This window comes from Mobula hypostoma, chromosome 2 (assembly GCF_963921235.1).
Source record: "Mobula hypostoma chromosome 2, sMobHyp1.1, whole genome shotgun sequence".
Taxonomy (NCBI): Eukaryota; Metazoa; Chordata; class Chondrichthyes; order Myliobatiformes; family Myliobatidae; genus Mobula; species Mobula hypostoma.
This window is the reverse complement of record NC_086098.1, coordinates 126610647-126682735: the sequence shown is the minus strand read 5'-3', so window position 1 is coordinate 126682735 and position 72089 is coordinate 126610647. Positions and strand designations below refer to the sequence as shown.

The window sequence follows — 72089 nt, the reverse complement described above, 5'->3', positions numbered from 1 at the left end:
TTCCGCATACCTTTTACAGCTGGAGAGACAGCCAAATTGTTTGCGGCGCTGGAGGGTCATTCAGGCGGCTGAGGTGGATCAGTTTAGGATGGGCCAGATAGCCAAGGGTGTAAGGGCGCTCAGCCCCAGGACATGATTGCCTGGGGTCTCCGGTAGTCCCGTAAAATGTGTCCCATCCCTCATTTGTTCAGCTGATCAGAGAGGTGCGGGAGGAGGAGAACGCATTGGGGCCGCAAGAGGACTCCGTCAGCAGGGTACAGACCTCAGTGGTAGCCCCTTGTGGTGAAGTGACCGGGGCCAGCCCAACCCGGGAAATGGTAAAGGAGATGGTGGCAGAGCTGAGAACCGAGATGTCCCGGGTGTTAACAGTGGGTGTGGACCCTCCGTATAATAGGACTGGTAGAGAGGGCCCCCTTCCCCCCAAGGGGATGGACTACACAGAGGGCTGCGGGTGGCCGGGGTTCCACGAGAAGAGGGGAGGCCGGTAGCGTGTGCTATAACTGTGGGGAAGAGGGACACTTCCAGCGGGAATGTGAGTGGCAGGAAGCCCCTCGGAGAGCGAGCTCAGGGGTATCGAAGCAGGGAGAGGTGTCGGGAAACTTAGAGAGGATCCAGTTTAGAGAGAGGTCGCGGCGACTGGCCCCTGCAGACGTGGAAGATGCGCAGCAGCACTTGCGTAAGTTGAAGGAAGCTGGGATCATCACTGAGTCCCGAAGCTCTTATGCGTCCCCAATAGTAGTGGCCCAGAAGAAGAACGGGAAGGTACGCATGTGTGTGGACTATAGGACTCTGAACAGGTGCACCATCCCTAACCAGTATTGGGTCCCGAGGGTTGAAGACGTGCTGGCCTGTCTGAGTGATGTGAAGTGGTTTAGTGTGCTGGATTTGAGGAGTGGATATTACCAGATCCCGATGAGTGAGGCTGGCAAAGAGAAGACGGCATTTATATGTCCCCTGGGATTCTTCTAGTTTGAAAGGATGCCCCAGGGCATATCAGGAGCCCCTGCAACTTTCCAGCGGGTCATAGAGAAGATGGTGGGGGATATGAACTTGCTTGAGGTGTTGGTGTATTTGGATGACCTCATAGTATTTGGATCCACCTTGGAAGAACATGAAGCGAGGCTACTGAAGGTGCTCAGCTGCCTGAAAGCTGAAGGGTTAAAACTTTCCCTGGACAAGTGCCAGTTCTGCAAAACGTCTGTTAGCTATGTTGGACATATAATCTCATGGATTAGAGTAGCTACAGACCCGGCTAAAATAGAAGCAGTGACCACTTGGCCAAGGCCCCAGACTGTGAATGCTCTGCGCTCAATCCTTCGGTTCTGTGGTTATTATCAGAGATTGGTGAAGGGCTACGCCAAAGTGAGTCACCCCTTGAATCAGCTTCTGTGTGGTTACCCTCCCTTGGGGAAGAAAGGGAGGGGGAAAAAGGACAGGAGGGTGGAGAATATCTAAAACCGTTGGAGCCCTTTGGACAGAGGTGGGATGTAAAATGTGAGGAGGCTTTTCAGTTGCTGAAGGAGTTGCTGACCCAGGCACCGGTGCTGGCTTTTGCAGACCTCCGATTGCCATATGTGCCGCACACAGATGCCAGCCGACAGGTTTAGGGGGCAACCCGTATCAGGATCAGGGCACCGGATTTAGGCCTGTGGCATTTGTCAGTCAGAGTTTGTCGCTATCCGAGAGGAACTATCCCACGCACAAGTTGAAATTTCTGGTGTTGAAATGGGCCATGGTGGATAAGCCGAGTGACTACCTCTACGGGGCCAAGTTTGAGGTGAGGAAGGACAACAACCCCCTAACTTATATCCTGACCTTGGTGAAACTGGATGCCACAGGCCATTGGTGGTTGGCAGCGTTGTGTGCCTATGATTTCAGCCTGAAGTACCGGCCGGGGAGCTGGAACATTGATGCGGGTGCTTTGTTCCGATGGGTGCATGAGGGACTGGACATGGAAGAGGAGTGGGAGAGCGTTCCTGCCCCTGGGGTGAAGGTCCTGTGTCAGTGTGCCATCACCATGAAGGCAGAGGAAAAGGAGGGGCAGGATCGAGCAGTGGACCCATTGGGAGCTTCTGATGACGCCATCCCCCAAGTTTACTGTAACCTGACTGCTCTGAAGACAAACCAGCTGCCAGAATTGAGTCCTGGGTAAGTGGCAACTGCTCAGCGAGATGACCGGGGCATTGGCACTATTTGGTATGCGGATGAAAATGTGGACATGGCTCAGGCAGAGAAGACAAAACATGCTTCGATGTCTTCATTACTGAAAGAATGGCCTCAGTTGGAGTTGAAGAACCAGATCTTATACTGGGTCACGTCACCCCCGGACCGACCTCAGCGTTGCCAGCTGGTTCTGCCCGAGAAGTATCGGAGGATTGCGTTGAAGTCACTCCATGATGACTCTAGGAATTTGGGGGTGGAAAAAACCTATGGATTTCTCAGAGACAGGTTTTACTGGCCCTGAATGAAGTTGAAGGTTGAAGAATACTGCAAGTCATGCATTCGCTGCATACGGTGGAAGACACTGCCTACGCGAGAGGCTCCTTTGTCACGCTTGCAGAGTGCAGGGCCTCTGGACCTGGTGTGTATGGATTTCCTGTCAATAGAACCCGATTCCAGCAACACGGCGAATGTCATAGTTATCACGGACCACTACACCAGATATGCTCAGGCTTTTCCTACCAAGGACCAGAGGGTGACTACGGTGGCAAAAGTGTTATGGGAGAAATATTTTGTTTATTATGGCCTTCCCAGGCAGATACGTAGTGACCAGGGACGGGGCTTCGAGAGCAGATTCATCTATGAGTTACTGGGCATGCTTGGAGTTGAGAAATTGAGGACTACACCCTATCACCCGCAGGGTGATCCCCAGCTGAGAGGTTTAATCAGACCTTGTTAGACATACTGGGGATCCTGGAGATCAGCAAGAAGAGCAGGTGGAGTCAACATATTGGGCATCTGGTTCATTGTTACAACTATACACGAAATTAAGCTACTGGGTATTTGCCATATTATCTGATGCTCGGGCGCAAGGCGAGGTTATCCATGGACCTTTGTTTTGGAACTGACGAGGGTGACTTACCACTGAAGCCTTATCTGAAGTATGTCTGATCTGAGGAGAGAGCTGAAAAGGGCTTGAATTGGCTGGGGTCACGGCCGCCAAGCAGAATGATGGAAATAAGAGGAGGTATAATCAGAAGGTGAGGTTTTCCCAACTCCTGCCGGGAGACCGAGTCCTCATAAGGAATTTGGGGCTACCTGCAAAGCACAAGTTGGCTGACCGCTGGGCGGCCACACCCTGTGTGGTGGAGAGTCAGATACCAAAAATACCAGTTTTCTGGGTGAAACCAGAAGAGGGGAATGGGCCTGTCAAGATTCTCCATCGGAACCACCTGTTGCCCAGGGACAAGAGGTGCAGGTAGACCCAGAGCCCAACTTGGAGCCTACACCTAGTAAGAAGACTCTGCGAAATCACATGGCGACTGCAGGGCCCACAGCAGGAGAGGCTGGGCTGGGCCCCGCCCATGACTGGGATACTCATTCTGAGCATGAGGACCTGGATGTGTGGTATATGCTGCCTTTCGCTAACTCCCCATTGATTGAGGAAGAGACCTCTGGCCCTTCTCCCACTGAGTCAGGTGAAGTTGGGGGTGCTATCTGTGGGCAGCCTGGGTTACAGCAGGACCCTGAAGGAGAGGAAGCAGGGCCTGGACATGGGACAGGGGGTCTGAGTTGCGGGGGACATGACCGATAGATCAGGGGAGGACTCACCAAGTAGACCCAAAGTATCCCCAGTAGCACCTGAGCCTGAAGAGTAAGATGAGGAGGTGTGGAGATCTCAGAGAATTAGGAGACTACCAGATAGGTTGGCCTACGTAGCACCTAGGGAACAGGGTGTGATCTCTACTGTTTTGGGGAGCTATGTCACTGCCCTTTGCACCTGGATTGGGCTTTGTGTTTGGCAGGAAAGGTTGGCGAATTATCTCAACGTCATGAGGACATGACTAAATTCGGTGGCGGGAGAGTGTAACCACACTGTAAGGTTTCACTGCTAAGGCTAATGTAATGGTTTCTATGTAATATTCCACTGTTAAGGTAATGGTTTCTCTGTAGCACCAATGTTTGGGTTATGACTAGAGATAACGGGACTTTGGAATTCAGTGGCCATCCAATGGGAGAAATGTTGTTCTTTCTTGTATGTCTGGGAGCTGGGTTTTTCGTGGTCTTTTGTCGAGAAGAGATGAAGAGGACAGACGTGTGTGGAGAGAGCTGGTAGACCACCGGATGGTGTGGACTGGGATCTAAGGGTCAGAAGGTCGGCGATGTTCAGAGGAGACCGATGGTGGAAGAATGATTACTAAGCGAGTTCCAACGTGGCTTTGACTTGACTTGGGCCCTTTTTTTGGTTTTGTTTATTTTCATTACTAACCCTATATTCAGATTAAGATTCATGAAGTTCTATCATTTAATTGCATATGGTGTACTGTCTGATATTTTGCGTTGTGGGTTTGTAACTGGGAGTAGATTACACAGCATCCACACAAACGTGATTACCCAGTTTGGCGGGGCCGAAGATTGATTCCCCTAGACGAACGCAAGCTGGGCAAGCCTGAGGGTTACATTTATGATTATGGTTAATTTCCTTTCAATTTGTTTAATGTTTTCAAATTACAAATATAACAGGTGCAGTGAGGAAGTTTTAAAAGAACCCGAGATGACTACCTACCTGTTGAAGCACAGCGAAACGTTCCAGTTTAACAAAAAGCAGAGCAACATGTTTTCTTCACAAAAGGAAAGATGATCAAGTAAAAAAAAGGCAGAAAATGACGGAATTCATTATCAGTGTGTACCAGGTGATAATCATCATTAAAAAAGCAGAAATAGCTGGCTACACACAGAGGCCCAGTCAGTGGCAGGAGCGGAGCACTGCAAACTAAATAAAGTACAGGAGGGACGAGCGGGGCAGCCATTGTCTGGAGTAGGCCAGTAGCGAGAGTAGAAGAGTCAGGCTTTGGCTCAAAGGAGGCTTCGGCTCGGAAGAGCCGTTGGCTCCGGGTAAGCTTCTGTTAAGGTTTCCTTTTAATTTTTCTCTTACTGAACCTGGTATGGTAAGTGGCTGTTGTGTGTTCTTCATGCTGGATGTTGGAGTCCTTTGAGACCCAGATTCTACCAGGGAACTACATCTGCGTGAAATGCATCCGGCTGCAGCTCCTTGAAGGCTGTGTTAAGGATCTGGATCAGCAGCTGGATGACCTTCGGCTTCTACGGGAGAATGAAGAGATAATTGATCAGAGTTACAGAGAGGTAGTCACTGCGAAGTTGCAGGAGGAGATTAGCTGGGTGACAGTCAGGAGGAATGGAAATGTAAATAGCAGTTAGAGGAGAGCACACCCGTGGTCATTCCCCTCAAAAATAAGTATATTGCTTTGGGGATGACCTCCCGAGGGAATGCCATGGCGACCGGGTTACAGGCACTGAGCATGAGTTTGTGGTGCAGAAGGGAAAGAGGGAGAAGAAGGGAGCGGTACTGATAGGGGACTCAATAGTGAGGGGAACAGAAAGGGGAATCTGTGGACGTGAAAGGGACACCCGGATGGTATGTTGCCTCCCGGGTGCCAGGGTCAGGGACGTCTCAGATCATATCCACAAATTTTGGAGAGGGAGAGAGAGCAGCCAGATGTCTTGGTACATATTGGCACCAATGACATAGGAAGGAAAAGCAAAGAGGTCCTGAAAAGAGATTTTAGAGAGTTGGGCAGAAAGCGGAGAAGCAGTCAGACTGTCAGGAAGGGCAGGCAGGTGATGGGACATAGTTGCAGCTGACAGGGTGAGAATCAGTACATTAGGGATGCAAAATCAAAAAGGGTAGCAAATGTGGTACTCAAGGTGTTGTATCTCAATGTGTGGAGTATTGAAATAAGCTGGATGATCTTGTTGCACTATTACAGATTGCCAGGTATGATGTTGTGGCCATCACTGAATCATGGCTGAAGGATGGTTGTAGCTGGGAGCTGAATGTCCAAGGTTACACGTTGTATCAGAGGAATAGGAAGGTCGGCAGAGGGGGAGGAGTGGCTTTTCTGGTAAAGAATGGCATCAAATCAGTAGAAAGATGTGACATAGGATCGGAAGATGTTGAATCCTTGTGGGAAGAGTTAGGAAACTGCAAGGCTAAAAGGACCCTGATGGCAGTTATATACAAGCCTGCCAACAGTGGCTGGGAGGTGGACCGCAAATTACAACAGGCAATAGGAAAGTGTGTCAAAAGGGCAATATTATGATAGTCATGGGAGATTTTAACATGCAGATCAATTGGGAAAATCAGGTTGGTAATGGATCTCAAGAGAGTGAGTTTGTTGAATGCCTAAGAGATGGCTTTTCAGAGCAGTTTGTCATTGAGCCTACCAGGGGATAGAATATAGAACATAGAAATCTACAGCATATTACAAGCCCTTCGGCCCACAATGTTGTGCCGACCATGTAACCTACTCTAGAGACTGCCCAGAATTTCCCTAGCGCAGAGCCCTCTATTTCTCTAAGCTCCATTTACCTATCTAAGAGGTTCTTAAAAGACCCTATTGTATCCGCTAACCTAATGTATCTGCTGCCCTATTTGGTATGTTACCAAACACTTGAGCAAATTGTATGGGTGTATTTGGGAGAGAATTCTCACTGTTTGCATCACTGTCTGGTATATAAGCAGAATGTAAAAAGATGCAGAGGTCTGTAAACTCAGCCAGCTCCATCAAGGGCACTAGCCTCTGCAGTATCGAGGACATCGTCAAAAGACAGTGTTTCAAAAAGTCAGTATTCTTAATCAAGAACCCAGGATATGCCCTCTTCTCATTACTACCATCCCCTCTGCCACCATGTGTCTGAATGGTAAATAAACCCATGAATTCTCTCTCACTACTTTTGCTCTCTTTTAGGACTATTTATTTAATTCTTATATATTTCTAATTGTAATTTATAGTATATTTATGTATTGCACCGTACTGCTGCCAAAAAACAATCAATTTTGTGATGTACAATATGTTAGTGATAATAAGCCTGATTCTGAATCTGACGGTTTATTCTAGGTTATAATCTGAAGTGTTATTTAAGTACTCAGTTCTGGTTTCTATTGTAAAATGAATGATAAAAGCGGTGGAGAAGATGCAAATAAACTCCTGTAAGAATGGTGTGAGACATGAAAGATTGTACCTGTTCAACAGAGACAGAAGAGACTGCAGAAGCCAGAATCTGCTGGAGGACCTCAGCAGATCGAGCTGTACCTGTGGGGAAAAGGAATTGTCAACGATCCAGTTTCTGATGCAAGGTTCAGCTCTGAAACATCCACATTTTCTCTTCCCCCACAGATGCTGCTCAATCCGTTGTGCTCCCTGAGCAGGTTGTTTAGAGCAGAGGGAAAATTCAACTGCCTGAGGCAAAGCAAGCTAATGGAAAGACTTCAGGTCTTTGAAGCACTTGATGGACCCATTGCACAATCTACTTCCCAGAGCTGCCTGAACTAAAGGCCATAAACTTAAGGATGTTTCCAATAAATCCAATAGGCTGTTCAGAAGGAACATCTTCACTTGGAGTATGGTAAGAAGATAGAACTTGCTCATTTGGGGTATAGTTGAAGTAATAGCACAAATGCGCTTAACATGGAAAACCTTACAAAAATAGTAGATATAGCCCAGTCCATCACGGATAAGGCCCTCCCTTCCACTGAGTAGATCTACATGAAACTCTGTTGTGGATTCCATCATTCGGGACCCCCAGCACCCAAGATATCCTCTCTGCTCACTGCTGCCATCAGAAGGAAGGTACAGAAGGATCATCATTACTGGATTGGGCATTATGTAATGAACCGAGGTGCTTAGGGAGCTTAAGGTAAAGGAACCTTTAGGAACCAGCGATCACAATATGATTGAGTTCAACTTGAAATTTGACAGGGAGAAAGTACAGACTGTTGTAGTAGTATTTCAGTGGAGTAAGGGAAATTACAGTGGTATGAGAGAGGAATTGGTCAAAGTAAATTGGAAGGAGCTGCTGGCAGGGTTGTCAGCAGAGCAGCAATGGCGTGCGTTTCTGGGGAAAATGAGAAGGTGCAGGGCATGTGTATTCCAAAAATGAAGAAATATTCAAATGGCAAAATAGTAAACTATGGCTGACAAGGGAAGTCAAAGCTAATGTGAAAACAAAAGAGCAACAAAGCAAAGATTAATGGGAAAATAGAGGATTGGGAGGTTTTTAAAAACCTACAGAGAGCAACTAACAGAATCGTTAGAAGGGAAAAGATGAAATATGAAAGCAAGCTAGCAAATAATGGCAAAGTAGATAGTTAAAGCTTTTTCAAGTATGTAAAAAATAAAAGATAGATGAGAGTAGACATAAGACTGCTAGAAATGAGGCAGGAGAAATAATAACGGGGGTCAAGGAGATGGCAGATGAACTAAGTAAGTATTTTGCATCAGTCTTCACTGTGGAAGACACTAGCAGTGCGCCGGATGTTGTGAAGGAAGAGAAGTGAGTACAGTTACTATTACAAGGGAGAAAGTGCTCAAAACGCTGAAAGACTTAGAGGTACATAAGTCACCCAGACCAGATGAACTGCACCTTAGGGTTCTGAAAGAGGTAACATTAGAGATTGTGGCTGTATTAGCAACGATCTTTCAAAAATCATTGGACTCTGGCATGGTGCCAGAGGACTGGAAAATTGCAAATGTCACGCCACTCTTTAAGAAAGAAGGGAGTCAGCAGAAAGGAAATTATAGACGTTAGCCTGACCTCGGTGGTTGGGAAGATGTTAGAGTAAATTGTTAAGGTTGAGGTGATGGAGTACTTGGTGACACAGGACAAGATACTACAAAGTCAGCATGGTTTCCTTCAAGGAAAATTTTGCCTGACGAACCTGTTAGAATTTTTTGAGGAGGTTACAAGTAGGATAGATAAAAAGGGGATGCAGTGGATGTTGCATATTTGGACTTTCAGAAGGACTTTGACAAGGTGCCACATATGAGGCTGCTTACCAAGATAAGAGCCCATGGTATTACAGGGAAGTTACTATCATGGTTACAGCATTGGGTGATTGGAAGGAGGCAGCAAGTGGGAATAAAAGGATCCTTGTCCAGTTGGCTGCCAGTGACTAGTGATGTTCGGCAGGGATGGGTGTTGGGACCACTTCTTTTTATGCAGTATATAAATGACTTAGATGATAAAATAATGGCTTTGTTCCCAAGTTTGCAGATGATACGAAGATTGGTGGAGGGGCAGGTAGTGTTGAGGAAACAGGTTGGATGCAGAAGGACTTAGAGAATGGGCAAGAGAGTGGCAAACGAAATATAATGTTGGAAAATGCATGTTCATGCACTTTGGTAGTAGAAATAAATGTGCGGACTATTTTCTAAATGAGGAGGAAATCCAAAAATCTGAGATGCAGAGGGACTTGGGAGTCCTTGTGCTGAACACCCTAAAGGTTAACCTGCAGGTTGAGTCAGTGGTGAGGAAGGCAAATGCAATGTTATCATTCATTTCAAGAGGTCCAGAATACAAGAGCAGGGATGTGATGCTGAGGCTTTATAAGGCACTGGAGAGGTCTCACCTTGAGTATTGTGAACAGTTTTGGGCTCCTCATCTTCGAAGAGATGTGTTGGCATTGGAGTGGGTCCAGGGGAGGTACACAAGGATGATTCCAGGAATGAAAGGGTTACACTGGACAAAAAATTTTTTCAAGAGTGTTGCTTCCTCAGAATGATTTTTGTTTATGATAGACTGCTTGAAGATGAACACAAATATAATTTCAGACTACTTGTATCATGTAAGAATTTGGAGAAACTACAAATTAACTTTTATTGAATATAATGTGTTTAATTGCATAATGGTGCTGATGCTTTGCAATAGTTCAACTAAGTTAAAATTTTTTGTTAATGATTTTCATTTGTACTCAGTGTCTGAGGCTTCTTGCTTAAGTGTCCAACAATAATTCGCCAGCATTGATGGATTCCAGTTGCCCTGGTATCTTTTCTCCATGACCGTAGTGTCCTGGTGAAACCTTTCACCATGCTCGTCAGTAACAGCACCAAGATTTACAGGGAAGATGTCTAAATGGGAATGCAGAAAATGAATCTTTAGTGACATGTTGCATTTCATGGTTTTATATGCTTGAAGTATGCTTTAAACCAGATGCATGTAGTTTGGTGCTCTGTAGATGCCGAGAAAAATTTCAACAACTTCCTTGAATGCCTTCCTTGTGATTTTCTCTAGTCCCACTAGAAATTCTTCAAATTGCCTGTCATTGATGACTTGTTTGATTTGTGGACCAACAAAATTGCCTTCCTTAATCTTGGCATCAGTTATTCTGGGAAGCACCTGTCTCAAATATCAAAATCCTTCATAGAAATTTTTGTGCCTGGTGATAGCAAATTCCATCCTTACAGTCCTGAACCCAATAATTATTAGCAAAACCTGTCCTGCCATGCAGCAGTCGCGCTGCCTAAGCATGCCCAGGCATAGCAGAACAAGATAGGAAACTTTCCAGCTTACATTGTAGGCAACATTTTAATTGACTTGAAATATGAATTGAAATAATAAACATAAGTTTATTCAAAAATGGTGCATAACAGGGAAATTTCATGGTGATTTTCATGATCAGTAGCCCAAAATTCATCAGATACACCTAAAGGTATTCAGGAAGCAAAATCTTTGGTGTCCAGTGTTATCATACGAGGAAAGTTTGTTGGCTCTGGTTCTGTACTCACTGGAATTTATAATGGGGGGCATCTCATTGAAATCTTTTTACTGTTGAAAGGCCTAGACTGAGTAGATGTGGAAAGAATGTTTCCCATGGGGGTGGGGGAGAGTCTAGGACAAGAGGGCACAGCCACAGGATAGACGGGTGACCATTCAAAATAGAGATGTGAAGAAATGTCTTTAGCCAGAGGGTGGTGAATTTGTGGAATTTGATGCACAGGCAGCTGTGGATACCAGGTTGTTGGGTGTATTTAAGGCAGAGTGATAGGTTCTTGATTGGGTATGGCATCAAAGGTTTCGGGCAGAAGAGCGGGAAATGGGGTTGAGGAGGAGAAAAAAAAGGATCAGCCATGATTGAATGGCGGAGCAGACTCAATGTGCCAAATGGCCTAAATCTGCTCCGATGTCTTATGGTCTTATAGAAATATTGATATGTTTATTACACAAAAGGAACATGGTCACTCTGCTTGGCAGGTGGGTGAGACTTGTGACTGTGAGACTAATCTCATCTTCACAGAATATCACAATTCATGTGAGTATTCTCTTATTCATCCTTCTATTGCTCCCTTTATAATCTGAACTCTCCTCTTGGTTTCCTCATCCACAATATTATCTGACAAATTGTCTGTTTTCATATCTCCATTGACTCCACCAGCAGTGAGGACCAAGAAGGTACAGACAAGGGAAGCACAGGAGTGCCTACAGGACTGCTTTGAATTGGTGGATTCGTCTGTATTCAGGGAAGCATCTTTGAACCTGGATGAGGATGCAGCAGTCGTTACTGAATTCATTAAAACTTGTGTGGATGAGTGTGTGCTCACAAAGACTTACTGTACATTCCCAAACCAAAAGCTGTGGATGAACCAGGAGGTACATTGTCTGCTGAAGGCTAGATCTGTGGCATTCAAGTCTGGCAACCCAGGCCTGTACCAGAAAACAGGGTATGATTTTCCAAGGGCTATTTCAAGGGCAAAGAGACAATTTCGAATGAGGTTGTAGGCAATATCAGATGCACGGCAACTCTGGCAGGGTCTGCAAAGCACTACTTCCTCCAAAACATGAATGGCAGCGATGCTTCACTACCAGATGAACTTAATGCCTTCTATACACGTTTTGAAAGGGAGAACACCACTACAGCTGTGAAGATCCCTGCTGCACCTGATGTCCCTGTGATCTCCGTCTCAGAGGCTGATGTTAGTAAGAGAGCGAACATTCGCAAGGTGGAAGGTTCCAATGGAGTACCTGGTACGGCTCTGAAAACCTGTGTCAACCAACTAGTGAGAGTGTTCAAGGACATTTTCAACCTTTCTCTGCTACGGGTGGAAGCTCCCAATTGCTTCAAAGAAGCAACAATTATACCAGTGTCTAAGAAGATTAAAGTGAGCTGCCTTAATGACTATCACCTGGTAGCACTCACATTGACAGTGATGAAATGCTTTGAGAGGTTGGTCATGACTAGACTGAACTTCTGCCTCAGCATGGACCTGGACCCATTGCAATTTACACATCGCCACAATAGGTCAATGGCAGATGCAATCTCAATGGCTCTCCACATGGCTTTAGATCACCTGGACAACACAAACACCTGCATCAGGATGCTGTTCATCAATTATAGCTCAGCATTTAATACCATCATTCCCACAATCCTGATTGAGAAGTTGCAGAACCTGGGACTCTGTACCTCCCTCTGCAATGGGATCCTCGACCTCCTAACCAGAAGACCCCAAACTATGCGGATTGGTGATAAAATATCCTCCTCGCTGGCGACCAACACTGGCGCACCTCATGGGTGTGTGCTTAGCCCACTGCTCTACTCTCTATATACACATGACTGTATGGCTAGGCATAGCACAAATACCATCTATAAATTTGCTGACAATACAACCATTGTTGGTAGAATCTCAGATGGTGACGAGAGAACCTACAGGAGTGAGATATGCCAACTAGTGGAGTGCTGGCACTCAATGTCAGTAAAACAAAAGAGCTGATTGTGGACTTCAGGAAGGGTAAGACAAAGGAACACATACCAATCCTCATAGAGGGATCAGAAGTGGAGAGAGTGAACAGTTTCAAGTTCCTGGGTGTCAAGATCTCTGAGGATATAACCTGGTCCCAACATATCGATGCAGTCATAAAGAACGCAACACAGCGGTTATACTTCATTAGGAGTTTGAAGAGATTTGGTATGCCCATACACTTCTATAAAATTTCTATAGATGTACCATGGAGAGCATTCTGACAGGCTACATCACTGTCTGGTATGGAGGGGGTACTGCACAGGACCGAAAGAAGCTGCAAAAGGTTGTAAATCTAGTCAGCTCCATCCTGGGCACTAACCTACAAAGTACCCAGGACACCTTCAGGGAGCGGTGTCTCAGAAAGGCAGCGTCTATTATTAAGGAACTCCAGCACCCAGGGTATGTCCTTTTCTCACTGTTACCATCAGGTAGGAGATACAGAAGCCTGAAGGCACACACTCACTGATTCAGGAATAGCTTTTTGAAAATCTATTCAATGTATGTATACTGTAATTGATTTACTTGCTTATTTATTATTATTATTATTTTATTTATTATTATTATTATTCTCTCTGCTAGATTATGTATTGCATTGAACTGCTGCTGCTAAGTTAACAAATTTCACGTCACAGGCCGGTGATAATAAACCTGATTCTGATTCTGATCTGATTCTGATTCCTTTCCTATTGGCCTTCCATTCGTCCAGCTGAACTTTGGTCTTGCATCTACTTTTACAAGCAGCTTCTTGTCTCCCACATGAAATTCATGCAATAATCTTAACGCACGCAGAGTAGAATCTGGTTCTTTTTACTTACATAAGCTGAATACTTGCAACTTTCTTGAAGCCTTTCAAACTCCTGTCCAGCTTAAAACCAAGTCACATTTCGCAAGTAACTGCCTCATTAGCTTTCTCAGATAAGTTGCCTGCAAAAACTATTGGGCCAAACCATTGATTCTGCCACTTTCACTGTTTCTTTGAGCAGCATGGTCTTTCCTTGGTCCAATGTGCTTTCCAGCCAGAGGCACAGAGGTTTGCACCAACATCTATTTGCCCTCTGCTGGGGAACAGTTTATGGTGTGCAGCATGGAGACAGTTGTGGCATCATCCCGTACCTTTCCCAAATCGTTTTCTGTTCTCTCTATTACAGGGCATGTGGTATGCAAATGTTGGAAAGATTTCCAGTTGAGTTGTAGTTGCCTTAGCCAATCACACTTCCACAATGCTGGCTGAATATGGCTTGATGGCTGTTAAATTTCACTCAACCATATACCCCCCCCACAGTACAATCACACCTCCACAATACAAGCTGAATATGGCTTGATGGTTGTTAAATTTCACTGTTACGAATGTCACTCTGACAGGATATACTTTTTCTACAGTTTAAGCTTTTAGTTGGATATCTAGAAACATAGAAACATAGAAAATCTACAGCACATTACAGGCCCTTCGGCCCACAATGTTGTCTCAACCATGTAACGTACTCTAGAAGCTGCGAAGAATTTCCCTAGTGCAGCCCTCTATTTTTCTAATATCCACATACCTAAGAGTCTCTTAAAAGACCCTATTGTAGTCGCCTCTACCACCATCACTGCAGTGCATTTCACACATCCACCACTTCCTGTGTGAAAAACTTACCTCTGACTTCCCTCTTGTACCTACTTCTAAGCAACTTAAAACTGTGTCCTCTCGTGTCAGCCATTTCAGCCCTGGGAAAAAGCCTCTGGCTATCCACATTATTAGTGCCTCTCATCATCTTATACACCTCTATCAGGTCACTTCTCATACTCCGTCGCTCCAAGGAGAAAAGGCCAAGTTCACTCAAATTCTGCATGGTGAATTTTAGTATCTTTGAAATGCCATTCAAACTCACTTTGTGAAATGCCGGAAACAGCTGAGCTGGGGTCCTACCCATTTTAATTAATTTACCTTTCACTTCTGGCATAAACCACACTGTTTGTCTGTTGCTAGTTTTCACATTTTAAATATCAAAACTACACACTCCTGTGTCGCTCTCATCATTGCCAGTTTGGTCATCAACAGCATGCAGAGTAGTGCTCTTTTTGAAACGGAAATTTGCCTTTTTATTTCTTTTCCTCTTCCCTGTACTGTCCATTTATGTTTGTCCGCCTGACATCCACTTTGTATGAGATGTACTTTGCTGCGTTTTTTGCGAGTTTTGCTTTTAAACCTCCATTGGTCTGTTATATGTGAGACTGTGCCACAATGTTAACACAATTTGTATGGCCTGACTAACTTCTGTTTCGATGCTGCAATTTTGTCCACGCTCATTTCCATAACTAACTGCGACTTAATGCCTCTTTATCTGCTGCTTCTATTAAGACAGTGATTTCAACTGCTCCTTTAAATGTAAGCTGTGTTTTTGTTAGAAGGTGTTTTTAAATGATTTCTTGTAAAATTCCAGAAATTAAATGATCGCTTAGTGCATCATTAAGCCCATCATTGAACTGACAATGTTCAATATCTTCAATTCAGTCAGATATGCTAAAATGGGTTCCTCTTTCTTTTGATTATACATATTAAACTTAAAGTGTTCTGCAATTGATAGTGGTTTTGGTTCCAAATGTTCCTGCATTACTTTTACAATATCAGCAAAGCTAATTTCTGCTGGTTTGGTTGGAGCAGTCAAATGTCATAGCAAACTGAATGTCTTTAATCCCATTGTGCTCAGCAAAACTGGTACTCATTCATCATTGGCTATTTCATTTGCTTCAGTATACATGAGCCAGTAATCTCTTAAGGATTCAAAGACTATAAGACATAAGACATAGGAGCAGAATTAGGCCATTCAGCCCATCAAATCTGCTCTGCCATTCCATCATGGCTGATTCCAAATCCCACTCAATCCAATACACCTGCTTCTCGCCATATTCTTTGATGCCCTGACAAATCAGGAAACTATCAACTTCCGCTTTAAATATACCCATAGACCTGGCCTCCTCTGCGGTCTGTGGCAAAGCATTCCACAGATTCACTACTCTCCGGTGAACAAAATTCCTCCTATACTCTGTTCTAAAAGGTCACCCGTCAATTTTGAGACTGTGTCCTCTAGGGCTGAATACCAACACCCCCATCCCCCCCCCATAGGAAAAATCTTCTCCACATCCACCTTATCTTGGCTGTTCAACATTTGGTAGGTTTCAATGAGATCCCCCCACGTTCTGCTAAGTTCTAGTGAGAACAGGCCCAAATCAGCTGAACGGTCCACTTCATTCCCAGAATTATCCTCCTGAACCTCCTCTGGACTCTCTCCAATGACTACACATTCTTTCTGAGATATGGGGCCCAAAACTGTAGACAGTACTCCAGCAGCAGCCTGACTAGTGTCTCAGAAAGCTTCAGCATTATCTTCTTCTTTTTATATTCTATGCCCCTTGAAATAAATGCCAACATTGCATTTGCCTTCTTTACCACAGACTCAACCTGCAAATTATCTTCTGGGAATATTGCACAAGGACTCCTAAGTCCCTCTGCACCTCTGATGTTTGAACTTTCTCCCCATTTCGATAATACTACTGTTCTTTTTAGCAAAATGCATTATCATACATTTCCCAACACTGTTTTTGATTTGCCACTTTTTTGCTCATTATTCCAACTGGTCTAGGTCCTGCTGTAATCACATTGCTTTCTTAGTATTATCTGCACCTCCACCTACTTTTGTATCATCTTCAAACTTTACCACAAAGCTATCTATCTAAGTCATTGACAAATAATGTGAAAAGTGGCAGTCCCAATATTGATCTCTGTGGAACAGCACTACTCACTGGCAGCCAAACAGAAAAGGTTCCATTTATTCCCGCTCCTTGCCTCCTGCACTTCAGCCATTCCTCTATCTATGCCAATATCTTTCTTGTAACACCATAGGATTTTATCTTAGTAAGCAGCCTTATGTGTGGCACCTTATCAAAGGCCTTCTGAAGATCCAAGTAAGTGATATCCACTGCCTCTCCTTTGTCTACCCTCCTTGTTATTTCCTCAAAGAACTCTAACAGATTTGTCAGGCATGATTTCCCATTACAAAAACTATGCTAACTTTGACTTATTTTATCATTAGTCTCCAAGTACCCTGAAATCTCATCCTTAATAATGGACACCAACACGGTCCCAACCACTGAGGTTAGAAATATGGAAACGCAGACAGCCTACAGTACAATACAGGCTCTTCGGACCACAAAGCTGTGCAGAACATTTCCTTTCCTTAGAAATTACCTAGGGTTTACCCGTAGCCTTCTATTTTTCTAAGCACTATGTATCTATCTAAAAGTCTCTTCAAAGACCCTATTGTATCCACCTCCAACACCGTCGCCAGCAGCCCATTCCATGCACTCACCACTCTCTGCTTACAAAACTTACCCCTGACAGCTTCTCTGTACCGACTTCTAAGCACCTTAAAACTGTGCCCTCTCGTGCTAGCCATCTCAGCCCTGGGAAAAAGCCTCTGACTATCCACATGATCAATTCCTTTTATCATCTTGTACACCTCTATCAGGTCACCTCTCACCCTCTGTCCTCCAAGGAGAAAACTCCAAGTTCACTCAACCTATTCTCATAAGGCATGCTCCCCAATCCAGGCAACATCCTTGTAAGTCTCCTCTGCACCCTTTCTATGGTTTCCACATCCTTCCTGTAGTGAGGCGACCAGAACTAAGCACAGTACTCCAAGTGGGATCTGACCAGGATCCTATATAGCTGCAACTTTACGTCTCGGCTCCTACACTCAATTCCACGATTAATGAAGGCCAATGTATCGTATGCTTTCTTAACCACAGAATCAACCTGCGCAGCAGCTTTGTGTGTCCTATGGACTTGTATCCCAATATTGCTCTGATCCTGCTCACTGCCAAGAGTCTTACCACTAATACTTTATTTGGCCATCATATTTGACTTATCAAAATGAACCACCTCAAACTTATCTGGGTTGAACTCCATATATCACTTCTCAGTCCATTTTTGCATCCTATCGATGTCCTGCTGTAACCTCTGACAGCCCTGCACACTACCCACAACACCCCCAACCTTTGTGTCATCAGCAAATTTGCTAACTCATCCCTCCACTTCCTCATCCAGGTCATCTAGAGGCTCAGCAATCTCCTCCCTTGCCTCCCACTGTAGCCTGGGGTACATCTCGTTTGGTGCCAGTGACTTATCCAACTTGATGCTTTCCAAGAGCTCCAGCACATCCTCTTCCTTAATACCTACATGCTTAAGCTTTTCAGTCTGTTGTAAGTCATTCCTACAATTGCCAAGATCCTTTTCTGTAGTGAATACTGAAGCAAAGTATTCATTAAGTACCTCTGCCATCTTCTCCAGTTCCATGTACACTTTTCCACTGTCACACTTGATTGGTCCTATTCTCTCACATCCTATCCTCTTGCTCTTCACATACCTGTAGAATTTTTTGGGGTTTTCGTTATTCCTGTCCACCAAAGGCCTTCTCATGCCCCATCTGGCTCTTTTAACTTCATTCTTAAGCTCCTTCCTGCAAGCCTTATAATCTTCTAGATCTCTACCGCTACCTAGTTTTTTTGAACCTTTCGTAAGTTCTTCTTTTCTTCTTGACTAGATTTACAACAGCCTTTGTACACCAAGGTTCCTGTACTTTACCATCCTTTCCCTGTCTCATTGGAACATACCAATGCAGAACTCCACTCTAATATCCTCTGAACATTTGCGACATTTATTCTGTACATTTCCCTGAGAACATCTGTTTCCAATTTATGCTTCTAAGTTCCTGTCTGATAGCCTTATATTTATAGGCTAACTGGCCTATAATTTCCTCCCTTCTTAAAAAGTGGAGTGACACGCACAATTTTTCAGTCTTCTGGCATTATGCCAGTTCATGAAAGATCATGACCAATGCATCTGTTATCTATTCAGCAACCTCTTTCAGGACTCTGGGCTGTAGTCCATCTGATCAGGTGACTTATTGAACTTATCGACTTTAAGACCTTTGTGTTTGCTTAGCACTTTTTCCCTTCGTTATAACAGTGGCACAGGCTCCTGCTCTCTGAGAATCACAGAGCTCTGGCACACTGCTAGTGTCTTCCACGGTGAAGACTGAAGCAAAGTTCCCATTAAGTGTATCTGCTATTTCTTTGTCCCCCATTACTACCTCATCAGCATAATCTTCCGGTAATCCAATATTAACTCTCACCTCCCTTTTACTCTCTATATAAGTGAAAAAAAACTTTTAGTATCCTGCTTTATATTATTGACTAGTTTGCCCTCCATTTTTCATCTTTTCTATTCTTATAGCTTTTCTAGTTGCCTTTTGTTGGATTTTAAAAGCTTCCTAATCACCCAACTTCTCATTTACTTTTGCTACCTGACATGCCTTTTCCTTGACTTTTATGCAGTCCTTTACTTCCCTTGTCAGCCACGGTTGCCTACCCCTGCCATTTGAGTATTTCTTCTTCTGTGAACCTGTGAACTATTCCCAGAAACTTCAGCCATCTCTGCTCTGCCATACACCCTGCCAGTATCTTCCTGCAATCCAACTGGGCAAGCTTCTCTCTCATGCCTCTGTAATTTCCTTTATTCTGTTACGATACAGATTCATCTGACTTGTGCTTCTCCCTCTTAAATTGCAGTATGAATTCAATTATATTGTGATCTCCATCTCCAAGGGCCCCTCTACATTAAGCTCCCTGATAAGATCTGCAGAAAGATTCAACATTCTTTGACCCTATGTCGCCTCTTTCTAAAGATGTAATTTCATCTCTTACAAACAGAGCCACACCACTACATATGCCGTTCCACTTGTCCTTTGGATACAAAGTATATCCTTTGATGTTAAGCTCTTAACTATGGCCTTCTTTCAGCTACCACTCAGTAATGCCCACAATGTCTTACCAAACAATCTCTAATCGTGTCATGATTTTGTCCATCTTATTCCAAAAGCTACATACATTTAAATACAACACCTTCAGTCCTGCATTCATTGCCCTTTGAATTTTCCCTCTGTAGTCCAACTTAACCCTTTGCTCTGTCTGCACTTGTTGGCTTGTCCTTCCTTACATTCATGTTACACCCGTCGTCTACTTGTAGACCTGTTGGCTCATGCTCAGCTCGATCATACTGGTTCCCATCCCCCTTCTGTATCAGTGTAAACCACTCCCAACAGCTCCAGTAAAACTGCCCAAAAGAATATCAGGGCCCATCTGATTCAAGTGCAACCTGTCCCATTTGTACAGGTCTCACCTGCCCCAGAAATCTGAATCCTTGCCCCCCTGCTGCAATTCCTCAGCCACGCATTGATCTGCCATCTTATTCTATTTCTATCCTTACTGTCATGCAGCACACGCAGCAATCCCACGATTACTACCATTGAGGTCCTGCTTCTCAGCTTCCTTCCTAATTCCATGTATTCTGTTTTCACCATCCCCATGCTAACCATTCCCCAGTGACACTGGGACAGAACCAGGCAGGTCTGTTTTCACCAACAATCTCTCTGCCTCCATCCCACCCATGAACAGTGCCAGACCTGCACGGCAATCCAACTTCAGTCCAGCTCTCTGGACTCTGCTCACTGACGGGGTTGAAGAAGGTGCAGCAGTACAGTGAGAGGATGATGGCATCCGTGGCACTGATTCAGACGATGAGCTGCTGCCACCACTGGTGATGTTGTGCAGCTGGTCGGAACAAGAGGGGGACCACATGGTCCAGGGAAGGAGATGAAGGTCTGCAGGGTCCTGGCAGGGGGAAGGAGAGTGTGCAGAGTCCCGCAGGAGAAGGATTGACATTGAGGCATTAGTACTGATCTATTACTAAGGCAAAGGTGCTCGGGAAGCTTAAAGGACTGAAGGTTGATAAGTCACCTGGACCAGATGGGCTACTCCCCAGGGTACTGAAAGAGCTTGTGGAGGTTTGAGTCATGATCCTTCATAATCATTAGATTCTGGGATGGTTTTGGAGGATTGGAACATTGCAAAATTCACTCCACTTGTAAAAATGGAGAGAAGTAAAAAACAGGAAATTATAGACCAGTTAGCCTCTCTTCAGTGATTGGTAAGATGCTGCAGTACATTATTAAGGACGATGTTTCGGAATACTTGGAGTATTGTGAGCAATTTGGTCTCCTTATCAAAGAATGGATCTGCTGACATTGGAGAACTCTTCACAATTCATGTTCTCAGCATTATTATTTTGCACGTTATCTTTTGCACTTTGGTTGTTTGTAGGCATTTATTTATAGTTTTTCATAAATACTGCTGCATTTCTTCATTTTCTTTTAAATTACTTCAAGTAAATGAATCTTAAGGTAGGATATGGTGACATATAGTTCCTTGAAAAAGTATTTTACTGTGCCATTTTCTAAATTTAAAATATACTGAAGTAGAATTTTTGTGCTAATCTACAAAACATTGTGCATCATGTCAAATTAAAGGAAAAATTCCAAAACCTGCCAACAATTTGTTAAAAGTTAAAAACCAAAATAGTGAGACTGAAAAAATGTTCATCCCTTTTGTATTACTGTACTATCTTCCCTCAGATGCAGTATATTACCTTACCAACTCACCCAATCTACTGATGTAGAAGATCAATACATTCATCAGAATAAGTACCCCTTCTCTCTGTAAGGTCCAACAGTATGCTAGATTTTCTACAGACCAAACCAAAATGAAGAGAACAGAGCATTCAAGTTAAGTCATGGAAATGATAATACAGAAGCACAAATCTGGAGAAGGGCCTCGGCCTGATACATTAGCTATACTCTTTTCCATAGATGCTGCCTGGCCTGTTGAATTCCTCCAGCATTTTGTGTGCGTTGAAGGGTACAAGAACCAAAGAAGATTGGCACTTGTAAGAAAGGTTACTGTGATGCCAACAGTCACTCAGAGTGAGCTGCAGAAGTCAGTGGCTGCAACTGGAGATGAACTGGAGCGACCATGGCTTCAAATAGAATCATAGAAAATACAGCACAGAAACAGGCCATTTGGCCTATCTAATCCATGGAAAACCATTTAAATTGCCTAGTCCCTTCAACCTTCCATATCCCTACTATCCATGTACCTATCTAAACTTCTCTTCAGTACTGAAATCAAGCTTGCATACACTACTTGCGCTGACAGCTCATTCCACACTCTCATAACCCTGTGAAAGATGAATAGATGAAGAAAATTGATGTTCTTGAGTGGCCCAGTCAAAGTCTTATTCTTAATCCCATTGAACATCCCTGGGAAGACCTCAATATTGTTGGCCACTGCCACTCCCCAACTAACCTGGCACAGCTTGACCAATTTTTCAAGGAGGAATGAGCAAAGCTTGCTCTATCAGAGCTAAGCCAGTAGAGACTTATCCAAAATGTCGACTGGCTGTAACGTCTGCGAGAGGAGGATCAACTAAGTACTAAGCAATTGTTTGTATGTGCCATGCCATATGACGTGAGTGATCATGGTCTTTTCGTGACCCTGATTGATCTTTGCAAATCATTGTACTGAAATGGTTTGCCATTTGCTTCTTCTGGGCAGTGTATTTATGATACAGGTGACGACAGTCATTCTCAACACTGCTGAATCTTGGTTATTTTTCTGATCCTTAAGGTTCTTCCGTTTGGTCAAGAATGGTGAGGATCTTTAATTTTCATCTATTGTTTATTTCAACGTTTAAACAAACAAACATTTAAAACGATGTGAAGAGCTGGGAAGCAAAGCAGCGATTCAACAAAAAGCAAAGATGGAGAAGATAAAAAGATGATGAAGATGGCATCTGTGAAAAATCCACCACCTTTAATAATCCAGTTGACAGAAAATTCCTCAGTTACTATCAGAGGATTTTTAAAAAAAGCTTGATACCGGACTTCAAGTGTTGAATCTTCTATTTAGCAACATATCATGGAGAGTTCAAGCATGAATTCTAAGGTAGAATGGTAGTAACAGACAAGTGTACAAAACCAACCCCTGCGCCCCCCCCGCCCCGTTTGCAAGACAGAGAGTTAGTTTGTAGTTCATTCATCTGCCACTTGTGCAGCTGTGTTATCACTTTAATGAGAAATTTGGCCAAAACTATAATCTTGGCTATGCAGGCGAGACACTTTAATTACATAAAAACAGGATGTTCTCAAGGACACCAAACCCATACCAATAGATGAAGTTCTTTTAACCCTCCATTAAAATCTCTCTTCCACAATTCCCTCCTTTTTGATTGGAAGATCAGTCTATAGATTGGTGTCTGCAAAAGGGGCCTCATACACTAGAGGTAGCAGTCGCATTTTTAAACATTCTTGTGCATCATAATTATCTTCTTCCACACTGTTTTCAGAGACAGTTATTCAGAGACCTCATATGAAATAAAGCAAGAGTCTCTCTTGTCTTGTCTTTCACTGGGAAAGGGTATACATCAGCACAGGTGGCCTTAAGCATTTGGGGGCCCATTTCAAGAGTTAATGTGGGGTGTTACCCCAGCTTCCCAAAAAAAAGAAAGAAAAAAAGTGAATATTCAAGTTGGTTTGCATCAATAATGGTATAATTTCGGACATAAACGTTGATGCATTATATGCACTTTCAACATAATGGACAGACAGCTCAACATAATCCAAACAACTCTCTTAATTAAAAACTGAAACAACGACATTTTTTGCTTTGGAGTGAGAAGCCTCGCTCTTTTCAGCAACTAGTCTGCATTGAATGGCACTATGTGTTAGGTATCAGCTGACATAAGAACAGCTTAAACAATTTCCCTCTAATTAAATTAATAACAAAAGCATTGTCATATTTAATGAAAATTCACACTTTATTTATTCAATGAACAGTGTCTGAAAGTTAACTACTGGAAGTTTAGAACAAGCTGTGTCTCGCACTCTTTCAGCACCACAGACAGCTCACGTAAGGCCTGGAGAGTGAACAGGAGGAGAGTGAGAGAGGGAGAGGATGCAAGCGGGAGAGAGAAATTACGATTTGTAGAAACGCCACCTAATCGCCTACACACATTTTGAGTGAAATACGTGGTTTATTTTATTATTTTAATTATGAACTTTATTTCAGCTAAAAATGTGTTAAAATACTTACCACTAGAACTTCACCACACCCCTGTGCTTGAGTGCTGAGAATGCTTTAATGAGCTCATTTTTGTCCAGTGATCTTGTTATTTCATGCTCAATTGATATCTGAGCAAGAGCTGACAGATGCTCCTAGAGCATGGTTGTCCTCAGATGCGTTTTGATGAGCTTTAGCCTTGAAAAACTTCTCTCCACTCGCTACAGTCACAGGCACTGTCAGCATGAGTCTTAGAGCAACGGTGAGGTTAGGATACAGTTCAACCAGATTGTTGCTGTAAATGTAGCTCAGAATCTGCAGGCCAGTGGTTTCTTTTGCAGGCACTGCACTGACAGCAGCTGACACCCCACACAAAAGGTCCTCAGCATCCACATCACCAAGTGTCCTCTCCATGTTTACACAGCTGTCTTTCAGTGTGCAACTTTGGGTGGCTTTTTTCATTTCCTCTCTTCCATAAATGAAGCCAAACAGACTGTAAAATGACTCCATCAGCTTGAAGTGCTCACTAATGCCTGTGATGGCAGAGTCCACTAGTGGAAGGAAAACTTCTCTCTTGTACCGTTCCTCGGGTGCCACTGTTAGGGAAGGATCTGCACTTTGGGACTTTTACTGGAACTGGTGTTTTGGTTTTCTGATTCATGCTGTAGGAAAGACCATTGGCATCCCTATCTCTTCAGCTATGTCTCTGGCATCTGTTTGGGTGGATGAAAGGCTGTTCTCTCTGTATTCCTTGAGAAATTTCGGAACATATTCCACCTCGCGCTGTAGCACATCGATTCCCACTTGTGGGCTCCGGAGCAGCTTGCTGGCACCATTCACTTCATGTAAAATGTTGTACTGGATGATAACAGTCAGCAGGAATTTCCATGACATGATCTCCTGTTCTAGGCCTCTGGCTGCAGATGTGGTTTCACTGTCACCTTTCTGTGTGGCATTTTCAATCAGTGACAGGAGTGCATTGCCAACATCGGGAAGCTGGTAGCGCAGGACTTTCACACTTTCCACGCGGCACTCCCATCGCATGTTGGATATGGCCTTGAGGGTCATCTGTGGCACGTTCTCCTTGAAAAGCTCCCATCTCTGTGTCGATGAACTGAATAGTGTGTATAGATGTTGCAGTACCCCAATGAAGCTCACAGACTCCACTGTTGATTTTGCAGCATCGACAATGACTAGGTTTAGGCTGTGGCTGGCGCATGGCATGAACAGTGCTTATTTGTTAATATCTAGCACCCTCTTCTGCACCCCGCTATTTTCCCCCGCATATTGCTCCCGTTATCATATGCCTGCCCCGTGCATTTTGAGATATCTAATCCTAACTTCTCCATATGCGTTAAGAAAACGTCGGTTAGGCCTGTGCCTGTTGTGTCAAGCACTGGTAGGAAACTGACAAAATGCTCACTAACGGTAGCTCCAACATTTACTTGGCATGTGACAATGCGCAGTGTCACAGAGAGCTGCTCTATATGTGCAGCATCAGTGGTGCAGTCCATCATCACCAAGTTGTAACATGATTGTTCACTCTCTCTGTGATCGCTTCCAGTGTCTTGTCTCCAGTAAGTGTGATTAACTAATTTTGTATGATTTTCCCCATGTAGTGGTCAGCAATCTCTTTTTTCTCTGCTTGTCTGACACATTCGCTCATCACTGGGTCGAACTCGGCAATCAGCTCCACCAGACCTAGAAAGTTCCCATTATTTGGTTCATGTAGGGTGGAATTGTGGACACGGAAAGCAAGGTTTCGTTCTGCAAGGTGACAGACTATGGCAATGAACCTCTTCATGACATCATTCCAGTGTTTTTTTTCCAACATTTGCATTTCTTGGTACGTGCTGTCAAGGACACTGTGCGTTCTTAAGTGTGTTTCCAGCTCACGCCAGCTATCCATGTTGGCACGGTGCGCATTTCACTTCTCATGATCATGGAGTGTGAGAGTGAGTCGCTCCCACACTCTGAAACCTCCGCAAGTGAGACTGTGATTTCGCTTGTCAAAAAGGGTAAAGCAGAAACAGAAGATTGAATGAGATGATTCTGAGTACACTAACCATGACCTAAGAATGGTTTCTCCATTTTTCATCTTCATAAGATATTTATCCTTGGTAAAACGACGACGTGATTGGCTCTGTGGAAAGTTAATGTCCTCTAACTGAACGGGACCTCTCCTAATAATGTCGATCAGTTGGTAACTGGTAATATGCGTTGGCCAACGTGCCGGATTGGTCTCTGTGAATGTTAGTGGGGCTTTCTCTCTGTCTGGTGTGCTGGTGGCGGTATCTCCCTCACCTGTCTCAGTTGTAGGACTCTCATCGTGCTGTGGTGCTTGTTCATCAAACAAAGTTTGGTCATCGTTATCACCATCTGTTTGAGTAGAATTGTTCTTCTCATTTTCATTGCTCTGATTATCAACATTTCCTGTATCGCTTACACTGTCATTTGGCACTGCAGCCCCATGCTGTGACGATGGTGCAGCAGCAACTGCAGTCGGCGGGCCTTTTACAGATGCTGGACCAAAGAAAGATGTAACTTTTGGGAGACTATTTAGAATGTTTTGTTTTGTTGTCTAATATTTTCCGTTTTTCAGCACCACTAGGATAGGAGCGTTTCATTTTCCTCTCATTGAAAAGTAGCCTTCTTTGCTAGGAGCAATGTTTACAAGTGAAGTAAATATTTAAATGTATTTTCTCAGATGTCAGTCTGATGGTTCGGCTGGCAATAGCAAGAGAATATTGTGGTGTCTGGGAGCTGTGCATTAAATTTTTGCATGTCAGTTGGGGGCCCCTGGGAGGGCGCGGCCCATTTCAGTTGAAACGGGTGAAACATAGCTAAGGCCGCCGATGCATGTCAGACAAATATACAGTTGCAAGATGGAGTGAATAACTACTGCCAAGCAAATTAGGGCAATAAGTCCATGAAAGAAGGCAGACATCTCTTCCTCAAGTGTTGATTTAATCCAGCTAAAGAAATCCCACCCTTAGGAGAAGCCTGAGAATTTAGAGTGGCCTCTGTAATTCATCTTGTAGTTGAGTTATATGTTCCAATAGATGAGTCAATGTTTTTGAAACATCTGGTATATGCTGCACTCTTATGTGCAACCATCTTTCTCAACTAGTGCACCAACCCCACCTTCTTCTGCTTAGACAAAGTCCAGGGTAACCCTGTTTTGCAAAGTGACTAATCAGAGTTTTTGCATTTACTGATTCATAATAGAGAATCCTTCTATAGTTTAATTAACTAGTCATTCTAAGTTAAAGAACACAATAATTAAAAGCAGCAAATATAAATACATAAGATAGCTTATGTACATAGATTGGTTGTATGTCTATAAAGTGACGCTGGCATCTGTACATAAGGCGGCTGATGGGGACTAATGAAGCAGTGTGTGGTGGAGGTGTTGAGCAGTCTTACTGCTTAGGGAAAGGATCTATTTTTGGTCTGGTGGTCCTGGCATGGAAGGTACGTAGCCTTGTCCGAGATAGGAGTGGGACAAACAGTCCATGGGCAGGGTGGCTGGAAACTTTCATGATGTTGCTTCTCTATATATACGTAGATGATGGTGGGTTGGCTGGTGTCAGTGATGTCTCTGGCAGTTTTGACTACCCTTCCTGCCTGTCGCTGTGTTTTCCATACCATGAGGTTATACAGCACATTACTGCACATTTGTAGAATGACTCAGATCTGCAGAAAGACGAGCATCGACGTACATAGTCCAGGGCTTTTCAGTCTCATCGGGAATTAAAGGCATTGGTGGGGTTTCGTGAATGTGTGGAACGTGTTCTGAGACCGTGAGAGGTCGTGTGAGATGCACTCCCACGAGTTTGAAATTCCTTACAGGAAAAAAATCTGCAGATGTTGGAAATCCAAAGGAACACACACAAAATTCTGGAAGAACTCAACAGGTCATACAGCATCTATGGAAAAGAGTAAAGTGTCAATATTTCGAGTGTGACCCTTCTTCAGAAATCCTGGTATTTTCCAGTGTTGTATCGCCGATGTAAACTAGGGTGTGAGGGATGCGGGTTCTCCTAAAGTTGATAACCATATCCTTGGTCTTGTTAACTTTGAGAGGGAAGTTATTTGCCTGGCACCAGACCTCGAGCTCTTCCACCTCCTCTCATTGTTGTTGGTGAAGAGTCCCACCATTGACATATCATCGGTGAACTTGACAATATGATTACTCAGATGTTAGGCCACGTAGTCATTCGAGAGCAGAGTGTACAACAATTGGTTCCACAGTCATCCCTGGTGGTCACCTGTGTGAGGATCATTGGGAGGGAGGAGTGGTTGTGCACCCTGATGATACAAGGTCCGTTGGTTAGGAAGTCCAACACCAAGTTGCACCGTGGTATGTTTAGACTGAGGAGTAGGAGTTTGTTCATCAAGGCTTGTGAGACAATGGTGTTGCATGCCAAACTGAAATCTAGAAACAATATTCTGACATAAAATGTCCTTGTTTTCTAGGTGTGTCAGGACCCAGGTGCATGTCAGATGCAATGACATCTGTTGTAACGTGGTTCTGCGAATGTGCATATTGGTGAGTACTGGATCCAATCTGGCAGGAATGGAATTTTTTGAAATGTACAATTTCCAGTCGTTCAAAGCATTCATCATGATTGGCACACCCCCACATGCTTCAAATCAGCTGTGTCTATATTGTTCTGTAGCCTCTTGAAATCCTGTGCACTGGAGCCATCAGAACAGGTAGTGATACAACCAGTTAGAATGCTTTACACCGTACATCTATAAAAATTTGCGACATAAATAACTGGAAAAAAAAGCAGTAAGTATTGAGAACATGAGATGAAAAGTCCTTGAAAGTGAGTTCGGTGTTTATGGGAAAATATCACTGATGATGGAGCAAGCGAGGTTGAGTGATGTTATCCCCTTTGGTTCAAGAGCCTGATGGTTGAGGGGTAGCAGCTGTTCCTAAATTTGGTGCTGTGAGTCCAGGGACCCAACTCCTGTACTTCCAGAAGCTCTTTTGTTGCTGCTCAACTGATTACTCTGCTAGGGTTGACTTCCAATCAATTTGGCCCAGCTCATCTTTCATGCATCCTGACTCACTTTTAAACTGAAATGTTCATTCAGTGATAATATGATCATTGCCTCCTAATGGTTGTCTCATCTTAAGCTCCTGGATCAAATCTGCCTCACTTCAGAACATCAAATCCAGAACTGCTCCTTTACCTTGTTTCATATACTGCATGCAATGAAATACCCCAACCTCAGTCCCATATTCATCGCTCCCCCTCTCAAAGTCATCTTCATGTTACTGGAAAGTAGATTCCTGGGCATTTTGAAATATTGTCCTACTTTTTATTCTGGTGTGTTTAATAACTTTTCCTGTGCTCTCTTTCCCTTTGACCACTTTCTCAATATTCCATGACTTTGAAACAACTCGCCCACCAACTGTTTAGTTTAAAACTCACTCTGCGATTCACCAGGACTCCAGTCCCGGCATAATTCAGGCCGAGTCCATCCCATGAGTACATCTCTGACCTTCCCCATCACTGGTGCCAATGACCAATGCATTCAAACCCACTTCTCCTACACCAGTCTTTAAGCCAGACATCCACCTCTAATCTTGTTAGCTCTGTGCTAGTTAGTATGTGATGAAGTTAGAATCACAAACCAATTGGAAAACCTCTGACAGCCTTGTGCTGCTCAGGGATATCATTGTCCATGTGCAGGTCAGATGGGTGGGTGCCAGTCTGATTAGATTGGACCAGCAGAAAGTCTTCAGTCAGGTACACTTCCCTCAGTTTCATTTGTGTGTTCCATTGGAGTTCATCAGGAAGAACAAAAGCTGTATGAGGTGTTGTCACCCAGGTTAAAATATCTCTGTACATGGATGATGTTGTGGCCTTTTCTTCGAATCCACAGTCACTTTGCAGATTGATCAGCATCTGCCAGTCAGTCTAAGTTGGCATTAGTGGCCAGAGTCAAGCACACTAAGAACAAGGCTATGCTGTTGGCAGTGGCCCGACCAATCCAACATCCCCTTCACCATCAGGTCTCACTATCCGAAGTAGTGGTTCAGAGGTTCTGAGGTGAGTTACAAGGATTGATTGGAGCAGATTAAGAAGGCAAACAAAATATAGGCTCTGTTGAGGCAGCTTTCTCTGTCCATAATGGGAAAGAACTATGTCGTCAGGAGACGATACCGGATTCTGAGAGAAATATCGGCAATTCCTTTCCTTCCACAGATGCTGTTTGACCTGCTGACACTCTCCAGCACAGTGTTTGCTGTTCCAGATTCCAGCATCCAGTCTCTTGTGTCTCTATATTCAAGAGCACGTTCTCGTACCTTGTGCACTGTTGCACAAAGTAAATATTAATTACTTAATGGGGGAAATTCATTTTTCTGTAACACAGTGCTGTTAAGTTGTAATTACTCAGATAGCCAAATTTCCCCTTGTTCACTTTTAATTTCAAAATTAATATCTGTGCTGGAAACACAGACAAATCTCTCCATACTAATTTCCACCAGGTCTGAAGCAAAGGTTTATAAAATTTTGTGATTTTCAATATGTTATTTACATGAGCTCTCTGATGCAGGAGTAAGAGATAAAATGTGAGAAGTGTCAGAAATTGGGAAACTAAGAGCAATTGTGCTTTGAAATTCATTAGGCAACACAGTCAAGGTAGACTCACAACATCAAAAGACACATCACCCAGCAGACAAAGAAGGCAGTTGAAATGCTGGTCCTGTAACAGCACAGTTTCAAGGAACATGGTTTGCAGAGATTTTGTTGTTCTTTGCTTCGTTATTCAGAGATGAGACAGGTATTGCATGTGTACTGTCATTCAGTTTATTTAGAAATTGTGTGATGGAACTACTACTACTACATCGACTCAGGCCTGCGGGGCCACTGTCGGGCACGATGACAGACTCCTCACTTCTCCCTCTCCCTCATCAGTGTGTTCACTGATAAGATGAAATAAGATAAAATAAGATGCAAATAAAGCAAAGCAAAAACCAGCCAAACTGTCACGATGAATTGACAGGTGATATCACTCTGCCACAGGGTTAAGAAAATTAACCAATTTATAAAAAATAATGTGCGATCCAGTGTCCTGCATGTGGGGACATTTGACGCCAGAAGAAAGAACAAACAAGAATGTTATGGAAATACTGCTGCATCCCATTGCTCTGATGGAGGGCGGAATTAACTCTGTGCTGATTCCATTGATGTCTGTTCAATTGGGACAAGTACGTGAGCAGGTACAGACCCACTTTCTCCAGTCACTGTACTTCTGCTATCTCTTATCTCATAAATGAAAATAAAATATGCAGATGTTGGAAATTGTAGAAAGATGCACAAAATTCTTGAAGCACTCAGCAGGGCAGGAAGTACCTGTGGAAAGTAAAACTACCAAAGTGAATCCGGTCATAAAGACAAAGAGAAACATATAACGTGTACCATGATCCTTCAGCCCACTGTTTCATGTTGTCTATAGATCTGCCCACATTTGGTCCAAACCCCTCTGATCCTTTCCTATCTATATACTGTACATGCTCATGAATCTGGCCTCAAGCACATACTTTGATGGTTTATTCAATGTACAGACATCTTCTGGGTGCAATGGTCCTTATTCTGACCCCTGACAAACACTACTGGCACTGACCAGTAGTGCAAAATACAATCTTGCACTATCATCGTCTGCTCTTCCTACTGTTGTGTATTTAATATTTCAGTAATATTTGAGTAACCTTGCATATATATATATATGTACATAGCTAGATTAAGCATTATGATTTATTTAAATAATTCACATGCGGTGGTGCATGCACTTGATGGAGTCGTTGTGTGGAACTTACTGAGGGAGCAGGATAACAACCCAAGGTCCTTGACATCCACAAGCCGGCAATTCTTAAGATTAATTAACAGTCCTTGGGCACCCAGGAAATCCGAACCGAGCGAAGGTCTAACCACTTCAGCCAGGAAGAACTCCACCTGTACTGTTGTCTACCGAAGCAGAGCGTCACCTGCCCTGTCCTGTAAGTCTGGATCCTGCTGCCGTTGGCATCCTCCAGTGAGGCTTCATTGTTTCAACAGTGCCAATATGTTGTCTGCCGTCTCAATCTGCTCCAATCAATCCTTGCAACTTCTCTCAGAACCTCTGAACCACTATTTCAGGTAGTGAGACCTGACGGTGAAGGGGATGCTGGATTGGTCAGGCCACTGCCAACAAGCATGGCCTTGCTCTTAGTGTGCTTGACTCTGGCCACTAATGCCAACTTCGACTGGCTGCAGATGCTGAACAATCTGCAAAATGACTGTGGAATCGAAGAAAAGGCACCAACATCATCCGTGTACAGGAATATTTTGACCTGGGTAACAACACCACCTTTTTCAAGCTTTCGACCTTCCTCATGAATTCCTATGCAACATACAAACAAAACAGATGGAGGTGTGTCTGATGATAGGCTTGATGGAGAGGCTACGGGTCTTGAATATTTCCTTTACTTCCAAACTAGTTTTCCCACTCTACCTGTGTATTGTAGCCCACTGTGATCACTGTAATATTGCCTTTCTCAAAGTATTCTCAGTCTCCTGGTGTATTTTGTATCTCACAGCCTGTCTACAATTCAGAGGCTGATATGTTACTGCCATGAGGACCTTTTCATTTTAATATTCCTCAAATTTACCCACAAATATTCCACTTCTTCTGATCTATCTCCTTACTATTGAATTGTTCTCGTTCATTTTACCAACAGGCCCATCCCAACATTCTGCCCACTTCCCTGTCTTTTTGACAGAATGTACATCCTTGGATATCTAGCTCCCTGCTCTAATGCTCTTTGAGCCATGTCTCCATGAAGCCCTCAACGAAGTTCCCAAAATTTTCAATCTGCACTGTAGCTCATTTACCTTGTTATGTATACTTGAGTGCTGAGTTCCTCCAGAACAGTGTTTGCTGTTCCAGATTCCTGTATCTACAGTCTCCGGTGTCTCCATATCCAAGAGCACATTCTCATACCTTTTGCATTGTTGCACAAAGTAAATCTCAATAACTTGCTGGGGCCGGGAGGGGGGGTGGGTGCGGTAATTTTACTTTTCTCTGACACTATGCTGTCTTATTTTAACTTAGTTTGTAATTAATCTGACAGCTCTATTTTCCATTGTTCACTTTTATAAGATTTCAAAATGAATGTCTGTGCTCAAAGCACAGCCAAATCTCCCCATATTACTTTCTGCAAGGACTGAAGGAAAGGTTTATGATGTTTTGTCACTTTCAATATGTGATTTACATGAGCTCTGTGATGCAGGAGTGAGAAACAAAATGTGGGAAGTGGGAGAAGTTTGGAAACTAAGAGCAGTTGTGCTTTGAAATTCATTAGGCAACACAGTCAAGGAACACTTGCGTTGTTGAAAGACACATCACGGAGCAGCCAAAGAAGGCAGTTGAAATGCTGCTCCTATATCAGCACAGTTTCAAGGGACATAGTTTGCTGAGTCTGGCTGTTCTTTGCCTCATTATTTAGAGATGAGACAGGTTTTGCATGTGTACTGTTGTTCAGGTTATTTAGAATTTTAATGATGGAAAATATGGTGCAAATAAATCAAAGCAAAAAGTGGCGAAAATGTCAAAATGAATTGACAGGTGATATCACTACTCCAGGGTTAAGGAAATTCACCCTCTTTATAAAGATACATTTTGATCCAGGATTTGCATTCAGGGACATTTGATGCCAGAGGAAAGAACAGGTAAGAATCTTATGGAAATGCTGTTATGTTCCGTCACTGTGATGGACTTGATGGAATTAACTCTCTATGTGCTGATTCCATTGATGTCTGTTCAATTGGGACAAGTACTTGAGCAGGTACAGACCCGCTTTCTCCAGTCACCAACCTCCACACTGGACCTTCTGGTATCTCTTATCTCATAAATAAAAATAAAATATGCAGATGTTGGAAATCTGAGAAAGATAAGCAAAATTCTTGAAACATTAAGCTGACCAGGCAGTATCTGTGGAAAGTGAAATTAACAAAATAATTCATGTCATAAAGACAAAGACTCACATACAGTATGGAACATGATACCTTCAGCCCACTGTTTCGTGTTGTGATAGATTTGCCAATGTTAGCTTCATATTCCTTTGAACCTTTCCCATCTATATACTGTACATGCCCAATAATTTTTTATATGTTGTTCATGTACCTGCTTCAAGTACATACACTGGATGTTTATTTGCTGTACAACCATTGTCTGGATGCAATGGTCCTTATTCTGACCCCTGACAAACACTACCGGCACTGACCTTCAGTGCAAAAGACAATCTTTCACTGTCATCGTCTGCTCTTCCTACTGTTGTGTATTTAATATTTCAGTAGTCTTTGAGCAATCTTGTATATATACGAGGGGTGATTGATAAGTTTGTGGCCTAAGGTAGAAAGAGTCAATTTTAGAAAACCTAGCACATTTATTTTTCAACATAGTTCCCTCCTACATGTACACACTTAATCCAACGGTCGTGGAGCAGATGGATCCCTTCTTTGTAGAAGCTGTCCACAGCAGGGGTGATTGATAAGTTCATGGCCTAAGGTAGAAGGAGATGAGTTATACAGCTCTCGTTACATGCATTTGCAGACCAACTCTTTGAGTGAAAATGTAGAGAGTTTGAAGTTTCTCCTCATCTCTTTCTATCTTAGGCCACAAACTTATCAATCACCCCTGCTGTGGACAACCTCTGGAGGTCCAAGACGCCAACTTCTACAAAGAAGGGATTCGTATGTTCCACCACCGCTGCACTAAGTGTGTAAATGTAGGAAAAATAAATGTGCCAGGTTTTCTAAAATTGACTCCTTCTACTTTAGGCCACAAACTTATCAATCACCCCTTGTATCTTGTTCGATGAAGTATTCTGATTTGTTTAAATAATTCATTATGGGTTATGTATATAAATACATGAACTGCAGATGTCATTACACTACCACATGATATGAGTGCACCTCACTTGATGTAAACACAAACTTAGACTCATAGTTTGGACTCCCATGTCTTCCTTTGAATTAGTTTAAAGTCTTGAAACTACAAAGCATAACACCTACCATTAAAACAATTCTGTATCAACCGACCATTAAAACAATTCTGTATCAACCAAGCTATTTCTATCTGGATTCCATGCAATCTAACTTCCCATACTAGTCTACTACACAGAACCTTATCAAAAACCTCAGTGAGGTCCCCACACACCATGTGTGCCACCTGGACCTCAATGCCCTGCTTGGTTATTTCTTCAGAAAATACAAATTCATGCGACATAATTTCTCATGCACAAATCTACATGGACTATCCCTGAACAATCACTGTCTTTCCAAATGCTTATCACTTTGAATCTCTTCCAGTAACTTAAGTACCTCAATTGTTAGTGTGGTATATTTAATATTTCAGTTGGATTTGTGTGATTTTGTAAAATGGAGGTAAATATATATTGTTTAATTGAACATTCTTATTTATGTAAATAATAAATGAATCGCATACATCACGATGCTACCACCTGATAATTGTGTGCCTCGCTTACAGTAAAGACAACGTTACCTTCATTCTGGTCTCCCTGTTTTTCTTCCAATTAGTTTTATAATTTGGAGTTACAAAACATTGCTGTTATTCTTACTGGTCTATAAACAAAGTTTTTCTTTGCAGCTCTTCTTACATAAGGGCAAACACTGGCCACCTCCAGTCCTTTGGCACCTTGTTGTTCTTCAGTCATTAAGTCGAGTCCAACTCTTCGTGATCTCCTGGACCATAGGGTCCATAGGGTTTTCATGACAAGATACAAAAGTAGATTGCCAGGCCTTTCTTCCCCACAGATACTGCTGCTGCCCAGGTTGCGACCTGGCTGTGTTTGAACTCAGGACCGCCTGCCTTGAAGTCCGGTGCTGATGCGACAACACCATCAGCTGACACCTTAGCTGTGCTTAATAATAATGTGAACAGCTTATCTCAGCCAAGGCTCCCAAAGTGCTTTTTTTTCCCCAGCATCCCCAGTGTCCTTGTATATACCTTACCGAACCTTGGAGATTTATCCACCTTCATACATTTTAAGACATCCAGCATCTTCTCTGCTGTAATACAGATAATCCTCAAGACATCCTCATCGACGAACTAGAGTTCCAAAGTCATCAGATCTTCCCTTGCAGTAAAAATAGAGGAGAAACATTCATAAAGGATCTCACCATTTCCTGCCGCTTCACAAGTGGATGTTCATTTGATCTTTGAGTGGTCCTAATCAACCTGTGGTTACTTTTACCCTTCTTGTTTTTACAAAATCTCCTTGATTTCTCCTTAATCTTCTCTGCCAAAGCTATCTCATTCCTCTTTTTGATGTCTGATTTCATTCTTGAGTTACTCCTGGAGTCATTTGTTTGATCCCAGGTGCCTGTATCTGTTTTATTTTGGGGCAGCACAGTAACATAGTGGTTAGCACAGAACTTTAGTCTACAGGTGACCCAGGTTCAATTCCCACCACTACCTGTAAGGAGTACACTACATGACTGTGTGGGTTTCCTCCCACAGATGTACCCATTGGTGGGTTAATTGAGCATTGCAAATTGTCCTGTGATTAATCTGGGATTGAAGTGGGGACTTGTAGGTCGCACGGCTCAAAGGGCTGGAAGGGCCTATGGTGCATTGTAGCTCAATAAATAAATAAAATATCCTGACCAGAACCTCAATAACATTAGGCATTGAGGTCAAAGACCTTAAATCGGATTTGGGAAAACAATTAAAAGAAAGGCAGTTTTATGTTGTAGAGAAGGTGAAAGGAAGTAGGTTTTGCACACATGGAATATATTCTTTTCTGTGAAACAAGGTGAAATGGGTTAACAGGAGTATTTGAAAACTGTTTATTCTTCTTTGTCTCTGTTCAATGTTATCAGGTGTGTAGAACAGATTTGCTTCTGTTACAAGACCTAGGTTTCAGAATTGTATAGCAGTGTTGTGATGATGGCAGCCATGTACACCTGGATTTTTGTAGACAGACATAGCTACTGGTACTTCCATGGACATTTTCGCAAGCCCCTGAAGGCACTGCTGGCTTTGGCGAATCAAGGCCTGACTGAGCAGATGTGTTATCATCAGCAGGTAAGAACGGCGGGAAGAATTTGAAAGGAGTGCATTTTTTCTTCAGCGGTTTGATCAAAGCACGACTGTGCAAGCGCGTGGTCATCAGAGAGTTAGACCAGCAGGAAGAATTAAAAAAGATGTCAGGTTTATCGAGTGGGCTCTGGAGCAGAGGGAGTCAGAGTAGGAGGGTTTTGGTTCAACGGGTTGAGGTGAGGTAAGTTACTTGTGAAGAATAGGAATAGGAAGTATGTCTGCGAGGCCGGTGTTCTGTACTGGGTGTCAGATGTGGGATGCCCAGGAGAATCCCAGCCTCCTGGATGGCCACATCTGAGGCGGGTGTGTCGAGCTGCAGTTCTTTAGGGACCACGTTAGGGAACTGGAGATGCAGCTCGATGACTTTCATCTGGTCAGGGTAAGTAAGGAGATGATAGAGAGGGGCTATAGGCAAGTAGTCTCACCGGTGCTTCAGGAGACAGATAAATGGGTAACAGTCAGGAGAGGGAAGGGCAAGGGTCAGACACTACACAGTACCCCTGTGGCTGTCCCCCTTAAGAGTAAGTACTCCTGTTTGAGTACTGTTGGGGGGGGGGAAATGACCTACCCACGGGAAGCAACAGTGGCTGTGCCTCTGGCACAGTGTCTAGCCCTGTGGCTCAGAAGGGTAGGGAAAGGAAGAGGATGGCAGCAGTAATTGGGGACTCTATAGTTAGGGGTCAGACAGGTGATTCTGTGAAACCCAATGGGCAACACCAGTGGCTCCAGTAGCCAAGAAGAGTGGGTCTCTGAGGATCTGTGGTGATTTTAAGGCTACCATTAACCCAGTACTTAAAATAGATTAATACCTTCTGCCCAGGATAGAGGGTAACTTTGCAAACCTTTCTGGACAAAAACATTTCAGCAAAGTGGACTTAGTTGAGGCCTACATACAGATCAAGATGGAAGGAGAGTCCAAAGTGCTTCTACCATAACACTCACAAAGGGCCTTATCGCTATGATGGGCTTATTTTTGCAGCAGCATCTGCACCTGCACTCTGGCAGAAAGCTATGGACCAGGTGTTGCAAGGTTGCTCAGGCACTCCGTGTTACCTGGGTGGCGTCACTGTTACTAGTAAGAATGACAAGGAACATCTCCAAAACCTCAAGGTAGTATTAAAAAGATTGGAAGATTATGGGCTCAGAGTATGATGTGACAGTATGAATTCTTTAAACCAAACATCACTTACTGCGGTCACGCTACTGACACACAAGCATTACACAAGTGTGCTGAGAAAAGTCAAGCAGTGGTAGATGCCCCAAAGACAAAGGATGTGTCACAGTTGTGGTCCTCTTTAGGATTTGTCGATAAATATAATAGGTTCTTGCCAAACCTGGCTACTGGGCTCCACCTTTGAATTCATTAAAGTAAACTGGTAAGAAATTACAATGGACAAAGCTGTGTGTGAGGTGGCTTTCAAAAAGGTCAAGGAAATGGTAACATACTTCTTTACAATTGACTCCAACTACTGAGGTCAGGCTAACTGCCCTACAATTTCCTTTCATATGCCTCTCTCCCTTCTTCAGTGCAAGGAGTAAGTAGAGTATGGGTGAGGAATTTAATGCACGGATCAGCAATGGAACCATGTTTTTTTGTGATAATTTCAGACCTGTTCAATATTCTAGAGTTTTGATATTCCGGAGGTGAGAAGGGAAGTTAAAAAGACTAGTCTGCTTCAATCCAGGGAAGAAATCAAAATACAGGCAGAGCCTTGTAAAAGTATTCAGCAACCAACCCCTAATTCACATAAATTATTACAATCAGGGGTTTTGATAAATTAATATGATAATTTCTATTTATGGATCACATGCTCCTTTTTTTTCCACAGCAGGTGGTGGGGTGGAGATGCATTGTTACCGAAGGAGGTGTAAGGTGTACCTTCCGTCTGCTAGCCTGCTGGTCACCATTGGGCAGGGTGTAGTATCTGCTTAGCCTCAGCCCCTGCCTCCCCGTGATCACGTGAAGCCACGGGAGCCGGTGGGAGATGGCTGTATGATCAGCTGGCGCATATCACAAGTCCTGGTTAGGCGATCACTCATACCAGGCAATCTCTGAAGAAAATCGTCGGAAACCACTGCTTTTTAAAATATTGTAATAAGATATTCGATGAATTAATGCAAGACCAAAGTTGTAGTTTAATCATTTGTACATTTTTAACGAACTAATGTATTGTTCACGGTACGTGGTGACGGTTTCTCCCCGCTTACTGGCAGAAAGTGATATAGCAGTCCATGCAGCAGGTTATCACCTGCCTTGTTTTTCACTGGCTAAGTATTATCACAAAACCCACTGGATACTGCTACGCAACCTTTTATTGTTTTATTTGTTTCGGTGTAAGACTATTTCCAGTAAAGAGTTAAAAGAGCTGCATCTACTGCTAACGGCTTTGTGTCCCTGAGAAAAGGATTAATTAAAGTTTCTCATCTGCATACCAGAGAATATAGATTTGGCCAAATCCCTCATTAAAGTGATAATTAAAGCTGCACAAATAGTAGGTGGATGATCCACGAATCAATTCTTTGTCTTGCTGATGGGCGGGGGAGGGGGTGGTGGTGGTGGGTGGTGGGTGGTGGTTTTGCTCACTTGTTTGCTACTTGATATAAAGACAAGCTTTCTCTTTATACCTCAGAGTTCACACTTGAACTCTCCATATCATGCTAAATTAAGAGATTCGACATTTGAAGTCTGAATTCGTGCTTTATTTTTAAAATTTCCTGACAAATTGGCACAGTCGATCAGGATCCCTACAAAACAGGATCGAACAATGAAGAAACTGCGGGAAGATTTCTTGGCCTGTGGCTGGATAATAAACTGACATGGAAGCACCATATCAGTAAGATAATTAACAAATGTAAAGGGGCATTAAACCTCATATGTCTATGTGGGCAAGCTTGGGGTGCAACACAAAAATCTCTGTTGACCACTTATGTCTGTTTAATTTGATCTGTATTCGATTATGGCTGTGTGGCTTATGGATCAGCTTCATCTTCAGATTTAAAATATTTGGACATGAAACAAGAACATGTTTTAAGACTGCGTTGTAGTGCAGCAAAGTCGTCCCATTTCAACTTTACTGGTTGAAATGGGATAATTACCTTTATAGTTGTGAAGGTGGAAGTTGTTGTTAACATACTGGATAAAGTTGAGGGGGCAGAGGAATATTCATCCTGTTAAAAGTGTGTTGGAAGGCTGCTGGGAACATCACAAGAAGAATGTTTTTAGTTTTGGGTGGCTGAGTTCTTATCATACTATAAATATGAGTTCGCTGGATTGTGCAATATGTCCCACTGTGGTTTATTCAGTAACCCCACCTTGGTTTTCCCAATGACTTTAGTTTGATTTTAGGTTGCATGATTTAATGAAGTCCAAGGATCCTGAAATGACTGAGAGTCTGTTGGTTCATCAACATGTTAAGGAAAATCATTGTGATATGTTAACCACTTTTACTGATGGATCAAAAGATAATTTAACAGGGAATGTCAGTGTGGTTGTTTTTGTGGCTGAATTACAGGTAACAATAAAGAAACTTCTTACTAACCATTTATCAGAATATACTTGGGCTTACAGTGGCTGGAGGAAATCTGTCCTTGCCAAGTTATAATTTGTTCAAATTCTTTGTCTGTTTTGACTAGTCTTAAAACAGGTCATTCTAACAGTATGTAACCCTCAGGCTTATCAGGCACGTGTTTGTCTAGGGGAAGACGGCCTCTGGCCCCGCCAACTGAGAAATCTCATTTGTGTGGATGCTGTGTGATGTGTTGCCTGGTTACAAATCTGCACTGCAAAATATCAGACAGTACACCATATGCAATTAAATGTTTGAACTTTATAAATCTTAATCTGAATATAGGGTTAGTAAAGAAAAAAAGGGGCCATTTCAAGGAACAAGTCAAAAGTGCACATTGGAGCTCACTGATACAGCCATTTGGCAACCATCTTTGGTCCCTCGCTGCCAGTCTGCTCTGTCCGGTGGTCTACCAACTCTCTCCACTTGCGTCTTCCTTCTGCATCTCTCACCGACAAAAGACCGTGAAAATCCCTCTTGCAGACCCACAAGAAAGAACACCCCTCTCATTGGCTAACATACATTCCAAAATCCCCGTTATCTCTAGTCATAACCCAAACGTTGCTGCTATAGAGAAACCATTACCTTAACCTTAGCAGTGAAACATTACAGAGAGGCCATTACATTAGCTGTGAAACCTTACAGCATGTTACAAGTAGGTCAAATTTACTGCCGGAAGCTGCTGGAATATTTCATATTCAAAGTATTGGTCTATATGTCCTCTTTTTATGGGTCTTTGCATATAGAGGTGTTGAAGGGAATGAGCGGGTTGATTTTTGGCCAAAAAGTTCATCTATGGATATAGACTTTCCACTTAGCAAATCAGAAGCTAAGGGGTTGCTGAGGCTAAGAATCAGGGGATTAAGGCAAGACCTGTGGGATAATGGGCATGAGGGGAGACACTTTACAGAATACAGAAAACTGCTGGGTTTATGGGAGAAAAGGGTAAGACATGAAGGGAAGGAATTATATTGACTCGACTTAGAATTGGGCATAACTATTCCTTATATTTTGTTGGAACACATAACTCTGGCGTGTGTAGGTTTTGTCATCATTATGAAACAGTAGAACACATTATTTTACACTGTGAAGCATATAAAGTTGAAAGAAAGCAAATGCAGGCTTCACTACTAGCTTTGGGGATTGACAGTTTTCATTAAAATCTTTACCAAGTTATGGAAGTGATTTTAATTTAATTCACAATATTGTCTTTCATTATTTACAATCTATAGGGCTTTTGGGGGTAACTTAGTTTTCATTTGATAAACAAACAGTAACAGTTTTATTTCCCAACTCTCCAGACCACACTCCAATCCAGTTGGTGGCGGTAATGCACCTTCAATTTGGACTGCCAACCACCATTAAAAGTCAGTGGAAAAAGAAGTAACTTAGGGTCACAACGACAACTTTGAGTGAGCACACCCGTTGCATGATCTGCTTTGAGCCCCTCTGATGCTGGCCCTGATCAGGTAGAAAAGGTGGGACCGACAAGACTAGGTAGGAATGACTGCATCAAGGTAACCTAGAGTAAGCCCCTTCGTTGCATGATCGCTTTGAGCCCCCCACCCCCCCACCTTACCCTGGAACAAGATCTGGCAGGAAAGACGGGATAGGCAAGCCCCACACTCTGCGTGCATTTGTGCTGGCGACTGAATGTATTTTTCGTTACAGGACCAGATAAGTAGATTGAAGGAGGGTGGGAAGTATGATAAGAGAAATATGGCTAGAGAGTTCCCTCTAAAGCTAATGAAGAAAACGAGAAAGAAGCATCAGAAGGTTGAACGAGTGAAGAAATCCCTGGGAGAGCCACTGGTGTGACGAAGCTCCCTTGCTAGGAGAGCTGCTGGTACCGCTAGGCTCCCCTGCTGACAAGGTATGGTTAGAAAATGGAGATAGCAGGTACAGTATGTGATTTATTTAACTAGTGACTCATATTCATATTCTCCAACTTCTGGTTTGGTATGAACATAGAATTCGCCAACTTCTGGCTTGGTATGAACATAGAATTCTCCAACTTCCGATAATTCCCTCCCCCTATCCCTTTGTCCCCCAGCTGCCTACCACCTCCCTTTTGGTTCTGCCTCCTTCTACTACCCATTGTGTTTTCCCCTATTCTTTCTTCAACTTTCCTGCCTATCACCTCCCTGCCTCCCCTCCCCCACCCCTTTATCTTTCCCCTTACTGGTTTTTCACCTGAACCTACCAGCCTTCTCCTTCCCACCCTCCCCCTACCTTCTTTATAGGGCCTCTGCCCCTTCCCCCTACAGTCCTGACAAAGGGTTCTGGCCCAAAACGTCGACCGATCTTTTCCACGGATGCTGCCCGACCTGCTGAGTTCCTCCAGCATGTTGTGAGTGTTGCTTTGACCCCAGCATCTGCAGATTATTTTGCGTTTGTGAAATATAGAGGCTACTGTAAATTCTAAGACTTCTTCTAAAGTTTGGGATTTCTTTAGGCGGATTAAATCAGCACTTGGGGAAGAGATGTCTGTCTGGTTACAGCCCTCTTCCATGGACCTATTGCCCTGATTTGCTTGGCTGTAGTCATTCACTGCATCTTGCAACTGTGCATTTGTCTGACTTGTACCCTTTCCCAGTCAAAGACAAGAGAGACTCCCACTTTACTTCATATGAGATTTCTGAATATGGAAAACAGTGAGGAAGAAAATAGTTATGATGCACAAGAATATTTAAAACTGCAACCATTACCCCCAGTGTATGAGGCCCCTTTTGCAGACACCAATCCATAGAGTTGATCTTCCAATTAAAAAGGAAAGAATTATGGAAGAAAATTTTGAATGTATGGTTAAAAGATTTGCATCTATTGCTAAGGGCTTGGTGTCCTTGAGAACATCCGACTTTTATAATTAAAGTTTCTAGTCTGCATTCCCAAAATTATAGTTTTGGCCAAATTTCTCATTAAAGTGACAACACAGCTGCACAAATAGTAGATGGATGAACTACAAATTAACTCTCTGTCTTGGAGGGAGAGAGTGGTTTTGCTCACTTGAACTCACCATGATATCTTGCTAAATTAAAAGATTCACCACTTGAAGCCTGGTATTGAGCTTTATTTTAAAAATTCTCTGACATTAACTGAGGAATTTTCTATTATCTGTATTATTAAAGGTGATGGATTTTTCAGAGACGCCATCTTCATTATCTTTTTATCTTCTCCATCTTTGCTTTATGTTGAATCTCTGCTTTGCTTCTCATCTCTTCACGTCCTTTCAAATATTTGTCTGTTTGTTTAAACATTGAAATAAACGATAAGAATTAAATGGTTTTAATTCCTCACCATTCTTGAACCACAGAAGCACCCTATGGATCAGAAAAATACCCGAGATCCAACATTAGTAAAGGCTGTGGTCACCTGTATCGTAAATACACTGCCCAGAAGAAAATGAAAAACCATTTTGGTACAAAGATTTGTAAAAATCAGTCAGGGTCATGAAAAGACCATGATCGCCCACATATGAACAATTGCTCATTTCTTATTTGATCCACCTCTCACAGCTATTACAGCCAGAAACATTTTGGATAAATCTCTATTAGCTTTGCACAACGTGATGAAGCAAGCTTTGCCTATTCCCCCTTGCAAAATTGCTCAAGCTGTGCTAGGTTAATTGGAAAGCGGTAGTGGAAAACAATCAAGTTCTTTCCAGAGATGTTCAATAGGATTAAGATCAGGACTCTGACTGGGCCACTCAAGAACATCAATTTTCTTCATTTCTCCTCTCACGGGGTCATGAGAGTGTGAAATGAGCTGTCAGCACAGGTAGTGTATGCGAGCTTGATTTCAATATTGAAGAGAAGTTTGGATAGGTACATGGATAGAAGGGGTATGGAAGGCTATGGTCTGGGTGTAGGTCAACAGGTCTAGGCAGTTTAAATGGTTTGCCATGGACTAGATAGACTGAAGGGCTTATTTCTGTGCTGTATTTTTCTATGACTCTGTTTGAAGCCATGGTCGCTCCAGTTCATCTCCAGTTGCAGCCTCTGACTTCTGCAGCTATTCTTCTCCAGCTCTTGTACCCTTCTCCAACTTCTCTATTATCAATTCCCTGACTTAACTTGTGTAACTCTCGCTTCGGCTAGCAGCTTAATGTAGGGGGTGATAGCCCCCGGCCCAGCCAAACTTAAGAAATCTCGTTTGGGTGGATGCTGCGCGGTAGGTCCCCTGTTATAAATTAGTACCCTGAAATAACGAACAATACACAATATGCAATTAAATGATTAAGATTTATAATTCTTACTTTGACTATGTGGTTAGTAAAGAAACGAAACAAGAAAATAAAAAGGGCTCAATCTTATTAAATAGTCAGTTGCGCAATGTTGGACCTCACTGATAAGTCAATAGTTCACCATCGACCTCCTCTGATCGTCACTGCCCTTCGGACCCTCGCTCCAAGTCCACCCCACCCGGCAGTCTACTAACTCTCTCCATTTGCGTCTTCTCTCATCTCTCCCCCTGGCAAAAGACCGCGAAAATCTCTCTTCCAGCTCACTAGAAAGAACAACAGCATTCCTACCCCCGTTATCTCTAGTCATAACCCAAACTTTGCTGCTACAGAGAAACGATTACATTATCAGTGAAACCTTACAGCATGTTACACAGCAGTGAAACTCAACAGCATGTTACACTCTCCCCCCACCAAATTTAGTCATGTCCTTATGACGTTGACACTATTTGCCAACCCTTCCTGTAAAACACAAAGCCCAATACAGGTATAAAAGGCAGTGACATAGCTCCACAACACAGTAGGGGTCACACTCTGTTCCCCTGGTGCTACATAGGCCAACCTACCCGGTGGTCTTCCAATTCTCTGAGACTTCCACACGCCATCATCTAACTCTTCAGATTCCAACACTACTGGGGATACTTCCAGTCTACCTGGCGAGGCCTCCCCTAATCTATCACTCGTGCCCACCTGCAACTCGGAGTCCTCTGTTCCGTAACCAAACCCCACTTCCTTCCCTGCAGAGTCCCGTTGCAACCCAGGCTGCCCACAGATAGCACCCCCCCCCCACAACTTCACCTGACTCAATGGGAGAAGAGCTAGGAGTCTCTTCCTCAATCGATAGGAAGTTAGTGAAAGGCAGCACATACCATACATCCAGGTCCTCATCCTCGGAATCAGTATCCCTCTCAGGGGTGGGGGCCAGCCTAACCTCGCCTATTGGGGGCCCAGTAGTCACCCCGCGTTTCCCCAGAGTCCTCTTACTAGGTGTAGGCTCCAAGTTGGGCTCTGGGTCTACCTGTACCTCTTGTCCAGGGGGCAACAGGTGGTTCCGATGGAGAATCTTGATAGGCCCTTTCCCCTCCTCTGGTCTCACCCGGAAAACTGGTAGGTTTGGTATCTGACTCTCTACCACATAGGGCATAGCCGCCCAGTGGTCAGCTAACTTATGCTTTCCAGGTAGCCCCAAATTCCTTATGAGGACTTTGTCTCCCAGCAGGAGTTGGGAGAACCTCACCTTTTGATTATACCTTCTCTTATTCCCTTGATTCTGCTGGGCAGCCGCAACCTCAGCTAATTCATAAGCCCTTTTCAACTCTCTTCTCATGTCAGACACATACTTTAGGTAAGTCTTCGGTGGTAAGTCACCCTCGTCATTCCCAAAACAAAGGTCAACGGGCAACCTTGCCTCGCGCCCAAACATCAGATAATATGGTGAGTACCCAGTAGCTTCATTTCGCGTACAATTATAACTGTGAATCAGATGCCCAATATGTTGACTCCACCTGCTCTTCTTGCTGATCTCTAGGGTCCCAAACATGTCTAGCAAGGTCCAGTTAAACCTCTCTGGCTGGGGATCACCCTGTGGGTGATATGGTGTGGTCCTCGACTTTTTGCCTCCAAACATGCCCAGTAACTCACGGATGAGTCTTGCTCTCAAAATCCCATCCCTGATCACTATTTATTCACCTATGAAGGCCATAATAAATGAAATACTTCTCCCATAACACCTTTGCCACCGTAGATGCCCTCTGGTCCTTGGTAGGAAAAGCCTGAGCATATCTAGGGTAGTGGTCCGTGATGACTAAGACATTCACCGTGTTGCTGGCATCGGGTTCTATTGACAGGAAATCCATACACACCAGGTCCAGAGGCCCTGCACTCTGAAGGTGGGACAAGGGAGTTGCCCGTGTGGGCAGTGTCTTCTGCCATATGCATTGAATGCATGACTTGCAGTATTCTTCGACCTTCGACTTCATTCGGGGCCAGTAAAACTGGTCTCTGAGCAATCCATAGGTCTTTTCCACCCCCAAATGTCTAGAATCATCATGAAGTGATTTCAACACCATCCTCCAATACTCTTGGGCAGAACCAGCTGGCAACGCCGGGGTTGGTCCGGAGGTGATATGACCCGGTATAAGATCCGGTTCTTCAAATCCAACCGAGGCCATTCTTGTAGTAAAGGAGGCACCATGCATTTCGTCCTCTCTGCCTGAGCCATGTCTCCCTTTTCGACTGCCGCCCAAATAGTACCAATGCCCGGATCATCTCGCCGAGCAGCTGCCACTTCCCCAGAACTCAATTCCGGCAGCTGATTTGTCTTCTGAGCAGTCAGGTTACAGTAAACTTGAGGGATGGCGTCATCAGAAGCCCCCAGTTGATCCACCGCTCACTCCTGCCCCTCCTTTTCCTCTGCCTTCACAGTGATGGCAAACTGACACAGGGCCTTCACTCCAGGAGCAGGAACGCTCTCCCACTCCTCACCCCTGACCAGTCTTTCATGCGCCCCTTGGGACAAAGCATCAGCATTCATGTTCCTGCTTCCCGGCCAGTACTTCAGGCTGAAATCATAGGCAGACAATGCCGCCAACCAGTTTCGCTGAGGTCAGGATATAAGTTAGGGGGTTGTTGTCCATCCTCACCTCAAACTTGGCCCCACAGAGGTATTCACTCAGCTTATCCACCACTACCCATTTCAACGCCAGAAATTCCAACTTGCGTGTGGAATAGTTTTCCTCGGAGGGCAACCGACTCCGGCTGACAAACATGATGGGCCTCAAACCGGAGCCCAATTCCTGATTCAGGATGCCCCCTAAACCCTCTCGGCTGGCATCTGTGTACAGTACATACGGTAATCGGTGGTCTGCAAAAGCTAGCACCGGCGCCTGGGCCAGCAGCTCCTTCAGCGACTGAAAGCCTCCTCACATTTTGCATCCCACCTCGGTCCAAAGGACTCCGACGGGCTAAGATACTCATTACCCTCCTTTCCTTTTGCCATCCTCCCTTTCTTCCCCAAGGGAGGCTAACTGCACAGAAGCTGATCAAAGGGTGACTCACTTTCGTGGAGCCTTTCACAAACCTCCGATAGTAACCACAGAACCCAAGGAACGAGCGCAGTGCGCTCACAGTCTAGGTTTCTGGCCAAGTGGTAACCACTTCGATCTTAGTCTTTAGCTACCCCATCCCGTGAGACTATGTGCCCAACATAGCTAACAAACGTTTGGCAAAACTGGCACTTGTCCCGGGAAAGTTTTAACCATTCAGCTTTCAGGCAGCCGAGCACCTTCAGCAGCCTTGCTTCATATCCTTCCAAGGTGGGTTCAAATACACTGAGGTCATCCAGATATACCAATACCTCAAGCAAGTTCATATCCCCCACCATCTTCTCTATGGCCAGCTGAAAGGTTGCAGGAGCTCCCAAGATGCCCTGGGGCATCCTTTTGAACTGGAAAAATCCCAGGGGACATATAGTCTGCAACTTGATGACCTTTGGCTCATACAGGAAACTGAGGAAATGACAGATCAGAGTTATAGGGAGGTGGTCGCCCCTAGGTTGCAGCAGGCAGGCAGCTGAGTGGCTGTCAGAAGGAAGGGAAATGGGCAACCAGAGTATACCTGTGGCCATTACCCTGAATAATAAGTATACCACTTTGGATACTATTGGAGGGGGAATGACCTAGCTGGGGGCGGGGGGGTTGAGCGGCGGTGACTGGGTCTCTGGCACTGTGGCTCAGAATAGCTGAAAAGAACTGCAGTAGTGATAGGAGATTCCAGTTACAGGAATAGAGACAAGATTTTGTGGATGCCATTGAGACATCCGGATGGTATGCTGCCTCCCAAGTGCCAGGGTCAGGGATGTCTCAGATCAGGTCTACGGCATTCTAAAGAGGGAAAGGCTTGCATATGTCCCAGTCTCACTGGGAATGGGCATGTTGGGGAATGTCTACCTGGGTCTGTCCCTCTCTCACTGAGATGGGTCAGGCTAGTTGAAGTTTGCCTGGTTCTGTCCCACTCTCAGGATACAGCAGACCAGGTGTCAATCAGGGAATGGAGTTAAACCACCGGTGCAGAGTACTCTTGTGGACATCCCTCTTAACAACTTGTCTCTGGCACTGAGTCCGGCTCTGTGACTCAGAAGGGAAGGAGAGGGAAGAGATGAGCTGTGATGATAGGGGATTCGCACATCAGGGAAATAGAACGGAGGTCTGTGGATGAGAACAAGATTCCCAGATGGTATGTTCCTTCCCAGGTGCCAGGGTCTGGGACATCTCTGATCCTCTCCTCAGCATTCTTAAAAGGGAGTGTGCGCAGCCAGAGGTCATGATCCTTGTAGGTACCAATGAGATAGGTAGTAAGAATGACAAGGTTCTGCAAAGTGAATTCAGGGAGTTAGGTACTGAGTTCAAGCACAGAATCTCCAGGTAGGAGGAAGAACATCAGATTTTTGGAACACTGGGATCTCTTCCAGGGAAGGTGGGATCAGTACAGAGGAGACAACTTGCACAAGAACTAGAGCAGACTTGTGTCCTAGCAAGAAGTTTGCTGTTGTTACACAGGGTGGGAAGGACATTAAACTAGAGTTGCAGGGGGATGGGAAGCAGAGCAGGTAAGAGAGACGTTATGGAGACAGATGTTAAGACCTCCAACAAAGTCAGTAATCAGAAGGTTGAGCATGGGGTGACTCATGTCCTGACCTGCAAATATTTCAATGCAAGAAGTATGGTAGGAAAGGCAGATGAACTCAGGTCTACGGCATTCTAAAGAGGGAGGGTGAGCATACAGAAGTCTCAGTACTTATTGGCATCAATGACATGGGGTAGGAAAGGTGAGGTTCTGATGAGAGTTTTCAGGGAAATAGGTAGAAAGCTGAATATCAGGACCTCCAGGGTAGTTATCTCTGGATTGCTGTGTGTGGCATGTGCCAATGAGGGTAGGAAAAGGACGATTTGGTAGGTGAATGCATTGCAGGGGTAAGGGCTTCATGTTTCAATTGTTCAAAGGTTCATTTATTATCAAAGTATACAACTCTGAAATTGCTCTTCTCCAAATAACCACAAAACCAAGAAAGGAAAGAACAGCAGTACAATCATTAACCCCCAAATCCCTCCTCCCCGCACAAAAGACGAACAAAAACAGAACAGGCACATCAATCCCAATATCCCCTCCCCCATGCATAAAAAAATGAGGAAGACTGGGTGGAAAAACACAGAATATAAAAAAATATAATTCTGAAAAAAAAGTCTATAGTCCAAGTCCATATCCAAAGCAGAGAAAACCTGGGTAGCATTCTCTGGGTACAGTGGCAGGCCTTTCCCTCTCTGTAGTACAGCAATCTCACTAGCGATCAAAAGGCAGTCCCCCTCTCTATGTAGCAGAGCCATCCCACCAACGATCAAAAGGCAGTCTCCCCTCTCTGTAGCAGAGCAATCTCACGAGCGATCAAAAGGCAGTCTCCCCCTCTCCGTAGCAGAGCGATCCCACCAATGATCAAAAGGCAGTCTCCCCTCTCTGTAGCAGAGCAATGTCATTAGCGAACAAAAGGCAGTCTCCCCTCTCTGTAGCAGAGCAATCTCATTAGCGAACAAAAGGCAGTCTCCCTTCTCTGTAGCAGAGCGATCCCACCAGCAATCAAAAGGCAGTCTCCCCTCTCCATAGCAGAGCAATCCCACTAGTGATCAAAAGGCAGGCAGCTGGCACTCACCTTCTGCATTCGCCTCAATGTTTCAATCTCCTTCATTACTTTAATCAGTGAACAATGGAAGTTTTAAATCGGTGAAATGGAGACGAACACTGGAACTCAGCATTCTCGCTATGAAGTTCACACACGTTGCCTCTGCCCTCCGAAATCCACTCAGAGACTTCAGAGCGCTGAAATACCCAAACGATCTCCAAACTGTAAATCGGGGCTCCAACGGTTCCAGAATCACATTCAAGGTGAAAAACAAACCTGAAAGACATAAAAGAAGTAAAATATATGGTTTCATGACCTACCCAGAAGATGTTAACCAAAGGAGCATTGTATGCAGGGGCCATCTTGACCACTGATTTCTGGACCATTACGATCTCTTCTGGGGAAGGTATGACCTGTACAAAAAGAGTGAGTTACACCTGAACCTGAAGGGGACCAATATCCTTGTGGGAATGTTAGCTAGAGCTGTTCAGGTGGGTTTAAACTAACTTGGGAAGGTGGAGGGGAAACAGAGTGACAGAGCAGTGGATGAGGTAGTTGGTTTACAAAGAGGCAGTGTGCATTGAGACTGCAAACAAGGAGAGTCTGATGATAGTGCAAAATTGCAGTTAATGGGATGAACTGCATTGTAAAAGGGGGACAAAGTGAAGAAGGGTGATAAATACAGGCTGAAGGTGTTACATTTGAATACACACAGTACATGAATTAAAGTAGGTGAAGTTGTAGCACAGTTACAGATTGGTATGCATGATGTTCTGGGCATCATTCAATTGAGGCTGAAAAAAGATTATAGCTGGGAGCTTAATAGCCAAAGATACACGTTGTATCAAAAGGACAGGCAGGCAGGTAGAGGGGATGCAGTGGCTCTGTTAGTAAAAAATTAAAATCAAATCATTAGAGACTGGACACATAGGATTGGAAAGTCAAGAATGATTGTGGGTGATTAAGAAACTACAAGTGTAAAAAGATCCTCATGGAGTTACATACAGACTTCTGAACAGCTGCAAAGATGTGGTCAACAGGTTACAACCAGAGATTGAAAATGCATGTCAAAAACCCCCCATAAAATGGTGCATTTCAATATGTTGATAGAAAGGGAAAATCAGGTTGATGCTGGATCCCAAGACGGGGAATTTCTAGAATGCCTACAAGATGGCTTTATAGAGCAGCTTGTAGTTGAGCCCACCAGGGGATCAGTTATTCTAAATTGGGTGTTGTGCAATGAGTTGGAATTGATTAGAGAGCTTAAAGTAAAGGAACCCTTGAGACCAGTGATCATAATATGATCAAGTTTACTCTGAAATTTGAGAAGGAGAAACTGAAGTCAGATGTATTAATATTACAGTAGTGTAAAGGGAATTACAGAGACATGAGAGAGTATCTGGCCTACATTGTTTGGAAGGAAGTACTTGCAGTGATGATGACACAGCGACAATGGCTGGAGTTTCTCAGATGAATTTGGAAGGTGCAGTACAGATACATCCCATTCTAAACTCAGAATAACAAAAGAAGTCAAAGCCAACATCAAGGCCAAAGAGAAGGCATATAATAGAGCAAAAACTAATGGGAAGTTAGTGGATTGGGGAAGTTTTAAAAACCAATAAAATGCAACTAAAAATGTCATAAAGAAGGAAAAGATAGAATATGAAGATAAGTTAGCCTGTAATATCAAAGAGGATACCTGAAGTTTCTTCCGATATATAAAATGTAAGAGAGGCGACAGTAACAATTGGACCAATGGAAAATGAAGCTGGAGAGATAGTAATGGGGGACAAGGAAATGACAGATGAACTATATAAGTATTTTACATCAGTCTTCACTGTGGAAGACACTAGCAGTATGGCAGAAATTCGAGAGTGTCAGGGAGCAGAAGTGAGTGAAGTTGCCATTACCAGGTGGGACGTGCTTGGGGAACTGAAAGGTCTGAAGGTTGATGAGTCACCTGGACCAGATGGTCTACACCTTAGGGTTCTAAAAGAGGTGGATGAAGAAATTGTGGAGGCATTAGTAATGATCTTTCAAGAATCACTGATGGTTCTGGAGGACTGGAAAATTGCAAATGTCACTCCTCTCTTCTAGAAAGGAGAGAGGCAGAAGGAAGGAAATTTTCGGCCAGTTAGTCTGATCTCAGTGGTTGGGAAGATGTTGGAGTCAATGGTTAAGTATGTGATTTCGGGCTACTTGGAGGCACATGATAAAACAGGCCGAAGTTAGCATGGATTCCTTCAGGGAAATTCTTGCCTGACAAATCTGTTGGAATTCTTTGAAGAAATAACAAGCAGGACAGGCAAAGGAGAATCACTGAATGTTGTGTACTTGGAATTTCAAAAGGCCTTTGACACGCTGCTACACATGACAATGCTCAACAAATTAAGAGTCTATGGTATTAGAGGGAAGATAGTAACATGGATAGAATATTTGCTGATAGGCAGAAATAAAGGGAGCCTTTTCTGGTTGGCTGCCAATGACTAGAGGTAATCCACAGGGGTCTGTGTTGGGACAGCATGGTTTCCATTATAGGTCGATGATTTAGATGGTGGAATTGACAGCTTTGTGACAAATTTTGCAGATGACATGAAGGTAGGTAGAGGAGCTGATAGTGCTGAGGAAGTATACAGGATACAGAAGGATTTAGACAGATTTGGAGATTGGGCAAAGAAGTGGCAGATGGAATACAGTGTCAGGAAGTGTACGGTCATGCACTTTGGTTGAAGAAATAAAAGCGTAGACTAACAAGGATGTAATGTTAAGGCTTTATAGGGCACTAGTGAGGCATCACTTGGAGTACTGTAAGCAATTTTTGGCACCTTGTCTGAGAAAGGATGGGCAGGCATTGGAGAAGGCTTGAATGAGGTTCACAAAAATGTTTCCAGGATTGAAAGGCTTATCATATGAGGATTGTTTGATGGCTATGGGCCTCTACTCACTGGAATTCAGATGAATGCGAGGGGATCTCATCAAAAGCAAAACACACAAAACGCTGTAGGTACTCAACAGGCCAGGCAGCATCTATGGAAAAGAGTAAACAGTCGATGTTTTGGGCTGAGACCCTTCATCAGGACTGGAAAAAGATAAGAAGTCAGTGCAAGAAGGTGGGGCAAGAGGAAGAAGAAGTACAAGGCGGTAGGTAGGTGATAGGTGAAACAGGGTGAGGTGGTGTGCGTGAAGTAAAGAGCTGGGAAACTGATTGAAGAAAGAGATAAAGGGCCCGGAAATCTGAAAGGAGAGGGTAGAAGACCATGGATGAAAAGGAACTAAGTATCAGAGGGAGGTGATGGGCAGGTAAGGCAATAAGGTGAGAGAGACACACACACAGGAATGGGGAATGGTGAAGGAGGGGGTGATGCAATTACCAGAGGTTTGAGAAATTGATGCTTATACGAGGAGGTTGGAGGCTTCTCAGATGGAATAGGTGCTGCTCCTTCAACCTGAGCGTGGTTTCATCATGACAGTAAAGGAGGCCACTGGGATCCCGTTTTTTCTGGTGGAGTATAGGTGCCCAGCGAAGCGGTCTCCCAATCTATGTTGGGTCTCACTGATATACAGGAAGCCACACCAGGTGCACAAGATGCAGCTGAAGACCCCCAGTAGACTCACAGGTGAAGTGTTGTCTCAGTTTGCAGGAGTGTTCGGTGCCCTGAATGGTAGTGAGGGAGGAGGTGTAGGGGCAGGTGTGGGAATCTCATTGAAACTCATCAAGCATTGAAAGGCCTTAATAAAGCGGATGCGAAAAGGATGATTCTTCTGGTAGGGAATTCCAAGACCAGAGAGCACAGCCTCATGATAGAGGGACGTCCATTTAGAATGGAGGTGCTGAGGAACTTCTTCAGCCAGAGAGTGGTGAATTTGTGGAAGACTGGTCCCAGATTTGAGTTATTGGGCCAGTTCAATGGACTAGCCTGGCCCACTGGATAAGTCAATGATGGCGCTGTGCTTGAGTCATTGGAAGAGTCAATCAGTGCCGCCTTAGTCAAATCATTCATGAGCCATTGGTGTCCTCAATGAGTCACTGGAGAATCCAATTGTAATGGCCACACTGAACTTAGTCGACAAGCCAATCAGAGCTGATGTTCTGGCAATCAGGGCTGTTCCATTGGAGTCTTGATGAGCTCACTGTTGTTTCTATATGAAGCTGTTGGGTTGCTTTCCAATGATGTTCCGTCCAATGAGTTCACTCAGTGGGGACTTTAATGTGGGCCAATCAGCTGAGTTACTTGGTACGAGACAATCAGTGATGATGAAAGAGGTGAGCCAATGGATGATAATCCACTGGAGCTAATAGTTGATGCTGTTGGTGAAGGACCACTGATGAGACTCAGGTGAAGGCTAGAGAGGAGCCCGTCGCTGGATCACAGGGGTTGAGACAAGCACCACCAACAGGCCAGGAACCAATGGGATTGCAGGTTGAATCCATCACAAGTCAAATTGGATGGACTGCACGATTACCTCAAAGCTCTGGAGCCAATCACCACCATGGGAACAACCCCAGAGTCATTCGCAGGTGCCATTGCTGCAGGACCTGTTGGAGATGAAGGTGTCCTGGGACCAATGACAGCCAAGGGCTTGGTCAGGGAAGTCAGTGTTGTCATCGTCTTGGGGTCAATCACAAAGACCAGTCTGGAAGGTGGGTTGATGATAGGTCCTGAAACCAATCGGGGAACTTCATTTGGACAACCTGTTGATATCCGTGAGCCAATGGTGTTAACTGGTTTGGATGACCTGCAGATACTGAGGTAATGGAGGAGGAGGGGGGAGGGGGGAGGAGGAGGAGGGGGGAGGGGGGAGGAGGAGGAGGAGGGGGGGAGGAGGAGGGGGAGGGGGGGAGGAGGAGGGGGAGGGGGGAGGAGGAGGAGGGGGAGGGGGGAGGAGGGGGAGGGGGGAGGAGGGGAGGGGGGAGGAGGGGAGGGGGGAGGAGGGGGAGGGAGGAGGAGGGAGGGGATTGCAGAGATTCTCACCTGAGCCAGTCCCATCTGCCTGCACTTGGCCTATATCCCTCAAAACTTTTCCTATCCATGTTCCTGTGTCAGCGTCTTTTAAATGTTGTTAATGTGCATACCTGCCTCGATCACTTCCTTTTGCAGCTTGTTCCATATATGGACCACCCTCTGGGTTAATAACTTAACCTATTCTCCTGTCTTCTCTGTGTAACCTTTAACACTCTGACTAACCAGGAACCGATCAACTCCCTTTTTAAGTATACTGAATGACTTGGCCTCCACAGCCATCCATGGCCAAAATTACCACAGATTACCCACCCTCTGGCTAAAGAAATTCCTCATCTCTGTTCTAAATTTACTTGGGATTTTCATTCTTTGAAAATTGCTTGAAATTTATTCTGAGGCCATGTCCTCTGGTCCTAGACTCACATACTATACCATAAATCCTCTTCACATCCACTCCATTTAGTCCTTTCAATATTTGATAGGTTTAAATGAGATCCACACTCATTCTTCCAAATTCAGCGAGTATAAGCCTGGAGCCATCAAACGCTCCTCATATTTTAACCTTTCATTCCTGGAATTATTCTTGTACAACTTCTCTGGACCTCTGTAATGCCACCACATTTTTTCCTCAGGGAAGTGGCCCAAAACTGCTCACAATATCCAAATGTAGTTTGACTGATGCCCTACAAAGCCTCAGCATTACATCTTGCTTTTATATTCTAGTCCTCTCAAAATGAATGCCAACATTGCATTTGCCTTTCTTACAATCAACTCAGCCTTGAAGTTAACCTTTAGGGAATCCTGCACAAGGGCTCCCAAGTTCCTTTGCATCTCTTATTTTTTTTTAATTTCCTCTCCATTTAGAAAATAATCGACACCATTAATCCTTCCAAAGTGCATAGCCATGAACTATGCACTCCCCTAAACTATATTCCATCTGCTACTCTTTTGACTATTTTCTCAATCTTTCCATTGTCTTCCTGCAGACTCCCTGCTTGCTCTAATCTACCTGCCCCTTCACCTATCTTTGTATCATCTGCAAACTTGGCTACAAAAATCAATTTTGTCATCCAAAATCACTGACAACATGAAAATGAGCAGTCCCAATACCAACCCCTACCGAACAACACCAGCTACTGACAGCCAATGAGAATAAACCCACATTAGACCAACTCTTTGCCTTTTGCCAGTCAGCCAATCTTCTAGCAATGCTAGTCTCCTTCCTGACCATGAGCTCCTGTATTGTTAAGCAGTAGCACCTTGTCAAAGACCATCTGAAAATCCAAGGAAATAACATCCACTGACTCTCCTTTGTCTACCTTGCCTGCTACTTCCACAAAAAAAATTCCAACAGATTTGCCACCCAACCTCAGGAGAAAAAAAAACTGCTAGCATTTACCCGATCTTTTCCTCATAATTTTTTAATACCTCTATCAAATCCCCACTCAATCTTCTGTTTCAAGGAATAAAGTTCAGATCCATTCAATTTTATCACTCAGGTACTCCAGTCCCTGCAACATCCTCGTAAATTTCCACTATACTCTTTAAACCTTGTTCAGAATCAGGTTTATCATCACCAGCATGTGACGTGAAATTTGTTTTAGTAGCAGCAGTGCAATATAGTACATAATCTAGCAGAAAATAAAATAAAATAAAAATAAACAACTAAATCATTTACAGTATACATACATCCAAGATATTTTAAAAACGTGCCAAAACAGAAATACTGTATATTAAAAAAAAAGTGAGGTAGTGTCCAAAGATTCAATGTCCATTTAGGAATTGGATGGCAGAGGGGAAGAAGCTGTTCCTGAATCACTGAGTGTGCGCATTCAAGCTTCTGTACCTCCTACCTGAGAAAATGAGAAAAGGGCATGCCCTGGGTGCTGGAGGTCCTTAATAATGGACGCTGGCTTTCTGAGACACTGCTCCCTGAAGATGTCCTGGGTAATTTGTAGGCTGGTGCCAAAGATGGAGCTGACTACATTTACAACTTTCTGCAGCTACTTTTGGTCCTGTGCAGTAGCCCCTCCATACCAGATAGTGATGCAGCTTGTCTTTATTACATCCTTACTATAGGTAGGTAACCAAAACTGCACACAATACTCCAAATAGGCCACACCAGTGTCTTATACAACTTCAACATAACATCTCATCTCCTGTAGGCAATCCTTCTGTGTGTGTGTGTGTGTGTGTGTGTGTACCCTTAACTCCTGGTGGAGACGTCGGGATGCTGTCATGACAAGCTTTTTGGTATGCTCACCGTACGGCGTGTCTTGGGCATCTTAAACCTGGCTCAGCCCATCCCTCTCCAGGTTTTTTTTTAAAACAAGGTCGAGTTGTCAGCTCGACACTCAACCCAGGCACGGATGGAGAGCGTGCAAGGAAGCCGGCCGGAGTTAAACTTGGGACCTCTCGCCCCGAAGTCTAGCGCAGATGCCACTACACCACCATTCGATTTCTGAAGGCCAATTTTTCCAGAAGCATTCTTTATAACCCTATCTAGCTTGTTTCCACTTTCAATGAAATATGGAACTGTATACTCCATTATACTGCACTCCTACCGTTCACCATACAAGATCTGCCCTAGATGGTCCTATCCAAATGCATCACCTCGTGCTTGTCTACATTAAATTCCATTTGCCAGCCCATTTTATCCAGCTGGTTGAGATCATGCTGCAAGCTTTGATAAGTCTTCCTCGCTGTCCACTACACCTCCAATCTTGACGTTATTCGCAAATTTGCTGATCCAGTTAACCATATGATCATCCAGATCATTGACACAGATGATAAACAACCACCCACGGACCCTGCAGCAATCCCTGTGGCACTCGACTAGTTAAAGCCCTCCAGTCAGAGAGGCAACCATCTATAAACCACACTCTAGCTTCTCCCACAAAGCCAATGTCTAATCCAATTTACTACCTCATCTTGCATGCCAAGCCACTGAATACTCTTGACTAACCTCCCATGCTTGACCTTGTCAAATGCCTTGCTTAAGACCACGTAGGCAATATCTACTGCCTTGCCTTCATCAACTTTCCTGGCAACTTCCTCAAAAAACTCGAAGATTGCTTTGGCATAACCTACCACACACAAAGCCATGCTGACTATCTAAATAATCAGATACCTGGTCCCTTAGACACCTTCCAAGTAACTTTCCCATTACTGTTGTCAGGCTCACTGGCCTATAATTTCCTGGTTTATTTTTAAAGCCTTTCTTAAATGCAGAACATTAACCATACCCCAATCCTCCAGTACCTCACTGGTCACTAAAGATGATTTAAATATCTCTGCTAGGGCAGTTGCAATTTCTGTACTTGCCTCCCAAAGGGTCTGAGGGAATACTTTATCAGGTCCTAAGGATTTATCCACCCTAATTTGTGTCAAGACAGTAAACACTACCTCCTCTGTAATCTCTGTAGGGTCCATGACGTCGCTGCTGTTTCTTTTCACCTCTATAGACTCCATGTCCGTTTCCCAAGTAAATACAGATGTAAAAAATCCATGTAAGATTTCCCCATTTCAGATGACCATTCTGATCTTCCAACAGACCAATTTTGTCCCTTCCAATCCTTTTGCTCTCAACACGTTTTTCAGAATCCCTTAGGATTCTCCTTCACCCTCATGCTTACTTTTAGCCCTCCTGATTTCTTTCTCAAGTGTTCTCTTGCATTTCTTATGCCTCATAAGTACCTCCTTTGCTCCTACCTCCCTATACCTGCAATGAATCTTCTTAACCAGGGCTTCAATATTTCTTGAGAACCAAGGTTCCCTAAACCTGTTATTTTTACCTTTTACTCTGACAGGCATATATAAGCTTTCTACTCTCAGAATTTCACTTTTGAATGCCTCCCACTTACCAAGTAGACCTTTGCCAAAAAAATAACCTGAGCCAATCCACAACTGCCAGATCATTTCTGATATGATCAAAATTGGCCTTTCACCAACTTAGAATCTCAACCCATGGGCCAGACCTATCTTTTTCCATATTCACTTTGAAACTGATGCCATTATGATCAGTAGAAGCAATGGAAAATGTTTCCCCAGACAAACTTCTGTCACCTGTCCTGTCTTATTCCCTAACAGCAGATTAAGTATCGCACACTCTCTCATTGGGAATTCATTGTACTGATTAAGGAAGCTTCGCTAAATACATTTGACAAACTCTATCCCACTTAGTCCTTTTACAGTATTGGAGTCTCAGTCAAAATGTTTAAAATTAAAATCACCACCAATAAAAACCTAATATTTCTAGCAACACTCTACAATCTCTACAAATTTATCCTCCGAATCCCATGGACTGTTGGGTCATCTATTATGTAGCCCATTAACATGATCATAACTTTCTTATTCCTCAGTTACACCCATACTGCCTCAATAGACGAGTTCTTCAGTCTGTCCTGGCTGAGAAATGCAGTAGCATTTCCCCCACCCTTTCCCCTTTAATCCCGCCTGCTCTGCTGCACCGAAAACAACAGAACCCTGGTTTATTGAGCTGGCAGTCCTGCCCCTCCTGAAACCAATCTCATTTACAGCTACCATATCATTATTCCATGTGTTAATCCGTGCCCAGAGCTCATCTGTCTGTCCTACAACACTTTTTCCATTAAAATATATGCACCTCAGAACGTTAGTCACACCATGATCAACCTTTTGATTCTTTACTTTGTCTGAGATCTTAACATCAGTCTTCACAACCTCTTTTGGCTCCAACTCCTTGATATAAAGGGTTAGATGCACTTCTGCCAGGTGAAGCCGTCAGGAGCACTGGAGGTCTCCCTGCCTTCCCACATCCCGCGAAAGGAGCATTCAACTATCCTGCCTGGCATCTCTACTGTTCTAACTGTCCAAGTATAATGACGGAAAATAAATAACCTGGGGGGCAAAGAAAAAAAAAATCTACTTCCAGCTTTTCACCTCTCACTTTAAGCCTCAAAGAGCTACACCATTAAACCACTCTAACATTGTCCTTTCCAACAATGGTTACTCCATCATATACCATTCCTCTTACCCCTGCTTTGTTTTAATTTGTCCTTACCAATCAATCCCGATCATTGCTTGGCTAGTACTCAAACACCAAACTGCTGCGACTCGATACCTTATGTACTTAATTGGTGAACCTGAGTGAGCCAACTCTTCTCACTCTTACTCATTATAATAAGGTGAACAAAAGCTCTTTGTAAGCACTCAAACCATCCTGCAAATATGCCCTAAACCACGTACCCTTTAAAAATTAAGGTCATACTTTTCTGCAAATATTGCAGCGAAAATCTCATGCTTCACATTCAGTTCCTGGACGACTTCACTTTCGGTCCGTTCGTAACTGCATTTGGTTTCGATTGTTATGCTTTCCTCTTCCAATTGCATCAGCTCTTCATCCATCAGTTCTTGGTCATGGGACGCCAAAACCTCTTCAACATCATCTTCGTCAACTTCCACAAGCCAAACTCACTTTGTCCTTACTTCGTTCACCACGATCGAAACGCTTAATTATGTCTAGTTTTAGGCTAAGTCTAACACCCTTACAAGCTTTTTTAGGCTTTTCTGATTCCTTAGAACTCACCTTGCTAATGGATGCTCACAGGCACATGTTTAAGCAATGCCGGCTAGAATGCCGTTCCGGGGAAGGAGCTTGGCTGCTTGGAGCGCACACTGCCTTTTCTCGTAACAGTGAAAACACCTTCTGTTCCTGAAAACAGGTAACTAATATAAGTCTTTTGTAACAGCGAGGTTTTGTAATGTGAATGTTCGAAAAGCGGGGGGACACCTGTAATAAAATGATCACTGATTCCAGCACTGGGAGAAACCTCTGAAATTAAATCTGGATGCGAAGTCAGCAATAAATCTAAGGTGTTTTCGGTGCCATCTGTATCATCACATCTGGTAGAAAAAGTAACTTTCTGAGACAGAAGATTTTTCAAAATCAAATCAGCCAGGGTTTCCTGAAGAGCACCTTTTGGTTCACTTTGTGTGCCGTCAGTCCAATCTACACCTGGGACATTAAAATCAATCCCAGGATAATAAACGGAGAGCGCGACGAGGCATTTATTTTGGAAATGCTTGATTCAAGGTCTAAAAGAGGCCTGGACTTAGCATCAGGTGGAAGGTAAAGAATCCCGGTCTGCACCATTTGTCCCTGAAGTGCTCAGATTTGCTCAGAGTTGCTGCCTAAGTCAGTTCTTTCAACACAAGGAATAGTGTTGTTCACACCAATAAACACACCACCTTGAGAGTTTCTGTCCTTTCTAAAAATTTGAAAATGAGGCAATATCTCAGCAGATTTAATTGAAGGATCAAGCCAAGATTCAGTCCCGATTAAAATGTCAGGATTTTCGGTTTCAAAAGTGAATTAATCACAGCCGATATTCTTTTCTACTGCGGCAATTAATGATAGCAATTTTAATCCCATTACTTTTACTATTATCAATGCGAGCACTGTCTTTTTTAGTATTTCGAGTTTTATTGTGAGCATTGCGTGCATTTCTTTGTCCAGCAACATATTTACAGTTAGTGCTTGCGGAAGGGGAGGGCTGGGGATTGTCATCAACAGGAGTGTTGCTCTCACCATCTTTCTCAACAATGCTCCAACCATCTTTTGTCTTCCTCCCCCAAAGGAGCTGATGCCAACTGGAAACCAGGGTTCCGGGGCTGGGTAGGTGCCACCAGAGAGCACGATGTGTGCCCCTAGTGAAGGGCACACCAGCTGTAACTATCAGCACTAGGTGAAGCAGCCTGATCCTGGTACCGGTGGGCAGTCATCTTAGAGCCAGCTAGTACCAGACAAGGACTCACTCTGATGCCACAGTTTCTGGAAGTTTTGATCCTCAGGCAGAAGAAAGAAAAAGTTAATTCACTGGCAAACAACTAGACAATGACAGGACCACTTACACTTCGTCACAGATTTACACAGCATGAGAACCCGTTCCCACCTGCTTCATTACCCTGTCTACCTCTGTCTCCACTTACACAGAACTCTGTACTTTAACCCTCCATCTGTTGAATAGCCATGTAGGTATGTCTGAATCCAGAATATCTCCCTTGCCTATATCTGCCTCTGGTCTCCAGGCGACCAGAGTTTAAATCCTGTTGTGATGATGTATTTCATTGTGATGTGTCCCACTGGAGTCACAATGGCCATGTGCTGTTAGTGTTTGAACTGTCCCCGAGTGGTCACACCTCAACGTCTCCGTATTTAGCAAAAGCCTTGGTCACTGGCTGTGTTACAACGATGTGAGGAGGCTGAAAGTGGTAACTGGTTTTCATGGTAACCCTGGGTCTGTGTGACCTTGGGAATGGTAGAGATGCGATTATTCACTTTCCATGTCCCTTTATGGAGAGGAATAAATCTCAAAGTACATTTATTATTAAGGTATCTAAAAATTATACAACCTTGGGATTCTTCTGCTTACAGGCAGCCACAAAACAAGAAACCCGAAAGAACCCAATTTTAAAAAGAGGCTAACACCCAAAGCATGTAGAGAGAGAGAAAAAACAACAAAAATCCTGCAAATAATAAGAGAAAGCGACAGTGTTCAGAATCACACTGAGTCCATCGACACGGAGCCCGGAACAGCCAGATTAGACCCATAGCCTCAGTCTCAGTTAATCACACATAGTAGTAGTAGTCATAATTTATTGATACCGGGCGAAATTGGTTTTCGTTACAGTTGCACCATAAATAATAAATAGTAATAGAAGCATAAATAATTAAATAGTAATATATAAATTATGCCAGTAAATTATGAAATAAATCCAGGACCAGCCTATTGGCTCAGGGTGTCTGACCCTCCAAGGGAGGAGTTGTAAAGTTTGATGGCCACAGGCAGGAATGACTTCCTAAGATGCTCTGTATTGCATCTCGGTGGAATGAATCTCTGGCTGAATGTACTCCTGTGCCCACCCAGTGCATTATGTAGTGGATGGGAGACATTGACCAAGATAGCATGCAACTTAGACAGCATCGTCTTTTCAGACACCACCGTGAGAGAGTCCAGTTCCATCCCCACAACATCACTGGCCTTACGAATGAGTTTGTTGATTCTGTTGGTGTCTGCTACCCTCAGCCTGCTGCCCCAGCACACAACAGCAAACATGATAGCACTGGCCACCACAGACTCATAGAACATCCTCAGCATCGTCCGGCAGATGTTAAAGAACCTCAGTCTCCTCCGGAAATAGAGACGGCTCTGACCCTTCTTGTAGACAGCCTCAGTGTTCTTTGACTAGTCCAGTTTATTGTCAATTCGTATCCCCAGGTCTTTGTAATCCTCCACCATGTCCACACTGACCCCCTGGATGGAAACAGGGGTCACCGGTACCTTAGCTCTCCTCAGGTCTACCACCAGCTCCTTACCCTTTTACACATTAGGCTGCAGATAATTCTGCTCACACCATGTGACAAAGTTTCCTACCGTAGCCCTGTACTCAGCCTCATCTCCCTTGCTGATGCATCCAACTATGGCAGAGTCATCAGAAAACTTCTGAAGATGACAAGACTGTGCAGTAGTTGAAGTCTGAGGTGTAAATGGTGAAGAGAAAGGGAGACAAGACAGTCCCCTGTGGAGCCCCAGTGCTGCTGATCACTCTGTCGGACACACAATGTTGCAAGCACGCGTACTGTGGTCTGCCAGTCAGGTAATCAAGAATCCAGGATACCAGGGAAGCATCCACCTGCATCACTGTCAGCTTCTCCCCCAGCAGTGCAGGGCGGATGGTGTTGAACGCACTGGAGAAGTCAAAAAACATGACCCTCACCGTGCTCGCTGGCTTGTCCAGGTGGGCGTAGACATGGTTCAGCAGGTAGATGATGGCATCCTCAACTCCTAGTCGGGGCTGGTAGGCGAACTGGAGGTGATCTAAGTGTGGCCTGACCATAGGCCGGAGCAGCTCCAGAACAAGTCTCTCCAGGGTCTTCATGATGTGGGAGGTCAATGCCACCGGTCTGTAGTCACTGAGGCCGCTGGGGCGCAGCGTCTTCGGCACAGGGACGAGGCAGGACGTCTTCCACAGTACAGGAACCCTCCGGAGCCTCAGGCTCAGGTTGAATACATGGCGAAGTACTCCACATAGCTGAGGAGCACAGGCTTTGAGCACCCTGGTACTGATACCATCCGGTCCTGCAGCCTTGCTTGGGTTGAGACGTTTCAGCTGTCTTCTCACTTGTTCAGCTGTGAAGCCCACCATGGTGGTTTCGTGTGGGGAAGGGGTATAGTAATGAGAGCAGGGTGGGGGACTGTGAGGAGGGGTAGGAGGGGAGAGTGGAATATGTGTTGGTTGGGGGCCGACAACAGATGGCTCATGTGGGGGATGGGCAGGGGCCACAATGTCAAATCTGTTAAAGAACAGGTTAAGTTCATTGGCCCTGTCCACACGGCCTTCAGTCCACACAGAAGTTGATGTAATCAGTGATGCACTCTGGGGCACAGCGGAGCAAATCATCGCAAAGCCCACAGACACGAAGCTCGCTGCAGCTGGAGCAGTCTCAAGACTCTGCACCAAGGAGAGAGCAGTACATATCGCAGAAGAGGGAGTGGAATCAGCCCAATCCTCGCCTCTGGTCCCAATGCCTGCCTTTTCAGTCTATCTGGGCCAGCATTTAAATTGTCCAAACATGGGGTTGTCCCCCACACTAGGACAAGGGCCCTGCCATAGAGATCACTCTGTGCCTGTACACCACCAACCAGCTGGAGGCCGAACTCGACCTTTCCAAATCAGCTGAGCGCTTAGATCAATCCAACCTCGCTCCCAGTTTAGGTGGACGGGCTCCGAAACTCCTCTGCACCGACTCCTCTCTGATTCTCTTGCTCCAAATGCGTCTACGTTTCGAAAATGCCTCGACCTCACTCTGACAACTTCTTCTCGAACACTCCAACTTTGTATCACGCCCGCACGGCTCAACACGCAAGTCAGTCTCGCCTGCACTCACCTCCTCATTGTTTGTGGTGACAACTTACCACAGACAAAGTGCTATTAATAAATTATTTCATTGTATTTCTTGCCTGTGAAATACGACCAATGTCAGTACCACCATCTAGGCAGGTCAATATACCATCTAACCCCCCCAAAAATTGCAAAGAAACGTTTAATGATCGTTTATTGTACTTTTTAATGTGAAGAACAATATATCAAAAGTTGGACAAGTTTGACACACGGGAAAGTTTCCAAAAATGGCATCATAAAACAAGATGGCTGCCAGCAGAAAAACTTCAAAAATTGCAAGTTTTTTACTTCTTTCTTTATTAATCTTTTTATTGATTTAAAAAGAGCATATATACAAACAACAGAATTATCTCAAATAAGAAGTTTTCTAAACCTGATGTTTTAATGAATGCTCTATTCACCAATGTTTTTCAATTAAAAGTAGTTCCTCAAATGGAAGTTGCAATTGTACTGACGTAATGAGGTCATCAATGATGTAATGATGTCATCAATGACGTAATCAAGGGACAACGCTGGTATTAAGTACTGACCTCATGACACATAATATGCTACCTTATGGCTTGTCAGATGCAGTCTTGTTCATCATCTTCTATCACTAGCTTATTTGTCATACTGTCACAGTTGCCATCTTGGCAATGCCCACATGCACTGGTGCATTCCAGCCCATGTTTTCTGCAGGTACACTTTAGCGTATTGCACCCTTCTGAACAATTGCAGTGAATCATCTGAATAAGTACCTCTGGAGCAGGCCTTTTGTCTGTCATCATTGGAATGAGTTATTCCCCTTCTATCCTCCATCCCCACTCAGACAGCTCCATTTCATCACTATACCCCATCCACTCCATAACCTGGTAGTAAGTATGCAGGGAGTGAAATTTACAGGCCAAGGTGGTTGGTGGCAGTCTTTCAGGCATGACGAAAGTCTTAGCTCTCACAACATTCTTGCAGAGCATATTGTATCTGATAGATGCCAGGGAGTCATTCTGATTTCCACTGAACAATGCCACCATTGCCCTACAGCCATTGGTTTCCACAATATCCTGACTTTGCTTTGGTGAACAGAACACTTTCCAACAGTCTCTAATTCCCTTTTCTTTCTTGATGATTCTTCGGAACCCTGACTTCTTTCTGATCCCAAATACTCTGGACGTTGAGTCGCATCCAGTAAAGGCATGGAGAAACAACAGATCATTACAAGCCACTTCTCCGAGTATCTGCTTAAGGACCTTGATATTATATGCAGTCGATTTCGCCTTGTCCGAGCGGAAATAGAGTTCAGTGCAGTTTGTTACCACTACTTAGTAGATAAGAGTACGAGGAGATCTGTGTCTTCTCCAACGAGGGTGGTAGATTTGAAAGCAGACATTGCGACGGCTGCTTTTGCAATCTCAACGTCGGCATCTCCTTCAGCTTGAATCACTTCGCAGCCTCTCTGTTGCAAACGTTCCATGGTGAGCTGGATAATTACCTGCTTGTTTGACTCATTTGACAAGAGGTCCTCCTTTTTATCAACAAATTTTGTCGCCCCTGTAATGTTCACCTTGTTCGCATTCAAATTTCTACTTCGACGCTGATCAGTACAATCCTTTATGCATGGCCCAACCTCACAACCATCAAACACTATAGTGGCTCAGGCATAGTGTTTGACAGTGAATGAGGCGTAGTCATCTGAAATTGAACTGTAGGTGCACCCCTCAGTCCATTTTAAGCGGTGCAGAAGTGATTCCCTCATCTAGAATATATTGATCTGTCACTGGGACCGTCTGTGTGACAACATTGTCCAATTTGGAGATGACATAATTCTTTATCGCTTCTGCCAGTTGTGGCTTATCCAGCTGGTGCAAGATGTTCTTTGCTTCAAACAAAGACATCGGATATGGACAGAGTTCATAGTTCATCACTTCGTCCAGCCGGAGATCACCCGTCTGTGACACAACTAGGAACCTCTGGAATAACAATGCTGGATCTATGGTACGGTCTTCAGCAGCTTTGACTGCCCTGCTGGATGCTAGTGTCTTGACCTTCGAACTCCTTTTGTGCAAATACAAGAAATCAGAGTGTCCATCCACCTTTCGAACTGTGGCATTTCCTGTTGCGAACAGGTCATGTACATTGACATCCTCATTTGCATAAACCCCTGTGATGATGTTGCGCAATGATTTATTATCCAAAAATAGGGTGAAGCAGTCCAGTTTTGCTGCTAATTTTTCAAGGTCAGTCTCATCTCTATTCACTCTGGAAGTGGACAACTCCTTATGTTGTTCACCTGTTGTGTAACTATTTGCAGTCAGTTCTTGCATGGCAAGGTTGTAAGAGGATGACACAGTGGAAGACATAGTCCAAACTGCTCTCTGGTGCTCTTCCATCCCACTTCCTTGCATTAGGCCCCTTTGGCTTTTTAGTAAGCGCATTAGGGTCTGTTCTATCACAAGATCAGAGCCAAGGCCAGTCCAGTATTGGCTGCTGCGACTGATTATACGAGACCCAGACTGGAACTTCTGATGAACTTCAGGGTTGTCATCCTCCAGTGCATGCATCTTCTGGAGATAGAGACGAGCCGACTTCAACTAATTTGGATGGCCAGCAGTCGCAAATATCGGCAAGCAAGCTGAGATGCATCTCCCATGACCCCATTCGATCGGCCGCAACAAGTGCCCTAGCAATTCCTACCATGTGCTGGTAGTTGACCCACAGTGTGCTGGTTTTGAAGGTCCCTGTCAGTTCATCCTTTCTGAGAGTCACAGTTTTGTCAATCCTGTGAATGCAAACTGATTTCAACAATGACTCAAATCTCCATCAGTGTGTACAGTCTCTCAAGTTCCTCCACTTGGTCTTGAAAACCAGGGTCATCCTCCATAATTTTAGCAACAATCTGAAGTGTAAGAAATCGATCCACCAGCATGATGTCATGAAATAATAGTTCATAGTTCCGGCGATAAAACATACCCTACGGGTATTCCCATTCACATTTTAGACCACAATTATGGCACTACCATTGTTAGAAAGAGTGAAATACAGGTGTGCGCGGCTTAACGTCCATTCGGACAATGTCCATAGTCCCGATCGGAGAACGTGACGTAGCGGATGTAACCAATCTCGTGTATCACACGTTTCCAGTGTAGCAGCATTATCTGTTTAATTTTCTTTAGAAAATATTACCGTAAAGTGCATCATGCCTTCCAAACGCAGCAAAACCACTCCTAGTGATAGCAGCAGCAAGAAGCAAAGGAAAAGTATTGATTTGGAAGTGAAACAAAAGGTTATTAAACAATGTGAAGGTGGAAAACCAGTGCTAATGATATGGATTGAGTACGAAACACAAAAAAGCATCCCTCTCAGCACGTTGACGATCACTGCTAAGGCACAGAGCTTATTCGAAATGCTTAAAGAAAAAGCAGGTCCAGACTACGATATCGAGTTTAGTGATAGCTCTGGGTGGTTCAAGCGCTTCAAGCAACAATTTCCACTGCATAATGTGAAAGTTAGTGGTGAGTCTGTGAGTGCTGTTGTATGTATTATACTGTGGACTATACAGTTTTAGTACAAGTTCTTGGCTGGTTAATCAATACAGGTACACTACAATACTCCATATAGGTTTGTTAAGTACAGGTTTCCCCTGCCATTCGAAGGTAGAGCGTTCCTATGAAACGGTTCGTAAGCTGAAATGTCGTAAAGCGAAGAAGCAATTACCATTTATTTATATGGGAAAATTTTGTGAGCGTTCGCAGACCCAAAAGCAACCTACCAAATCATGCCAAATAACACATAAAACCTAAAATAACAGTAACATATAGTAAAAGCAGGAATGATATGATAAATACACAGCCTATATAAAGTAGAAATACTTCTCTACAACGATTGTCTGCACATATCTCCATAGCGAAAATCTCACGCAAGTGCTCTCGGCAGAAAATCTCACGCAAGCGCTGTTGGCATAAACACGCTCTCCAGTAACCTTTAAACTATGAAGCTGCCAAATCTACCAAGTAACACATAAAAATGCACAGCCTATATAAAGTAGAAATAATGTATGTACAGTGTAGTATCACTTACCGGAATTGGGAAAACAGCGCCGAGCACACTGATGATGGTGTGTTAGACTGAGTCGTCGCAGACTGGGTGGTGCAGTGGCCCCCATCCTCCGGGCCGCCGACCCGATACATTCCCACAAAGCATGCAGCGGTAGCCGGGAGGCACACAGCACATCGTTAAGAAAAAAGCCCAAATAAACATGATAATTAATTAGGTGCTGCCCGGCACGTAAATGTCGGCGCAGATCAGAGGCGATTGCCGAATGCATCGCCTCTGATCTGGGCCGCCAATTACGTGCTAGGCAGCATCTAATTAATTAGCATGTTTATTTCGGCTTTTTTCTTAAAGATGTGCTGTGTGCCTCCCGGCTAACTGCGTTCTTCGCGAATCGGTACAGTATCTGTCCGGGGCCCGAGTGTTGGGGTGGTGGGGCCCAGGGGTGTCATCTCATCGTCGATCAGGGCAGGCAGCTCATCTTCTCCTATGACTGCCCGCCTCGATGTCGAAGGTCGAGGTTCATCGTCTGCTGTGGCTGATGTGAAAGGCTTGCTTGTCTGCTGAGCCTCGCGCATTTTTCTATCATAGTTGTTTGTAAGCACTCAAACCACCCTGCAAATATCCCCTAAACCTACGTACCCTTTCAAAATTAAAGTCGGACTTCATCATTGCAGTGAAAATCTCACGCAGTTGCTCACTTTCTGCATTCGGTTTTGATTGTTATCCTTTCCTCTTCCAATTGCATCAGCTCTTCATCTATCAGTTCTTGGTCATGGGATGCCAAAACCTCTTCAACATCATCTTTGTCAACTTCCACAAGCCAAACTCACTTTGTCCTTGCTTCGTTCACTACGATCGAAACGCTTAATTATGTCTAGTTTTAGGCTAGGTGTAACACCCTTACTCTTTCAGGCTTTTCCAACACCTTAGAACTCATCTTGCTGATGGGGGCTCAATGCAACGTGTTTAAGCAATGCCGTTCCGAATCCAGGGCAGAGCGGCTGCTCGGGGCGCACACTGCCTTTTAACGCGTGATTTTTTTATCGCGTGCTGCCTTTCTTCGTAACAGTGAAAACACCTTCTGAAAGCGAAAACAGGGTACTAATGTAGGTCTTTCGTAACAGTGAGGTTTCGAAAAGCAAATGTTCGAAAAGCGGGGGACACATTGTATATAATATGGTGTTCGCACAATGTCCAAATCACATAACATCCGATTTCACAGAACGTATCGTGGACGTAAAGTGACGCATACCTGTATAGCAAAATAAGATACGTATGGGTCAGATTCTTTTCATTGGCGGCCATTTTTTAACGTCAGATTTTTTTACTTCCCCATGCTCCGTTTCTGTCCAACTTTTGATATGTTCTTCCGTATGTCTGAAAGTACAAGAAATAACCATAAAACTTCCTTTGCAATTTTTTTGGGGTAGGGGTATTTTCGCGCTATATTGACAGCATCAATCTCTAAGTTGGACAATTCACATCAAGCCTGTGTAAAAAGAGCTACTTTTTAATCAGGAGGGAGATTGAGATTTCAAAAAGAGAGTTTCGCGGCAGTTTCTTTGAGTTCAGAAGCGATCAATCAGCAAGAGGGATTTATTGGAAAGAGCCAATAAGAACAATTCAAGGGCAAGTGCAGCAGCCATTCCTTTGGAATGTATAAGTGATTAGAGGGGCTTTGTCTCATAAGGTTTAGGTGAGATCAGGTTTGGGTGAGGTACATCATCTTGAAAGTCACTCTCTCTCGGTCCTAATTTGTTCATAGCTCATCTGTTAGGGCATAGTAAATTAGTGAGAATGACTCCGGGGGCAGTGTTTTGTACTCAACGCGGCATGTGGGAAGTCTGGGAGACTTTGTGAGCATTGCGTGCATCTCTTTCTCCATCAACATATTTACAGTTAGTGCTAGCGGAAGGGGAGGACGGGGGATTGTCATCAACGGGGTGTTACTCTTACCATCTTTCCCAACAATGGTCCAACCATCTTTTGTCTTCCTCCCACAAATGAGCTGATGCCAACTGGAAACCAGGGTTCTGGGGCTGGGTTGGTACCAACAGCGAGCATGATGTGTGCCCCTAGTGAAGGGCACACCAGCTGTAACTGTCAGCACTTCGCTGAACCAGCCTGATCTGGGTATGGATGGGTAGAGTCATCTCAGAGCCAGCTAATACCAGACAAGGACTCACTCAGATGCCACAGTTTCTGGAAGTCTTGTCCCTCTGGCAGAAGAAAGAAAAAGTTAATTCACTGGCAAATAATTAGACAATGACAGGGCCACTTACACAAGCATGAGAACCCGTTCCCACCTGCTTTATTACCCTGTCTACCTCTGTCACCACTTACACACAACTCTGTACTTTACCCCTCCGTCTGTTGAACACCTATGTAGGTATGTCTGAATCCAGAATATCTCCCTTGCTTACATCTGCTTCTGGTCTCCAGGCGACCAGAGTTTAAATCCTGTTGTGATGATGCATTTCATTGTGATGTGTCCCACTGGTATCACAATGGCCATGTGCTGTTAGTATTTGATCTGTCCCCGAGTGGTCACATCTCAACATCTCTGTCTTTAGTAAAAACCTTGGTCATTGGCTGTGTTAAAACGATGTGAAGAGGCTGAAAGGAGTCACTGGTTTTCATGGTAACCCTGGGTCTGTGTGACCTTGGGAATGGTAGAGATGCTATTGTTCACTTCCACTGTCCCTTTATAGAGAGGAATAAATCTCAAATTACATTTATTATTAAGGAATCTATAAATTATAGTATAGTTCTACATTTGAAAGACCTCTGCCTAGTCAGAGATCTGTA

The 72089-nt window shown here is 43.9% G+C and overlaps 1 long non-coding RNA gene across 1 annotated transcript; it reads right to left on the bottom strand.

Moving 5' to 3' along the window:
* Positions 1 to 43553: 43553 nt before the first annotated feature.
* LOC134359421 (uncharacterized) lies at positions 43554 to 71702 on the bottom strand. Its single transcript, XR_010021110.1, has 4 exons — positions 71238 to 71702; positions 70534 to 70658; positions 50380 to 50625; positions 43554 to 43679 (listed from the first exon to the last, which is right to left on the bottom strand). It is a non-coding gene; the product is annotated as an uncharacterized LOC134359421 (long non-coding RNA).
* Between the last annotated feature and the right edge of the window lie 387 nt (positions 71703 to 72089).